The following is a 62,761-nucleotide window of genomic DNA, read 5'->3' on the forward strand; positions in this document are numbered from 1 at the left end:
GTAAACAAATACATGCGACTCGTTGCGGTGTTCTGAATGCAGCACGCTCATTGGCGGGCCGGCTGGTTACGGCGCGTGCGCACTCTTGTTCCCGCGCAGCGCACCACGAGGTGTGTTGCTAATTTTCATTAAAAAAGAAGACGAATTATTAATTTAGTTGCTAAGTCATTATTTACGATGCTCTTAATTGGGCGTTGATTTTGATTAAATTAGTAGACAGATATTGAAGCTCAAAAATAAATAAAGTAGCTGACTTACAATATTAGTCGCCAAATCATCAATTTTGAAGATAATATATTTATCGGTACCCGATTTATATTATTTGTTGTAAACATGGCATATTGTTTTAATAGAAGCTGTTCTATTAACCCGTTGCTTACATATAAAAACAGATGTTCCATTGCGGATGCCAAATAAAACTTTAGTCGCTGCATTTATTATTTCCCATTTAAATTCAGTACTTAGTTGAAAATTGAAATTGATGGCAAGTTTTGATTTCCTTAGGGACTAACACCATAGGCTTAAATAAATTGTGCAACTAGCATATAAGAACCGCCTTCTGCATCACACTCGCTTGCGGCTGAGCTAAAACTATCTGTGTAAATTGTCTGGTAATCTACTACAAGTAGTTTCACATATTTATATCTCATTACGTTGTATAGAGTCGAAAGAGCAATAAAGATTGTGTTTACATACTTTCTAACATTTTTCCTTTAGATAGAGCCCTAATTATTTAGAGCACGCCTCCAGACAATATTTAAGCATTTTCAGTGTAGCAACAGTTACTTTCAGTTTTATTCTGACTTTCCGCATTGTCCCTTGGCATGTTACCCATAGCGGTCAAACTTATAATATAACACCCCTCTTTTTTGCGTTGGGGGTTCAATAAACAAATCGCACTTCGAGAGTGGGATACAAATACAAATCAGTGTCGAGTTGTCTTGGCTCACTTCCCTGTGTATAGGATGTAGCTGAAATACGCGTCTACTCAGTACCAAATTAAAATCCGTAATCTTCCAGCACCTGTGCCTAGCGATATAGTTTTCAATGGACATGTCGTCACCTTTATAGTTAGATATATCTTTCAAAGATTCCTGTTAATGAAAGGCATGCAACAGAAAAGGGATCTTATTTCACACAAGCTACGTTTACGTATTCAGGAGCTCACAGAGACCTGTGCACAAACTCCGGTCAGGTAGAGCCGAAAGGGCCAACGCAGAACTGTATCGGGTGTAAAACGTATACGAATTAGAGCTAGCGCAGTCGGGTGTATAAGCCGTTTCGTGTTTGGAGCCATTAGGTGGATGTGGGCGGAGTATCGATCGGCGCGCGAGTGTGCGCGAGCGTGCGGCCGCGGCGGGTACGGTAAACAGAGAGCACGTCAACGCTCGCTGAGGGTGGCAGAGCGGCAGACCACGGGATGCAGACGGTGCTCGTGCTGGCCCTGCTCACGGCCACAGCGGCGTGCGCCCTCGCCCGGCCCCCAGGTACCCACTCACATCCAAATCCAAAAACGCCACAATTCGAAAACACCCTCACTTATCCTTATCGTCGTTGATAACGAGTTTCCCGTGTCAACACCATGTTGCGTTGCGAATTTAATTTGTCTGTGAGTTCGTGCTTATTATTATTTCTGTTTGTCGGGTTGTCGTAAATGGTGCACAGTTTTTTTTCTGAAAATGACAATGGAAATAGTGGCTTCATCATCAGCTGACACCTGTTACGCTTTCTTTCCGTTTAACTGTTTGATATGTTCATGATACATCACTATGCATTATGTATCTACAAGTATAGGTACTATATATTACTGATTTGTGTTTCAAGTGTATGGCCCTCCCACTCGTGTAGGTATACGAGACAGTGGCGTGGAGTCAATATGAAGTTAGGTATATCTTCAGATGCTCTTGGTTAGTGTACCTACAAACCTTTACCATACTTGTCATCAATGACGTCACGGCAAACATTTAGGCAATTTAACAGGAATCGAATTATTACAGCGCCACGCCACTGACAAGTGGTAAAATAACCTGATTATTAATAACACATACTAGCTTTTGCCCGCGGCTTCACCCGGGTGGAATTTGGTTATGGCGCGCAGATCCCACGGGAACTGTGCATTTTTGAGGGATAAAAGTAGCCTATATCACTCTCTGGCCCATAAACTATCTCTATGCCAAAACGTGACGTGAAAAACGGACAAACATACAAAAGCACACACTTTCGCATTTATAATATTAGTATGGATTCTAAATTAACGGTGCAACATAGGTAATATAGAAAAATATTTTTCAACTTCAACTTGTATTAATAAATGATATTAATATCAACTAATTTACCACTCTACATGCTTTCGAGTAAAATTTACTATAGTAATTTATTTAATAATCTTAACAGGAATCCAGACAGACACGGGGCATCCCATAGGGGTTCGATGATTTTTTTTCTTTTGAGGCACTTCGAGATACTTTATTGGGATTGCAAATAACAATTTTTTATTGAAGTTGGTCTAATAACAACAGCAAGGGATAAACTACTGGTCTCTACTATTCAGAAGTGTAAGTATTTCAACCATTTCATTCGTAAACTGCCTTCAGATCATTATTTGATTGGATTGGATCATTGAAATTAAAATGTTACGTGAAGGTTGAAATTAAAAAGCATAAAAATTTCAACCGGGACGATGGATATAAGCTTTCATCTTCGTGGAATCCTGTTATTAATAAGTGTCGGCATCGGGATGAATGTTCGGAGGGACGATCGGACGTTGTTAGTGTTGTGTGTCGGTGTGATGGGGTGACAAATAAAAAATTAGTGATCAAGTGCGGGTAGTTCGAAGAATTCGCGCTGCTAGGCAGACTTGACACCCCACACTTCAGTCTACTCGTGACCACGTCGAGGTAGATATTACTCGTGTGTGTTAGCGTGATAAGTCCCGCGGAGTTGTTGGAATTTTGGCGATGTATGTGAACCTCAATTATACATTTACGGCGCTATAGTGGAGAACAATGGTCACCACGCCTTGAGTTTTTATCGTTGAGCGGGGAGATTCCCGCGTTATTACGGCCTCAACGACATAACCGTGATCCATTGCGTTTTGGAGCCTCTTGGCCTCAGTCAGTCGAATGGGAAAAAGATATGATGGTTTGATCCTGGTGCCAGGGCAGAATGAAAACTGCCTTCTTTAAAGGGGTCCCATGCCCCAATGACCTTCGATCTGAATTCCTTAGTTTTCTAATGATTTTTGTAGAGCTTATTATATTAACATCAATGGCTTTAAGCAATATAGTATCCCATATTTACTTCAAATTTCATTGTTCTCGAGATATTTGGCATGAAAGTTGAACAATTTCCCTCCGGCGTCTTACGTCGAAGTCGATGTAGAATGACCAGGTAGTAGAATGTCAAGATCGTAAAATTCCCTCTTAGGCCAAAAAACTGGGCCATAAATTTTATGTTAATTAGTTTCAAATGAAAACCCTCGACCAGTTTTTAGAGACGTCAAAGACGAACCCAAATATGTAGATTTCGTATATATTAGATCTTTCACGTCTATAGAGATACGAAATAAGTGTTTTTTTTTCAGACAATGTTTGCAAAAAATCATACAAAATTAAGTTTTTTTTTTTCATAATCCGGTAGACAAAGTTGGAGATAAAAGGTTGGAGAACCAATAGCCTTTTTACTTATAATTCTATCTGTAGTGCAAAAGTAGGAGCTACGATTCAAAACTTGTCAAAAATCGATGAAAACCTCGGGTAGCCCCTTAAGAAACCACCACCTGGGTCGCACCATGAGATCGGCGGAGGGGGCGGCTCTTAGGAAGCACGAGAATTATGCCGCTTTCTCGAACTATACTTTGTTACGCTTGCGGTAGAAACGACTGGGTGTTGAAGCACCGAGGCATATTTTGGGTGGGGTTTGCGAGAGCGCGATTTGGACTCTCGCTCCGAGTCATTTTTAATCCCCGACGCAAAGAGAGGGGTGTTATGTGTGTCTGTATGTCTGTCTGTCTGTCTGTGGCACCGTAGCTCTTATTTATTTAATCGTAAGGCATATTACAAATATAGGCATTAGAGCAAAACACTTAAACTACTAAGCCACGCGACTGCATGAGGCGTTAGTGCATCCAAGTCTTCGGCGGGTCCAGGAAAGGAGTGTAAGAGGCAGCGCATGATGATGTGTTCCATTGTCTGTTCCTCTTCCCCGCACTCACAGAGTGGAGACTCCGTCCACCCCCACTTGCGCAGGTGATAGTTGCAGCGGCCGTGCCCAGTTCTCCGCCTGTTAAGGCGGCACCAAAGATTTAGGGGAAGGTCGAATCCCGTTGGTTTGGCGGTCGGATCAATGTTCCGAGCACTTCTTCCTGCTGTGTCCAGCCCATTATTTTTTCCAGCTATCCACAAGGTCAAACGTGTCAAGGCTTTGGGCTGCGATACACGGGGGGGCTCGAGACTTCAACCGCTGTGGGGGCGGATGGAAAAATTCATCGTGAGCCGGCATCGCTGGGTTACTGGTGATTTTTGCGGCTTCCTTCTTCAGGGCCTGGCTTCGGCGGAGTGACGGCGGAGCTATGTGGCTCAACGTCGGCATTCAGTGGACGGGTGTAGTTTTAGTTGTGCCAGAGATGCAGCGCATGGTTTCGTTGAGCTTAACGTCCACTTTGCTCGTATGAGAACTTCTGAGCCAAATCGGCTAGCTCTTAAACGGGTGGACCGATTTGAATGCGGTTTTTTTTAATTTGAAACAGATTTTCTAGCGATGGTTCTTAGACGTTTCATCAAAATCGGTTCAGCCGTTCTTGGGATATTGAACTTTGAAGTCACAAAGTCGGGGGGTTTCCAACTTTTTGTTGGTTAGGTTATTTGTGCAAAGTTTGCATCACCGTCACCGTTCAACGGAGACGGAGCAACGCGTGATGGGTATACTATACGGTATCTACCTCTACCTACCATTGAGCTGGGAAAGATGCAGGGCGAGTTATTTTCTGAGTTAGGCTATAGCTAGTGTTTTAAATACTTAATTGAATGTTATTATTACTATTACATACATACCTACTTCTGTATATATAATTTGTTTGTACAGTGTAAAAGTATGTATACACGTAAATATGTATCTATTACTGACACCAAAAAAGGAGTATTATGTAATCACAAAATGCTTCAGAAAGTTGGTATCCACCTCCATACTGGTTGCAAATATTTGTATACGCCGTTTGATTCATAAATATGTAAGACTGCAACAACAAACCTTGGACTGGCATAGAATTAAGTTTATATTTAACTGAGACAATTCGAAACAGTGCATTGTCACATACGTCACGATTATTCTATGACGTGACAGTCCTTAGATTGAATTGACTTGTAAATATTGAGTATTTCAGTTTAGGGTCATTCTCTGCACTAAGCATTTTTTTGTTTTTATTTTAATTATATTGTTAATTGTTAAGCCGCACTGTAGCTTTGCAGTACGAAGCTTAGTACCACACTCTCACAGAATATCGACGTGAAGCAGGAGCTGGCTAGTCCTGCTACTGTGTTTCGTACGATGAGTGAGAGATACGCCCGCATTCAGAAGCTGCAATGATTAAAGATTGCAAATTATAGATGCTTCAGTGGATCTGTCCTCAGTGGATGACCCGAACAACTTGATCGCTTTGGCTTAGTCGATATTAATGACCACTCTGGACGTTTCCAAGTATTTGGTGATCTTGATGGTGTATAAAAAATTAAATATATCCATACCAAATTTCATCCAGCTCACTCCAGTCAGTTCATCCCCCATTTTCTCCCCTTAAGGGTTGCTTTTTAAAAACCAAGTACCCTATGTTCAGCCCCTTGGCAGTCGAAACCAGTCGGTTTCGACGTGATACCGGAACAGACAGAGTTACTTTCAATTCATCACTCCATAGTATAAAACAAAGTCGCTTTTATTGTCTGTACGCTTATATCTTTCAAACTACGCAACGGATTTTGATGCGGTTTTCACAAATAAATAGTGTGATTCACGGTGTCTATGTATACCGTAACCGTGTTGTGCCGGAACGGGTCACCAGTATATAATATTATTTTAATGGAGTATGGATTCGTAGTATGTATGTCCCTTCCGCATGCAGGTTACGAAAGAGAAACAGTAATTCTTCAAAACGAATCAAAATATCAAATCGTGTTTACATATTTATGAATCAAACGCGTATACAAATATTTGCCAAATTGGTGTGGTTATATGTATATGGAACCCATTCATGTATACTTATTTTTGCCTACGAGGTGGATACATTTAAATGGAATTTATTTAAGTATGCAACTTTCTGAAGCATTTTGTGATTACATAATACTGAAAAAGTTTAATGAATACAATTTTTGTGTCAGTAATAGATAAATATTTTGATACAATGTATGACTACATATTTATGCAACCTTGTTTTTGTATACATATTTTAGACGTGACTGTACGAACAAAGGATTGATTTAAATAAACTAGGTCCAACTGTTGCTAAAGCTTGCACCGGGGAGAAACTAGGTCAGTCAACAGACACGTAAACTAAGTAGCTACGTATATCTACCTAAAGCAAAAGCTACACTTTGACAAGTAGGTAAGTATATAAATGCACGCTGGCAGTAAATATGTGTTTGCCCAGCCCTCCCTCAGCCACGATTGTTATTTTTACATGGTGCAACCTAAAATTATTATCATAAAGAATATTTAGCTATTTGGGCTTAATAAGTGCACCTTTAAAATGAAACTGAAACAATTCGAAATATTCACAGTTCCTAAATTAACTTTAAATAAACTGAAACAATTCGAAATATGCACAGTTTCGAGATAGTTCCTAAATTAACTTTAAATATAATTAAGACAATCTGGTTGAATTTTAAAATAATAGAATTTCGAATTATTTCAGTTTATTAATTTTAAAAGGTGCATTATGTGTATAGACACATATGTATATTCACAAAATTGTGAGTTTATTATATTCCAATTCAACAATTAACGTTATTATTCCAATAAAATTAATTTAGCGACGGCGGGTCGTGCTTGTCGATTTAGTTCAGCTGTGAACCTTCACGACGACTTTCTTGTTAAAATAGCGTGGCTGTTTCCAAGCCGTTTCCCTTGCCTTACCGCAGTTCGTAGTTGGCAATAGAAAGCGCTGCTGCCCACTCCAACATCAGGTCCCTTAGTCGCTTTTTACGTTACGACAACAGATAGGTCCTTCTGAAAACTCTCAACGAAGTAAGTTATATTTTTTAACCCCCGACGCAAAAAGAGGGGTGTTATAAGGTTGACCGCTATGTGTGTCTGTTTGTGGCACCGTAGCTCTTAAACGGGTGGACCGATTTGAATGAGGTTTTTTAATTTGAAATCAGGTTTTTTAGCGATGGATCTTAGACATGTTTCATCAAAATCAGTGTAGGCGTTTTTGAGATATTGAACTTTGAAGTGACAAAGTCGGGGGTTTTCCAACTTTTTGTTGGTTAGGTTATGGTTAATTTAATTATTTTATCTACACCCATATAGTAAATCCTCAATTATGCGTTCAAAACCATAGGTATATTACGACATTGGATTCTATGTGTTAGGAACATGGCTGTATCGTAATGAGATTTCATACATCATTACAGCACCGGGGGGGCCGCGACACCTGCAGCAGCAGGTCGTCGCGCGCGCAGCGGAAGCAGCTCGTGGGGCAGACATACCTATCTAGTTCTCGTTAATGCTGGTCACTCAATGGTTCTTGAACATAATAGAGGATTTAGATAATATAATAGATTTATGAGTAAATAGCAGCCGAATGTATAAAATATATCTAAATTTATATCTAAATATATCTAAATTGAAAGATTCTCCACAAAATATATAATCCTTGGAAAAATATTACTTGATTTCTTCGTAACCGCTATGGAAACCTATCTTGGGCGTGTCCGATATGCTCTTGGCCGGTTTTCGCTAAGACGAAAGAGGCTGGAGCTAGAGATCACATTCGGATGTATTAAGACCCAAACTGGAAGCAAGATAATAGGGTTCTATGGCTGAAATTTAACAGAAACCCCAGCCTTATCACTTTCAATGCATCACGCCAATTGTTACAGAGCCAACGCCTGCCCGAGTTTTGTCCCTGGATCCCGTAGCGCGGGGCCCGCATCGGCAGAGGGCGCCAATCCCGGAGGCGCGCGAATACTTGCTGCCACGATTCTTGCTCCCCCACTTCTTGGGGTTCGACGAGAGCCCTAGAATGCCGCCGCCTCCGCAGCGGACGGTACCTGATCATGACTGGCTGAACAAGGTAGTACTTACATATTATTACCCTTCGTCATTCATTACGTTGCAAGTCGTGTCCAACGTGCGACGTCGTCCAAGAAAGCGTCCAAGTGACATCTCAGTGGCGCTCATTCTCCTTTTTATCCACAAAGAAAATATAGGTATGAGAGATGGAGTACTTAGTGCTACGATATTCCTGTTAGGCTGCATTTGTCTAGAACGTCTTTGTCATGTCATGAACCAATAGAAATGCTTCATTAACCTATCCTCACTCAGCGCACCTCTAAAGAAAACAGCTCATTTGGCCCCCTCTCATATAAAGAAAAAAACATACAACAAAACCTTCAAAACATGGATTTTCAAAGATCTGAAGTGTATAATGGTCTTGATGTGAAACTCAATAGGTACCCCCACGAAACTATTAGAGATATCCAAGTGCCGACGTTTTTTTTATTATCTGATGACCGTTTTCTGATGCCGAGCAAAAACCATAAGTTTGAAAAATAAAACTATGAACTACAAAAATAAGTGATATCTAAACAAAAAAAAGAAGTAAATTACAGGTAGTTTAAAAAACTAAAAACACGCTTTAATGGTAACTGCCTAACTGTTCCATCATCAGATCATGGCATCTACCTACCTTTGGTCAAAATACACCCTATAATGACCATTTTAAAAAGCCCAAACACGTCTAAGTTACTTGGTTCTGTCTTGGATCGAGTTCCAGAACCGGCCTGACTGCTCCATCATCAGACTCTAAATACCATCTTTAGTCAAAATACACCTTTAAATTAAGTAATCTAACAAGCTCAGACGAGGCTAATTATACTGTTTTGTCTTGCAGTTCCAGCGTCTATATAGCTTCATACTCCATCATCAGATCAGCTCAAGATTGTCATCAGATCTATGCATAATTGACAAGTTTTGTATCAATATAACAAAAGAGTGTGAAAAAATTATGGGTACACTACATAGAATAGTTACATAGACATACATAGTTACTATAATATTTATAAGCATGTGATTGAGATGATTAAAAATATCAAGACATTTATTTTGCAAGTAGGCCGCATTACGATGCGCCTACTAGGTACCTACGCCTACTGTTATTTTTTAAAGTTGAGTCCGAATTCAACACTCAACCTCTCGTTTAAAAATCAGGTAGTCTACTCCCACGCAGTGGTGCGTGGTCTACCCAGACCATCCGGTCAACGCAGTGTTTTTGATTTTTTAATATTGCAGGAAATTGACCGTATCAATCAAATGGAGGATGAGGAGGAACACATGAGACCGTACGATGACGATTTGGCTCGTTGGATTGCTCGCGACCCATACTTACAGCGTATGTTTGAAAATTCAGTTAAATCCGGGAACCGCCATAAATTAGTGCCGGAGGTGCCAGACGAAACAAGAGCTAGATTGCATAACGAGGCTGATTTCTCTAGAGTACCATTTCTAGAAATGCAAGAAGTAAACAAACGCCCTGATGAACCTGTGAAGAGCAGCGACGATGGGAAGATCTTCGCTCTCACGCCCCTGGATGAAGGATACTTCGACCCTGATCTAAATGCTAAGAATCATCGTGAGTCCTTATTTTATAATTATCTCTTGGGATATAACTACCTATATAGATTTTGGATATTTATTGTAAACAGCTTATGCCCGCGACTTCGTCTGCGCTGATCTAGGTTATCGCGCGGTGGAGCTCTCTACCGGAATAAAAGGTATCCTATGTTGATCCTTGGGGTTCAAAATACCTATATACCAAATTTCATCAAAATCGGTTCAGTGGTTTCGACGTGAAAGCGTAACAGACAGACAGGCGAATTACTTTCCCATTTATAATATTAAGTAGGGATAATGCATTTTTTTTAATGCGTGGGTGAACGATCGTGCCATTCTCCTACACATCATCTGTTACACACGCTTAATCAGGAACGGGTTTTTGTACTCTTTGTTATATGTATATAGCGTGGCCTTTTTCGACTCGTTGAAATCCTGAGTAAAAAAAAAAGTTTTTGTGTTCGAAATGCCGTCCCCAGCATCCAATGTTCGCCTTATAAAGTTACCTGAGGAAGGAACTACATGATATATTATTAAAGTAGGTAATAACCTTTGAGCGTTAGACTAGACACTAAAATTTGCTAGAGCCTAAAGCTCATTACGTTTTTAAAAAATCCTACCCTCAGCCAAAAAATCTACACTGTTGCACATATTTTAGAAAACAATATCTTGTTTTAGAAGAAGAAGACGAAGAGGAAGTTATGTCCCAGAACACGAATGCCGGTGAGGCACCTTTGACGGCTATGGTCATAGAGCCGCCGCGCCAAACTCGACAAAATCCCAATCTGAGCCGACAGAAAACACTCGTGACCGAAAATATAGACAAACTGAGGATGGGGCTGTAAGTTTTATAATTTACTACCTATATAGGTACTCACCTTTTTCTTTCAGTTCATCGCTGTGTCAATTGATACTCAAATTAATACTCAGGTGCATACTCATACATGACATGAGTGGAACAAATAATCATATTCTTTACATGCATATAACTATAGTTGTGTTAGGTACACGGTGTATTTTTCGGCGCAGAAGACGCGCAATTAACGCACTGCAATCAAGTCAGTCAAAAATTTACGACATCATAAACGCGCGTACAACGAAAACCGCGTCGTTCGCACCTAAAAATTGCGCCGTGTGGTATACCGGGTGTGGCCTATAATACGAGCAAAAAATTATAACATAGAGCCTCCTCGTCAAACTGAACAACATTAATTCAGCTACTTTTAAAAATAATGGAGTCTCTGAATCTTCCTTTTTTTATACAAATTAAATACTGCTATCAATGCACGCCATCCTAGAACACAACTGACGTCGCCTGTCACGCTACAATCATTAAGCATTTTGATTTACATTGCTTCTTCGAATAAACTTAAGTGTAATAAAAATAAAAAATAAAACTAACTATTTTTAAAAATCGCTGAACTAATTTTGTTCAGTTTGACGAGTACTTATGATCGTTTCGTTTCAATGAGGGCTATCGTTTCTTGTCTCACTAGATGGCGCACTGTAGCGTGAGGTTTTTAAGTATGGCTTTCAAAGTCTGTTATTACGGGCGTGAAAACAAAGTTTAGATTAAAATCATATTTAAGACACCTTAAAACCGTGCCATAAAAATATCGAGCATGCCACAGTGTTGCATAGTCCCCGTTTTGTTCGGAAAAAAGGGAGGACAAAGGTTTCCGAAAGACAAAGCTATCTCAAAACACAGACATTCATTGCCCCGGAACGCATATTTGCTATAATTAATTTCAGATATTGCAAAATATTCACAAATTTATTCTAATTATAAATAAACCCCGCGTAGCTCACCCAAAAACTATAAGATTTGACATTTCGGAGACCTCACGCTACACTAGCGCCTCTAGTGGCGAATTCATACGCGATAGCCCTCATTATTTGCTCATATTACAGGCCACACCCAGTACCTATGCCTTATGGTTGCAAGCAAGCAATCTTAGTATTCAATTAACCGATGTATGACCAACTGATCGATTGATCACGGTTGTTGATATTGTCGATTGTCGATCGTGGCAAGGCATAAATGTACCATCAGCCAAATAAGTGGTCTATCAATTTTTAAACAAGTTCCTATCACATGAATATGTCGCTAAAGTCGAACTTTCAAGTTGACAGACACATCTATTGGCATATTGGTTTGTGGCATGCAAACGATTATCAACTTTTGAGTGGTAGACCACATATTTGGCTGATGGTACATGACTAGTACTACGCAGAAATAGATCTACTTATTAAAAATACTTGTATAATTATTAGATTGCACAACAATGATTGCACAGTCTGATTGATGTGATGATCAATAAACAAACAGTACATCTTGGGTCTAATGAAGCTGGCCACTAATCTAACCCTAGTTAAGACCTTATGCAATTCAGTCTACGTCTCACGAGCTTCCCATATTGTACGTAATATAATTAAGCAACAACAACGTGTACCTAGGTACTAAAATAATATGTGTGTCATGCAAATGCAATTATATGAAACAAAAGTTTTTTTTTTATAACTGGGCATTTGTGCACAGTCGTACATACGAGTATATCCCTATAGCTTAACTTATGATAGACTGTGGTAGACTTGCAGAAGGTCTCAGCTTAGGTTAAATTATGGGGACATAGCACAGGTAAAATAAGACTAAATAAGACAGTTTGGCGGCAAAATATGTACATCAATAAAACTTTGTTTATAACTTTTATCTTGGCACAAGAAATGAGGATCTGCCGAGTCCTACCAAAATTTAGGCGTCCTGCCCTCTCCCGGGGATAAAGGCCCGGCGCCAACGTTTAAAAAATGTAAATCATCAAACTATGCGAGTGAGGTGTTATTTTCCATGTAGTTTTTTGCGCTGAATCGAATGGGACCGTAACCATACTCATACGATTAATATTTAGTGAGATATGAAGGGTTTTGAAAACATAGAACAGTCTAAAAATCACTTGCCAACAATAGTTTCTCAAAATGTGGATGTGATGGTAATACTAATTGTTCTCAGTGATCCTGAGAAGCCTATATTATTGCTTTAACCCAAAATTGGTCGAATAAAAATAAAAATATTTGGTTTTCTATGTATTCAGCAAACACAAGACAAACACCCTTCATAACTCGCAAAATATTGATCCTATGAATATATTATTATGTATGTTCTCATTCGATTCAGCTCAAAAAATGCATAGAAAATGATATCTAATACGCTTAGTTCGTAGGATTAATATTTTGCAAGACATGTAGGATTTTATTTAAAAAAACAGTCAAGTGCGAGTCGGACTCGTACATCAAGGCCTCCGTATCTCACTAGAATGTTTTAAAAACAGTTCACTAATAAGTTTTTGTAAAAAAATCTTATACAAGCTTCTTTTGCTGACTGTACTAAATTTGAGTTGAAATTTTCCACCCGAACAAACATAGGTACTTAAATTCAAGTTATAAACAAAGTTTCATTGATGTACTCGTACATTATTGTACATATTTTGCCGCCAAAATATGCCTTTCTCCTGTACTGACATAGATCGTCGTAGGTTTAACCTGTAATACTTACTACGATCTTATAACGATTATACATATACATATATATTAATTATCCATGTTACTATCTAACAGGGTACAGTCAATTATATTTAACACCCCGAAAATATGTAAATCTCTTTTACAATAAGGTCGCGGCTATTAATATTTTTGAACCATTTAATGAACATTTGACTGTACCTAAAGTACAAGCTTCGCTTTAGTGGGACTAGGCTAATTGATGTGAAATTGTCCTTAGTGATTTTGATTTATTTACATTTTTCCCAATTTTTATTAAGTTGGAGTGCACAGCGCGCAGTAGTTCGATCAAAATAGAGCAGATTAGGCAAGTATTTTTTGGACATGACGATTCTTGCGAGTAGGTAATTATTGTGTTCGCGTATACTGTTTATTTTATTATAATGCGCAGTTATTTCCTCAAATTTTGAGGAAATTTTTGATTTTACGACTGCTAATTTTGGTTTTATTTAGATAAATATAGCTTACTGAAGTATAATCGACGGCAACAAACAAAACAAAACATATACGAGTATGTAAACGTAATAGGTTAGTTTAGTATACAATAAGATAAGATAAGATAAGATAATTTATTCAATATTTTCAGTACAAAATAACAATAGATACAATATTTTACTAAATTCTATGTAACACGTTTGCCTGCACTAGGGCACAATATAGGTAATATTCGCCCCGGGCCGCACGACAGGAAAGTAAACGTAATCCCAATAATTACTTCACCCAATGTTGACCAGATCCGGTTGGACAAACAATTATTTGGTGGTACTAAAGACTTATGGATAAATAAAGCTATACAGCGTGTATATTATATAAAAACACAAATAGTATCCAAGCAGAAGTTGATTTTAGCGCTGTGAAACGATATTGCAATAAATTTTAAGTTAAGCATCAATTACCAAACGGTAATTATTTTTTGTGATTTTTTCGTGCACACGTACGTACAATAATTTGATATAGTAAAGATAGAGATATAGTAATGATAGAGAAAAGTTTTTCCTGTCAAATTCTTTATGGCATTGACATAAGACTGATTTTTACTTGGCCTGTGTAAAAACTTATTTCCTTAGAGCAACGCGGGCTTCCTACCGGACTTAGCTTATTTCACTACATGTATACCAGAGAGGAGAAATATAGATGCACAGAAATACCAGAAAAATAAGGCCAGCACTGGGAATCGAACCCAGGTCGTCCGTAAAAGTAAAAATTTGGAATTGAAATAAAAAATACAAAAAGATTCAAAAAAACAATCTTAATTTGATTGCTTAGTAACGATATCTCTTGTCCGGGTGAGCGGTTAGTTCCAATGGAGTGCCGAAAGTTTCTCGATGAGGTATAGATGTCGCTAGCGTCACTGCTTAAGTGGCTAAATAAGAAACAAACAAGCTGAATGTGGTGCATAGGGGAAATTCGTGTCTGTACCGTTGTCCAGCAATGGTGTAACGGTATAGCACGTGGCACGGAATGCCGAGGACCTGGGTTCGATTCTCAGTGCTGGTCTTATTTTTCTGGTATTTCTGTGCATCTATATTTCAGTTTGTATTTTCAATTTAGATTTTATGGGATGGCCGTAAAAGTAAAAATTTGGAATTGAAATAAAAAATACAAAAAGATTCCAAAAAACCAATCTTAAGTTGTCACGTAAGCAAGTGCAACGTTTCGACTAAAAACAAAGTATCGATTATGTGAAATATTGCGTGCTAGTATATTTTTTGGAACACGGAAAAAATTAATTGAAAACAAAAAGTATGTTTATTATGACCTTTACTAAGTACCCTTAACAAAAATACATGATGATATGACAAAAAATTGGTCATGACATTACTTACTTAACTTTAAGTGCGATGGTTTTCAAACACCTATATCTGTAAAAAAAAAACTATGCTAATACTTAAAACAAGAAGTACTTAATATGAATTTAACTCACCACAGTTACGTGCTTTTCTGTTCGAAATAGGTGGTACCTTAACCTTATTTTTGTATTGTGCTATGTCTATGTATCTTAGAAACTAGCTCAAACTTTGCTTCGACGTGCACGACCTGAGGCCGAGAGGTCTTCCAATCACCCTATAATTTCTTGGTTCACCCGTAGTTGCTTTATTGTAGTAAGCGCCGATTATAACACAGTAGAAAGTGCCATATTAATTACAGGACTAATAAGGACTACCGATTACCTGTCTCCTTACTGCCTACCAACCTGCGCTGGTTGAAAATAAATGATCCCGTTGAGGATGAGAAGAGGTGATACTCAAATAAGTTTTACCCATCATTTAGTGATTCCCCGCTACCCTACACCACGCATGGGATATTCAGTTTTATCTACGTTTAATCGGTTCAAATTTACTTACAACAAATTTATTTTTTTAATTCAACTTCTGTGAATGTAGTAAACTCTGTAGGGATTGCTACCGTCTTCTTACTCACCAATCTTACCGCCAAGTATTGACAGTAAGACAGTAGGTACAATTACTGGCATTATCTGGTATTCTATCTTAGCCAACAAGGCATCTGTATTCCTCTAGTATTGCGGGTGTCCACGGCTAATGATTCTCACTTACCATAGGATGACACCGTTGCTCGTTTTCAACCCTATCTCATCGACATCTAGGATGACTGTAATGGCTGACGCGGTGTTGTCTCTCAGACCTATTGGTTTTCAGTGATGTGCAGTTTTTTTTTGTATATGCAATTCGAATAGACGAAATCATGGCCATCGCGTGCATCGGTGTCCGCTTACCACTAGGACCGTAATGCTCGTTTGTTTAAGCCATGACGTTATAAAAGTGTTACGACACAACTTCGTATACCTATGTGGGGCCATTTCAACGCTCTATTGAGACATCTGACTTTGGCTCTCTTGTCTGCTGAAATTTCTAGCAGTTTTACTACAGTTAAATAACGGTTGCGCCAAATTTCAGGCAAGTTTTAGGCCATCTGTATGTACGATTAATTATTAGCAACTATAATAACAGATGGCTGACTGAATAGGGTAGAGTCTGGCTAATGAAAGATGAATCTGCAAAATCGCGGCAAATTAAAAAAACTTGCAGATGCTATCACCAGGTATCACCACAGAATAAGTAATAGTACAAGTACAGAAGCTTCTCTGCCGTGCAAAAGTGACGATTAGGCATAAGAATCGTGCCTACTTTAGGCTTCTCTGTCTATCGCGTGCTTATTGGAAAATAAGTAATCATTTAAAACGATATGTTGAACATAAAAGGTTAATACGAATATTTTTGTGAAAAAGTGAATCTTAGGAACCACAATTAATTGTATTGACCAGTTCTGAAAGGGATATTACTTAGTATTAAAATATTTTACTAACTCGTTCACCGCATCTAAACACTTTTTTCTGTTTGAACAAGGCTTCCCTGTCTGCTTGTTTTGTTTGAATTTGCTTATCGTAATAAAAATAATCTATTGCATACCACTTTTGATTGCTTCAGCCATTTTTCAGAAGTAAATTTCCAAAAAACTATTTTTTAACACACGAAGATACTAAACTCAACAAGTCTCATAATAGCTAATAGTACAAGCTCAAGTGTCTGTTTTCTTATACTCTTTGGTCTGTTTGCCCATGACATTTGAATAATGTTGCCACTCAAATAATAGCTGGGTTCAGCTTTCATTAGCCAAACTATACCAAAAATAAAGCGCCACCAATAGCAGAATATGTTTTAGCCGTTAGTAAGTAAATATTTCAAAAATAATGCAAGTCACTGCTGGCTATATAGTACCTAACTTCTTTGATCATAATTGTGGTTACAGTCGAACAAATTGAATCATGACATTCATGACCCAGGGTGGAACCCAAGGAAATCATATTGAAATTGATTATTAAAAGGTTCCTCCCTGGGTTATGATTCAATTTGTTCGACTGTACTCTTAGATTCAGTGATCAAGATTTCCTCCCTGGATCATGTGATTTGCTGATTTGGTACCATTAGTTTCTTTCTACGGAGTTATTCGATGTCAAAAGTCTACGTTAACCAGCCCACATCCACCCTACACTCGCTAAGTCAAGGAAAACAAACAAATTTATGCAAAATACTTACTATAATGGTGAGTTTCGACAAATGCGTGCATAACCTTGTGCCAGCAAAGCCGTCCTGGTGTATTTGAGGGACGTGTAATTCAATCAAAAATCCTATAACTAGGATGCTTTTAATTTCAATAATCAAATTGAAACTGAAATAAAAAGCTGAATGTTTTAAATTAAATTGCCGCGGAAAAATGGGACACTGGTTGTATTCTAATGAACGTAATAAAATATAGGTATTCGATTGACATTATCATTGAAAATAGTTAACATCGTGCCTTTTATTCATAAATCCATCCATCCACCTTCCATCCACATTCCATCAGAATCACAACCCCTAAGAGAGATAAAAAAAAACCTGCAAAATATTTTAAGATTTTATTCCGCAATCGAATGCTACTTAGATCAAAACCGCGGCAAAGCTCAGTGAACATTAAACATACTACATTTTTGGTGAAATGAAGAAAATGAAAAGAAAATCAATACTTAAGTAAGCCTTCCACCCCACCAGCCGTAAGTTCTTTATAATTTGTCCCGCAGTGAACGTGTTAAGTAAAACGGAAACAATGGAACCAGACCAGCAAGGTTACTACGAAACTCGAAACTCGAAGTTCGTATCGTACCGTCGCTCTCGCTCTCCTATTAAATAGTATAAGTGTCAGAGGGACCGCACGACACGAACTTCGAGTTTCGTAGTAGCCCCGCAGAGCTTTGCATTGTTGTCCCAGGAGGCTTTTAGCACTTGGCCTGGTTGAGACGATAGTTGTCTCTTTACTCAAAGAGTTTTCATTACTCAGTGCCAACCTTCTATTAGTTGCCGACGCCATTTTATAAAAAAAACAACCAAGAGCGTGTCGGATACGCCCAAAATAGGGTTCCGTAGCCATTACGAAAAAATTAAGTAATATTTTTCTAAGGATTTCGTATTTTGTACAGAATATTCCAAGTTTAGGTATATTTTATACCTTAGGCTGCTATTTACTCTTAAACTACTAATAATTCTCAAGAAAACTTAAACGTTATATTTGTCCTTTTTCTATTCTATTCTATTCTATTCTATTCTATTCTATTCTATTCTATCCTATCCTATCCTACCCTATCCTACCCTATCCTATCCTATCCTATCCTATCCTATCCTATCCTATCCTATCCTATCCTATCCTATCCTATCCTATTCTATTCTATTCTATTCTATTCTATTAATACCATACTGTTTTTTTTTCAAATTTTTCCACCCACCGGTTTAGATTTTAGAGGGGGGGGACGCTCGATTTTAATGAAAATTTCCGCTTTAAATTTGAAATTCTGAAATGAAATTTTTAAATTCGTATTATTCGTCCCTTTAAATACTATTAGCGTGAGTGGGACAGCACGAACAGAGTTCAAATTCTGAGCGCCTCATAGCTAAAAGCTAAGCTTATTAAAAGATTTATTTGGGGCAGTGAGTGCTGCTGTTAACTAAAACTAACGTCTACCGTCGAGTCCGAGTATCTTATCAATTGGATACGGAATAAGTAATTAGTTTTTTCTTAGTTTAGGGTTATTTTTGTCTTTGCAGTTTTTTATTTCCAAAAATATCTACTACTTATGTGTTTAAAATGATGACGGGACGTTAAAATTATAGTTTTTACTCTCTTAATTCGAAAACAGAAATAAATATTAGTGCCAGTAAAATTCAGTTGCTAAAGTTTACTTATAAATGATTTATCATAGCCATTTCATTTCATTTAACACTGTCATTAACGCTTATCACGTATCATACATAGATTTTATCGTAGAAACTTCCTAAACTAGTGTCTTGTCTAGCGAGTAGGTAGTAGCTTTCTAAATAATAAAAGTACAACTTGTAAAAGCAGACTTGGACCTGCAGCTTCTGTACCCTTAGTGTAAGATTTCGGTTACAAAATACGTTTCGATCGCGTTCGCGTTAAAATCTCAATTTGTATGGAAACACGAACATCGCAAACGTTCCGCTAGAGGCGCTGTTCGTGTTTCCATACAAATTGAGATTTTAACGCGAACGCGATCGAGACGTACCTACCTATTTTGTAACCGAAAACTTACACTAAGGGTACTGAAAACACTACGCACACGCGCATATTAGAACTGCATAGCTATACAAAATTTGCCGCGGACACTTTTGCCTGTAGCTTAACACTTTTTAAACGTAGCTGGCACGATTTTTATGGAAAACCTACAGACAAGTAAATATATTCCCACTCAAAAGTAAAACGTTCCGTCCACCTTACGCGGTGAAAGTCACCAAGGCTGCGCATTCTACTCTGTAGTAGGTATATACAGGTACCTATTATACACATTTAACAGCGATGTGCAAAACAAAAATCGATCAATTTAAATGATTTTCTTAGCGACGCTCAGGTACATCGCACGGAGCCTCGTATACAGTTTAATAGATTCGGCCCAGAGGTACGACTAACCGCAACCCCATTATTCTTCGCTTGTTAGGTTTCAAATAAAAATAACCAATTTTTGTCTGTTTGACATTTGCCTTATCCAGACAGATAAAACATAAAACTTGCTGTATTTTTGTAACTTTCAAGAATGAGAGGCTACAGAATAGAATTGCTTTATGCTAAGTGTTTCAGTTTGGTGTGATGTTTTTTACTTACAATTTTGCGTCATCAACAGTCATCGTATTTTAGCTATAACGATAACTTTTAATAACGATAATTAGTCAGTCGCTTAAGGTGGACTGAGCATTAGGTGAGATGCTCTACAGGCTGAACTCACATCTCTCGCTTCAATTCTCTCAAATTAAGTATAATAATCTTTGTCGAAAAGCGAATGCTAGCTAAGCCATGTGGGGGTTGATTTAGACTTTTGATTGATAGAAAAAGTACCTACATTCAAAATTTACGCTTGTATTCTAGAAGTAACAACTCGGTAAAAGCTGACAAATTTATGACCAAAATTATTCACATGTGCCGTCATGTCCTTTGTTTTGTTGAACATTAAGTCCTCGTTGCGTACTTGCGGCTTGAGTAATTATGAGTCTATGTGAGAATTCAATATTCTTTCACTTGAAACTGTAAAATCGACCCCCGCTGCTAAGTATAAGAGTGGAGTTGAAAAATGTGGACCATGTCTTGACTTGACTGGAAAAGTCGTTGTGACACGATGTATGTACTGGTATGAATGGTGTCTGATTAATGAATTCAACAACGAAAAATGTTCATCAATGTTTTAACTATCCCAGTGTCAACTTTTTGAACTCCATCCATAATAAAATGTGCTGTTAGCTTAGCCTTCTTATTAAGTAGGAACAGGTACTAGTTAGTAACGCATATTAGTGAATATTTTAATAGAGTTTGAACATTTCAGCAACACCGGCGAAGATGCTTTGACAGCGGACAAGGGTCGGGAGCATATCCACGTGCTGGAAGCGAGTGACCCCGTGGATCCATTGTTCCTGGCTGCCGTGGGCGGAGCCATCGCCGCCGCCGTCAGTCTTAGCGTCTTCGGCTTTACTTTTGCCTGGTACACGTGAGTATCACGTTATCTGTCGTTTTTCCCTGCTGCTAAAGGACCGATGAAACCCGATTGCAAAATAATAAAGTACTGTCAACAAAAAAGCGTTTTAGACGTTAATGTTTTACCTATACCTAGGTGTTTTCACAATTGAAGGCAACTATGTAAATCGGTTACTTTACTGAGAAAATAGCCTTGACAGACAGACACTTAGAAATGCATACAGAAGGGCAGCCTGACAACAATGACATTTTTAAAGTTTTTCATTTTTGTCCGTTAAGGTATGGAACCATAAAAAAAATCTCGAAACGAGATCGTCACAGAGAACAACCTACTACAACGTTATTATATCAACAGATTAGCCAAGAAAGCAAAGGCTGCTGCAGACGTCGACTATCCAGCTTACGGCGTGACCGGGCCCACTGTGGACTCCTCCGGCGACAGAAAGCTGGCTCAGTCTGCCCACATGTATCATTACCAGCACCAGAAGCAACAGATCATAGCTATGGAAAGGTACATAGTTTACGCTGCAGATACACTTGTGTCTGACAGCCAGTGCCACTATTAAATTCAGATCGATATGAGATATGACGACGAAAAGGAATTTAAATTGTAACATCTATTTAGATGTACAATTATGATAATTATCTTTAAAAATACTGGAATACATTTATTTCGTTATATTAGTGAAACAAATTTGATGAATTGATACTATTTAATTGACGATAAAAAAATATAAAATACAATTAAATAGGCTAAAACTTAATAAACTAAAACTAAAGAACGTGCGAACGTAAAGACGTCGTCGAGATTTTTTGCTACAGGCATCAACCAGGACACTGACCGCATTGGGTAGGTGACTGTCGGGTACCTGAACTGCAATTCCTTGTCAAATATATGAATATTAAAATAGTTATTTGTGCAACAAGAGAGCAAAGTTGTTTTTTGATGCGAGTGTTGATTTTGAATCCCGAGTAAGCGAAGGATTCTATAATTGAATCACGAGCGTCTAGTGAATCAGCAAGGGATTCAAATACACGAGATGCAAAAAAACTTTGGTCTCGTGTGACACATACAATTTTTCACCTCAGCAGCGAGAACATAATTTAAATGTAACATAAGAATAAAACCACAATATACCTACCTGTTTACAAAACAAACACATTTTTTTTTAAATAGAATCCGATTATTATCAAATATAATAATCACATTTAAAACCATAAAAAAGAGTCCAGTAGCTACAATACGAATCTCATAGGTACTCATAGCATGCAACATGCATTGTAATTTGAGAACATCTTGTACTAATGTCACACTTATTTTTTAATACTAACTGCAAAAAGCCTCATCTCGGGGTAATTGAAAAGGTTGAACAATTAAACCTTTAAATATGAATTTTATTAAGATTTCTATTACATAAACATAAATTGATTTGTTAAAAATTCATTCGATTTAACAAATATTTATTCCAACTGTAGAGGCAGTATACGGAATTCTTTTATAAAAAAAAAGAAAAGAAGCGGCTTTCGTGCAACGAGGTTGCATACTTTATTAAAAGATCGGGAAAATTTACATTTTGGAAATATTTCGATATGTTTTTAATACCAAAAATTTAATTTAAGTCTGTAATCGACAAATTTGATCCTCTCTTGCTTTTTTCGAGTTGAAGTGAAATGACAGATCAAAGTAAAGTTCAAATATTTGGAATTCAGTGAGTAGACCCAACACTGTACTCAGCATTTAAAAAAAATAATTAAAAAGTTATTTTGTCTCACGGAGTGAGCAAAATGCGATTTTGCTCACTGATTTCTCATAGCAAAACCTGCCTGTTTGAGGTGCTGAGGTGAAAATATAATTATGCTTTCGAGACACTGCGAAGTGACAGGATGTTCAAAAATAAAATACCGGCAGTGAAAGTATTAAATTATCAAATGTATTTCGCGTTTCATGTAATGTTTGTTGTTTGCAGTAGGATGGAGTTGGAGCAGCGCCTCGGCTCAGTGTCGGACCCCGAGTCCGAAGAGGAGAACGAGGAGGGCGACTACACCGTCTACGAATGCCCCGGCTTTGCTACGGTAATACTATCTCAAATATGTACATACTAATTTCAAAATGATATATCGATATATCTATCTATATCAAAGGTTTTCAACGTGAATAGAATCCATCCTTGTGGGCTCAGGGGAATTGTAGTAGAACGCTCAGAAAAACATAGGAGGCTTAGTAACTCGAAAAAAGTCCTCGAGTGGCGACCACGAACTGGAGGACGAAGTTAGCCAGCCTCCCACTAGATGGACATCGTGAAAGTTGCGGGCAACCGGTGGATGCAAGAGGCGAGTTGTCGTTCACTGTGGCATGCTAAGGGGAATTCCTATATTCAGCAGTGGACGTCTTTCGGCTGATGATGATACCTAACTGAAAGAAAATTGGGAAACGGATGCAGTATTCAAAATTTGGCTGTGGTTTATAACGTCGCCTCCTGTACAAACAGATTTCATTGTTTTTTTATTACTCGTAGTCGCAAGATGGGGACTAAAAAGAAATTATTTTGGGACCTTTGATCAGTGTAGCCAACCCTACAGTTTTAACTGTAGATCTATAATTTTTGGAAATTCTCTCAGTTTTTTAGTTTAGGCCTTGAAATCTACAGTACAATCTTAATTCGGTTGTATTTTTTTTTAATGTTTTTTATCTCAGAACTCCGTCCTTTATAAACCGATTTAAAAAAATCTTGCATTCGTCTAGGAATGTCTTCAATCAGGTCCCATAAGCATCCAATCAGGATCTGATGATTGGATCTTAAGGAAATCGAGGAAACTCTTCAAATGTTGTGTAGGGACACCTATAGTAAATTGGATATATTTAGTAGTAACTCGTGCATTTGCTATTGAAAATCATCATTTGGTGAAGTGGAACTGATGATGAAGACCACAGTTCACCATCGGAGTTACTACTCAATAACAAATATTTTCACGGGTTGAATTTTAATTACTGTGACACAATTGCTAAGCAATTTATGCTCCTCGTAATGGATATGGTCAAACGGGTGGTGAAGCACCAGGACTCCTTAATAATGAACTCTCTGCATCGGAAAAAGTAGACTTTCGTAAAAGGTGACGAGCAGTTGATATAGAACTATTTTATCTTAGATTATTAACACTAAATAACGTGAAAAAAAATTATACCAAAAAATTGAACCGACTGCAAAAAACCATGAAAATAATTTTCTACAAGTTTGAAGTCGTTCGGTGCCTCAGCACGAGCCAGCAGGAGTGAGTGATTGATGCCCAATATAAAGTGCGTAGGTGAGGTAGATAACTTTAGGTCCACTCCTGCTGGCTCGTGCTGAGCTGAGGCACCGACCGACTCAGACTGGTAGAAAATTATTTTCAGATTTTTTGTAGTCGGTTAAATTTTTTGTTATACAATTTTTATTTACTGTGCTTTCATTCTAGTATGGTGCGGGTGACACTTGATTCACGTTTCGTTTTACTCAAAAAAAGTTGCTGCGGGCTGAATATATGGAATGGAAGTATATTTCAGTTGTATCCTGAATATGAATGGTGTAAAATATTTGAACATAAAAAACTATGTTATAAATATGAAATAAACCTAAGTTATCAGATTTCTACGTATAATCAGTTAATTAAATTCAAAGCACAATTAAGTGAAGAAACGTAATATGAATGTAATGTAACGTTTAGTGATGGGACCAAATGGATCTTGAGTTAAGTCGGTACTTATTAAGGCCTTACTTAAGTGGCGAATAATACTCCAACCTAGAATTTCACTAATATTCTCATAAAATTAGCGTAAAAATGATGACATTAATTATGATATAGATTTTTAATTATTAGATTTCGACTCAAGTTTCGACACTTTGACTCTTTAGTCTCGTGATATTGAAAGCGCTGTCACCCGCACCCTGCTAACAATGAGAGTACCTTAAGATGCTAGCGTCATCTGTTTTATTTGCTACGTAGACCGTAACTAAGTCAGCTCCAGTAAAATGTACTACTATCGGACCGGGGATAATTCTCAAATTGCATATAGGGTTCCTTTTTTGTCATAGTAATAATGGGCTATTTTCAAGGAAAGCTTCCCCAAAAATCACTAGTCACATTGTCTGAAGTGCTAGATTAGCATAGCAAAACTAGTTTTTAGATAACGCCAATTTTGCTTGACGTAGATTAAATATATCTTTGAGACTTGACATTTAATTTGATATAAGTAAGTACTTTTATGAGATTACATTACCTATTTTATTTATTACTATCACATTTCTATCATTAAAAATTTACTACAAGATAAAAAAAGAGAAAGGATGTAGATTTACTGTTTTTTATTAGATATTTACAGTTTTCTTCAGTTTCTTTCAAGCATATCTACAGTCTCTATGATGGGGTTGGCAACACTGCCTTTGATTAAAGAAAAACGAACAACTTAACCTTAAGTATACTTATTTGAATGCAGACTGGTGACATGGAGGTCAAAAATCCGCTGTTCTCTGACGACCCTACTCCGGCGACTCCCGGAAAATGCGAAGTGGTGAAGCCGCAACCCAAGGAGTAACCGAAACCTTCCTGCCCTGGCAAACAACACTTATTTTGATTTAAGTGATTAATTAAGTTTACCTTACACTTACGTTTCCATTTTCCTTTTCGTCAAGTATTTAATAGGCTGTGCTCTAAAACTGTAGTAATTACCTACTTACTGCCGTCTACTATTTACCAAACTTATGAAAAAACACCTTCATTCTTTCCTAAGTTCCTACTTTCCTTGTTGATTCGACATTTAATTTTGTTTTTCAAAAGCTCTATGATTTAAAATTCAAGATCTCTTTATCTTTCAGTTCAAAACGTAAACGGATTAATATCTCATTCGACTTCCATTCGATTCTTTATACAATCCATGAAAAATCATTAAGATAACATGCGTTCAATGTTTTGTGTCTATTTAATAATAAAGGAGTTACATAATCACATATCTACAAACATTGCAAAAAGTTAGTATACTCGTTGGTGCAGTTTACCAAGTAAATCAATTAATTAATAGTTCTGGATTTTATTCCGGTGATAGGATAATCATATTTTACTTAAATTATTGTTTATTTAAAATAGGTTGTTAGCATACCTAAACCTAAGCCAAGTAGCGGTAGTAAACCTATTTACATGAAATCAATGTTGTTCAATACGTCGCAAAGCAGGTGTTTATATGCACAGAAGCAAAGCTTTATTTTTTTATATTTATTATTTTTAGGTTATAAAATAAAAATAGACTTGGTCTAGGATCCACAATAAAATTGGCACAGGGTTTGCTCGGCACGTCATTGCATTTATTTAGACGTTGTTTCCAGATTGCGGCATAAATACCATGTGCCAATCCCAAAAAAATGCTATACAAAAAACGCTCGCCGCCGACCGCTCTTTGAAAGAGCCCACTGCATTACCCACCTACGCGTTTGCTGCAGTTTCTACCTGAACTGAAGTCCATTATTGGCTGTTGTGTGTTAATGTGGACAACACGATCGAATATACACTAAAATCAAAAAATGAAGAATCTATAGTTAAAGAAGAAAAAAACACCCAAAGACTCAACGCTAAAATTCAAAACGATCTGTTCTTGACTATTGCTTGGCAACTTGAGTCGATGATAGAGCAGATTAGGATGTTACATTTCATATTAAAAAATATTATGGTGAAAAAGAATTAAAATCATAAACATATATTATGTTTATGATTTTTACACTAATTATCTGATATATGTCACAAATTATCTGATATGTGTCGTATCGTATGGTTACGAAGTCGTGTGGTTTAGCATTAAACAAGTGAACCATTCCGTGCCCTAAGGGATGTCGAGTAATTTTACAAGAATTAACTGCCCAGGCATTTGCCGCGACGATACGTGTTTATGTTCATAATCAGAATCATAACATTCTTAAGTATTTGGTACCTATTGGGCTATACATTTATTTCTGATCGGCCTAAAGCACCGGGTGCCATCAATATGACTAAGTAGTTACTGTTTTCTTTAGAAAAAATTTGGTACTTTTAATAACCCTAACTTTTAAAATTATATACTTATACTGTAGCTAATGTATCATAATTTAAAGTTACAGGTCAAAATAAAAATACAGGTAAGTACCTACTTACAGTTTTATAAAACCTTAACGTAGGTACACAGGGTTAATGTGTCAGTTTATGGTCTTCATTATATTTAATATTTATTTAAAAATATACACAAAATATAAACATAATGTTTAAAGTCTGCAGTTCTCGTAGCTGGTGAGACATAACTATCTTAGTTAATAATTGTTATTCATTATTTAACCAAGGCTTATGCAGAATATCCCAAAGTTTAAGTGATGCCCGCACACATCGCTGTCAAACATTTTGTGTCACAATATATAATTTAGGTTAAGACAAGTTTGATAATTCTTCGCGTAGTGCTATTTCATTTTGCGTCGAGGTACCTATACATCGGCTACATACATTTAGTGTGGTGTGGTATATGTATAGGTACCATATTGTTTTTCTCAAACATGACATGAAATATTGACGTTGTGTTACAAATAATAGGCCGAGAAGTATCGCGCTGCAGATTTCATACAACTTTGCAGGCCGCTGGCCGGCAATGCGACCGTCTTTTGTTTCAACGCGCGCTCTGCGACACGGCGCACGGCCACACTCAGCACCACCGCCCGCAGCCGCCCGCTAGCAGCCAGCGCGACACGCGCGCACGCACCAGGGCGACCAGACTAGCGTTCCGCCGTGCTTGATTTTTCGTTTTTTTATTTTATTTCATGTCATGTTTGAGAAAAGCACTATACAAGCCTCGGCCGGAACGTGGGGTTGCCGGCCAAGCAGATAGACGGACGAGCCTAACGTACTATTGTAATGTAAAATGTTAAAGTAATGTACTATTGTGTCGCTGCGCGATCTATCGTGGCGCCACCTATTTGATCCCGCTCGCCTCAGAGCGGGAGTATGGGTTCTGACGGGTCACTTACACAGCACACACTAAGTATTTCTAGCATCACAGCGTGCGCACTCACACCAAATGGCCAGGACAAAATGCGTCACGCCACGCCACATCACAGTTGTGTACTTCTAAATACATACTTAAAGCTGCCGTTAAAATAAAAACTGGAACGTGCTGTGCAGGAAAAAATACCAATTGGTTTCTACTGCATGGCTCATACTTTAAACTTATTGGTCCAGTCAGTGGCGGTAGCTATAGGTAACCAAAGGCCCTGGGAAAACAAAAAAATAAACTAAGTAGGGCCCAACTAAACTATTTAAAATCGTTTATTCCGTATTCGTTGTGTTCCGAATTCGACGTAACTATTAGTTATACTGTAGTACTTTAGCAGATTTGTCATTTATAGTTTGTGTGTCAAGAGTCCGAGGGGCCCCCTGAGCTTGGGGGCCCCGGGGCTTTGAACCGTCTAGTCCTCCGGTAGCTACGCCACTGGGTCCAGCCAGCCCCAAAACCGGCACATCGGTCCTGCAATTTGTTTCAATAAATAGCAAAGTAGCTACCATGTTTATTAAAAATCTACGTACGGGTTGATTGATACGAATTAATTATTTAATGACAACTGTTTAACATGTATTATACACACCTACATATTTATTTAGTCAAATTTTTGCTCATAACCTAAAGTTAAGATTATTTTTTCAATTTTATATTGTTGCATATCCGTCGGCACAATCTTCCTACTTCACTTCCAAGGCATGAGTCTTAGTTATATATAAATAAGTGAGAGTAATCATAAATTTATTGACAAAACCGAGCAGCTCAATTTTTTACTCGACTTCTACATATTTTATTGGATTCCTATCAAATAGGAACGAGTATTACTAGAGCACATGCGACGAAGAGAGACCACGGTGAAGCTGAGGCAATGATTTATTTAATGTTTTTTTAGTCAAAATTATTTTAATTCTAAGGTTTTAATTTTGATGAGATTCGATGTCTAATCATATACAAATTATTAATATTAATAATTATTTCAAGAAAAACAAAACATTATAATATCTAATTAAAAGAGAATATTCGAAATGTACAATTAGGTACCTGTTATTCGTACAATTTAAACCAATAGAACTGTCGCAATGGCTTACGGGATTGGTGTCATTTAATACAACTATTTTTTGTCAAAATTCCATATCTATCCACATAAAACGAAAAGGGTATCCCATAGATTTAAAATATAAGGCAAGTCTCGAGCGTCGCTCGTTAGCAAACTCAGGCGACACTTTTTGTCACTGTATACCTACTTACTCAATCACGGTGTAACGGCGTAACTAGGTACCTAAATATTTATTACTTATGCACTTATTGTGGGACTACTTAAGTCATTATTTTGTCTGATTTAAATCCATGTCTTCGCAAGTAAAAATAATAAATTGTGTAACTTCTTATTATATTTACAAAATTATGTATATTAACGTAAACTGTTGATTAATATTCAGAATTTTTATGTAGGTACATTATAAATGCAAGCGTTATTTAATTTACTTAGTTAGCAAGAAAGTATAAAATAGCTCGGATTCGCTGCGGGTCCACAGCCGGCGTGTGCGTGTGGGAGAGTGAAAGAAGAATAACATGTCAACGTCTGACCAATTTTATTAGGAAGGTAAAACGAAACAAGGATTATGATAAAACGGCGAAGATAGATTCTCGACAAAGCTATTGTGATTACCACCAGTTCGTTTTTAAAGATCTGTAGAATATGTATGTATATATATTCTATGCCCCTATATACTAAGACTCGCAGCCCGTAGCTCATTATTTTTCGAGTAATTTATAAATTATCTATCTGTCAATTTTGATTGACTGAAACAATCGAGTGTCTCACCGTGCCATAAAATGTAACGTCTATGGCATAGACGTGCCTAGTAATTTAATGTATCTATCGGTGTACATTCCTTATATATGTATAGATAAATTCTTTGTTGTTTCTATGAGTAATATATTATAATAAAAATAATCATTTAAATTTCGTGTCATTTATTCATTTATTTACCTTAGTGATTCTCCGTCTCGACAAACCCTCATTTAATATTTAATGAAATATATTGTTAACACTTATGCTTCTCCAGTACATTCAAGGTGAATGATCTGGCTAAATAAAATACATAATTCGTTGCTTACCTACTGAGCTATAAAGTATCGTGCCATTGCAGCGGCCAAATGCGCGCCTGCTAGGCTACGTCCTACCTACGTAGGCGATTCAAAGCGAACAGAAGGAGGGCTATCGCGTATGAATTAGCCGCTAGAGGCGCTAGTGTAGCGAGAGGTCTCCGAAATGTCAAATGTACTGTTATTAGGTGAGCGCGTTTATTTAAAATTAGAATCATTTTGTGAATATTTTGCAATACCTGAAACTTACTTGAAATTAATTATGGCAAATATGCGTTACGGGGCAATGAATGTCTGTATTTTGAGACAGTTTTGTCTTTCGGAAACCTTTGCCCGCCCTTTTTTCCGTTCCGAACAAAACGGGACTACGCAACTCTGTGGCATGCTCGATATTTTATAGTACGGTTTTAAGGTATTAAATATGATTTAAATGTAACTTTTGTTTTCACGCCCGTAGTAACAAACTAATCACTATACTTCAGTGCCCTTAGTGTAAGTTTTCGGTTACAAAATACGTCTCGATCGCGTTCGCGTTAAAATCTCAATTTGTATGCAAACACGAACACAAATTGAGACTTTAACACGAACGCGATCGAGACGTATTTTGTAACCGAAAACTTACACTAAGGGTACAGCAGGAACTTTGTCTACAGTTGCGCCAACTGGTGAGCGCGAAAACGGTAGCCTTCATTGCGAAGGGATCCGATGCGGTAACACGCGAATGCAATGCGAAGCGGCGCGACGCAGCCGCCTTAAGGTAAGCATCCACTGATCCACATCGTACGCTTAGAACGTATCGCATCAAACGGATTGTAATATTTTTTGTATAGAGTCACTGCACGGATCGCACATTTCTACACAAAGCAACAAATCCGATATACGAAGCGTACGAAGCGGATCAGTGGACGCTTACTTTTATCCTACTCGTACGTGCGCGCGAAACTACACTCGGACAACCGACGCCGCGTCACAGCAGGGTTATTACGAAACTCGAAACTCGAAGTTCGTGTCGTGCTGTCCCTCTGACACTTATACTAGTTAATACGAGAGCGAGAGGGACCGCACAACACGAACTTCGAGTTTCGTAGTAGCCCTGCAGATTACTACGTGCCGCGTCGCATTCGCGCGAAAATATCCAACCAACTGATCGCTCTCGCTGTCTCGCTTCGCTTCGCCCGCGCCCCGCGCCTGTATTATACCTAGTGCCTTCCACGAAGACGCGTGATTTTATCAAAATTAGATATTAATGTCATTGTAATAAGAAGGTAGTAAGGTGAGGTGAGGTGAAGGTGGTAGGACCTTGTGCAAGATCCGCCCTGATTGCTACCACCATCTTGCTCGCTAATCCTGCCGTGAAGCAGCAGTGCTTGCACTGTTGTGTTTCAGCGTGGAGAGTAAGACAGCCGGTGAAATTACTGGCACATGAGGTATCCCATCTTAGGCCTCTAGGTTGGCAACGCATCTGCAATACCCCTGGTGTTGCAGGTGTATATGGGTGGTGGTGATCTCTTACCATCAGGAGACCCACTTGCTCGTTTGCCATCCAATCGAATAAAAAAAAACCACGGCATACCTATAGGACACTTCAATAGCTGTCGAGTGTTTTGCTTTTTCGCTCACCTAGGACGCGGCGCTACACGCGGTGCTACGCTGTAGCGGCGCCGCCGCGTAGCACGCGCTCTGCGTAGAACGATCGCCGTTCGCATAATTTTGTTTTAGTTTACTGGTATTTATGTTGCTCGACTACTGTGCGTATTTATGTCTAGCCAATGACCAGATCGATCAATTTTCAGTAGTTTCTGTTTATTTACTCATAAGCTACTAATAATTCTCAATGAATCTTAGCCGTTATAATTTTCCTTGTAAATTTGATATACTTATTACCATGCTGACTTTTTTCAAAATTTTCCACTTAAGATTTTAGATTTTAGAGGGGGGGGGGACGCTCGATTTTAATGAAAATTTGCACTTTAAACTTGAATATTTCTCAAACAGATCATTGATTCGAAAAATCGTCTAACCAACCCCAATGGTTTTAAAAGACCTATCCAACGATACCCCACATTATAGGGTAAACCCACTTCACGTCTATGGGAGGCACCCTTAAAATATTTTCTTTAGTTTTTTTTTATTTTACCACTTTGTCGGCGTGACTGATATGTTATAGTCCCTTGTTCCCCGTACATAACCAACTTCCATTACCAGCACTGGGAGAGGACAAATAATTCCTACTCAAAAACCGGGTTTTGGAGTAGGATTTTTTTTCCTTGTACAAAACCAACGTCACGGCCACGGGGTGTAGGAGTGTAGGATTCCTTAATGCCTTGTACAGAACCTTGTATTTTTACAATCGCGTTTTGTCCCAATTTTAATCGACACAGACACAGTGTCGGCGGAGCTTCTACTTTTGTGTACTTTTGGCCCTACGGGCCGATACATACTTACGAGTACCATAACCTAAACCACCTATGATTCTGTGTCGATTAAAATTGAGACAAAACATGATTGTGAAAATAAGCTTCAAAGTCAAAGTATTTATTGTGTGTTACAGGTAATATATTACACAGGTGTTATGACTTATACTTAGTTTATCTGTGTAACATGTCAATACGACATACAATTTATCTTAACGACTATATGTAGGATCTAAAGTAATTACATTAATTCTTATACATTATTTAAATTAAAACGACCGATTTTGTCGACCGGATGGCTAAGTGGTTAGAGAACCTGACTACGAAGCTTGAGGTCCTGGGTTCGAATCCCGGCCGGGGCAGATATTTGTGTGAATAACACGAATGTTTGTTCTCGGGTCTTGTATGTTTAATATGTATTTAAGTATGTATTTATCTATATAAGTATGTTTATCCGTTGCCTAGTATCCATAGTACAAGCTTTGCTTAGTTTGGGACTAGGTCAATTGGTGTCAAGTGTCCCATGATATTTATTTATTTTATTTTTATTTAAAATCCTTGCACTATCCAATTACTAATCTCAAGAAACAGTATGTCAACATAAAATAATAATATTAATAATAAATATAATTAATCGAATTAAACACGAGCCTCAGTAAAAAAGCATACTTAGTTCTGTACTAGGCATCAAAGAATCCTACTCCAAAACCGGGTATTGTACTATGAATTATTGTTAATCTTACATTACCGGCCCATGAGGTTGGTTTTGTGCAAGGAAAAAAATCCTTTTACAAAACCGGTTTTGGAGTAGTTGGGAATTATTTGTCCTCTCCCAGTGCTGGTAATGGAAGTTAGTTATGTACGGGAACAAGGGGTTATTTTCATGCCAAATTACAGCTTTCTAGTACTAACGGTCTCTGAGCTTAGCCGCGGACTGACAGACAGACAGATGGCCGGACATGGCGAAACTATAAGGGTTCCTAATTGACTACGGAACCCTGAAAAAGTCTTGACTGATTGGCTGACTGCTTCACTAACTGCCTGAATCATCAACGCCAAACCCAAACTCTTTGTACTTAATTTAAATTTTGCACAGCTTTTATAACGTAGACTAGGAATAAGGACGGGTTTCCATAAATTCATATGGGACGGGACAAAACGGGATTTATATTTTCAATTCAGGGTAACAAACGATCCGTAACTATTAGTTACCTACCTATTGCTAAAATTTTCAAACTTGGCAAGTATCGGTAAAAAAAACTACCTAATCTCTGGAAATTTAAAAATTAAATTTCCTCGGGATAAAAATAAATTTTATTGCTTCAAAATGGTTTTCTCTATGGTTTATCTGAATTAAATTTTATCTGACTGGCTGTAGCTATTATAGATACGAGTAGATACTTGATACTTTTCAGATATCTTGCTTTAGAATCACAGAGGTGCAGTAAGAAAGGGTTTATGGAATTTCTCGCTGATTAAGAAACGAGAAACGAATTGATCATGATTTTTTTTCCGTGCGGACGAAGTCGCAGTCAATAATTGGTCCTATTATAATCCTATGCGTGCTTGTATGAGGTTGTTACTCTAAAAGAGCTAGAATAAATAAAAAGATATAGATGATCGATTCAGAATGGTATTTTACAAAGGTCCATCGCCAGATCGCTACGCTCTGTGCCTCCCCCCTGCTCAAGTTCAAGGACATAAATAAAACAATTAGTCCAGAGCTATTTCTTTAATGTGGCAAACACCAACGAGATATTTCTATAAATAAGTAACAAAACCATTTTAACAATTATTTTTAAAATTTACATTTTATCAATACTTTAACACAATTTATATTATATTTATACCTATTTCAATTTAAATAGGCATAACTTTTACATCATAATTAAGAAAATAAATAAAATAGATCAGTGGTTTTTAACGTTTAACACAAGAAGAGGAGAGTATACTTATCAGTATTAGTATTTTGCCATGGACTTTGAGGAAAATAAAGCGAATTAAGAACAAAAAATCATTAATAGGTATCGGTATCAATTGAAAAAATACACACATACGCTCCAAAAACATAACCGTTCTTTGCGATTTGCGAATGAAGTTTGCATTCCATCTCTAATCCATTTTAATTTATTTAGGGTCTGTTTCACCACTTGTCGACTAACTTTAAGTGTCAGATAAAAGTATATAATGCCGTCTTTATTTATTCGGACAAAACGGACAGAGACGGCATCACTGATATCCGTCACTTAAAGTTAGTCGACAAGTGGTGAAACAGGCCCTTAGTGTCTTTAAAAAATCTTCCACGACTTGGTTTAGCAAACAATAAAGATACACAAGGTGTTAATTATATAACTGAAAACCCTTCGACACCCCTACATTTTATTTTTATATAACTTAACAATTAAAAAAAATGATCTTCTAAGTCAGTAAAATTCACCTTGATTTCTAACTACAATTTTGTATTCTCAGTTGCGTTTCGCCGTTTTTAGAACAAAATCAAACTGACATCAAAACGGCCAGTATTTAATTATCTAAACATTGTTATTCTGTGATCTAGTATGCAATAATAATGCAACCTTGCTAAACATTTTTGCATTCGTAACTATTGAACTTGGCACAATAAAAAAGGGATCTAAAAACACATGCACAGCCTTATTTAAAATAATGTAGGTACCTATTTGATTCTACTCTCGATTCTGAGGCAACTACTTTCTGGTTTTCGGTCATTTAACTAACAATAGGTACCTATATTTTAACAAATTAAACAAATGTTCGCATACCTATTCTCTATTGTTTCGCTATCGGGCAGTGGCTTGCAATTCTTCGGTTAAAAACCACTGACCTTTAAGAAATTTACTGATCGTATAGTAGTTAGAGAATCCAATCCAGGGATTATTAGTATGGCGAATCCCGGGATTCATCCATACTAAAAATCCCGGGGTCGAATTCATTATTAGTAGTGCCATTATATGTTAAATCTTAATATCAAGTACCTAATTGGTAGATAATTATCAAAGAAAATACATCTTAATCATAATATTAAGGGCTCGCAAGTTGCGTTTTTAAAGTGACAAAAAAATCATGTGCCTTGATGTCAAAATTTTCATAATAATACTAGCTGTTACCCGCGACTCCGACCGCGTAGAAGTATAAAAAATAGTTTACGTCCTAGTCTCAGACCTACTGAATATACACAAAAAATGCTATAAAAATCGGTTAAGCCGTTTCGGAGGAGTTTGGTTACAAATACTGTGACACGAGAATTTTTCTCAGGGTGACATCGGAGACGTAATCAGAAACTAGTTTTATAGGCTCGTTAATTCATGGCTATTTACATGCACTATAGTCCTTACACGAAAAAAAACCGTTATTTTTTGGTAAAAAAATGATTTTCTGCATTGGTGATATAGTTAAGGGAAAAATTACCGAAAAATAATAGTAGATTGTTCAACAAGAGACTTAAAACAAGCCATATGTTTAGCCATACGTTCCTTACCTACTTTCACGTTAAACGCTACACACGCCCGCGCTTTGAATGCGAGGAAGAAAACGACGTTCTGTTCAAAATTAAAATATAACTTTTTAAAAACGTACGCTCAATACGAATTATGGACATCTGTTCAAAAACCAAATAATTTGTTACGCGGTTTCTTTATTTCTTAAATTTTTTTTTAAAGTGACACTATTAAATGCTTGCATATATTTTTTTTTTTTTATACGACTGGATGGCAAACGAGCAAGTGGGTCTCCTGATGGTAAGAGATCACCACCGCCCATAAACATCTGCAAACCAGGGGAATTGCAGATGCGTTGCCAACCTAGAGGCCTAAGATGGGATACCTCAAGTGCCAGTAATTTCACCGGCTGTCTTACTCTCCACGCCGAAACACAACAGTGCAAGCACTGCTGCTTCACGGCAGGATTAGCGAGCAAGATGGTGGTAGCAATCCCGGCGGACCTTGCACAAGGTCCTACCACCTGCAAATTATATCCCTAATATAATTGAACAGATTCATATTCGTAATCATCAGTTGCGTTTCACAAAGTTAAATCGTGTATTTTAAATATTTTTGCACAGTTGTCATTTTGAGGTTAATTCCACGCCCTAAAAATTGTCTTCAGACAATTACTGAAAATGGCAATAATCCTCCATTCGCAAACACCTTGATTGGCTGTTTAGGGGTTTCCTATGTAAATTAAAAAAAAATACTTTAATCCCTAGAGATTAATGAGAAGGTCCCGATATGCAGAGACTAAAGTAACATTTTAAGAGCATGAGAAGTGAAAACTGTTTTTGTTTCGTGTAAGGTCTATAGCTATCAATTAACGAGCCTAAAAAGTAGTTTCTGATTACGTCTCCGTGTCACCCTATTAGAGAGATAATAGAATCATCAGGGCTTGATTTACCCGCAGGCTAATAAGCCCTACGGTGCAAGGGCGTAGGGGGCGGCTGGCGTGAAGCTGAGCTGAGATTTACGAGTACCTACTCACAACTTAATATAAGTGAGAAAAAGAGAGGTCATCAAATCAGTGAGGAATTATTGTTGCTGGAGTGAGGGAGGGCATATTCATAGTTAGATAGGCGGTTAGAAGTCTAAATCAGGCACTAAGAATCATTTTATAGAACAAAATGAATAACATTAAGTCAGACTGTTGAAAAATTTACATTTTCTATTACCAACATCTCTTTTTGTTTTTAATTAAAAATATAAAATTCGTCTCCTTTTCACATCGAGGCTTTTGAATTTTGGCATCATAGTACAGAGCTTTTAAGCAATGATAATATCATTGACAATAATTAATTATGTTTCTATGGTAAAGGGCAACCGCAACTAGGGCATCTTAATTATACTTTATGAGTTTTAATCACGCCTCCCTAGCTTTACATTAGAATAAAAAACAAGTTACTTAACAAATTACTTATAGACATACAAACATTACTGGTAAACTTTAAAATTGTTTAAATACCTAGGTTTTAAACATAAACCCCTACGATTAAATAACTGTACATATTAGCTAGCGAGCGAAAATTGACTATATTGCTGGGGTTAAAACGGACAGTTGGAGGACTATTAATAAACAATGATACCTAAACAAATTTCGACTTTCAAAGCAGCTTAAAAACAATCAAAGGTACGAGTAGCTGCTAGAACAGAATGCTGTGATTTAATAAAATCAGTGTTAAATGTTAATTTAAATATATTTCGTACCTCGTCGTATAAAAAATATTAACCGAATTAACTAAATCTGTTTAACGGTTGTACGTTGTTTCGCAGACAACATTTTAATAGAATTTCGTTTACCAGTTTTTTTTTTCATATTATTGTTTCATAGAATAATCAATACATACATGGAACACTTATTTTGAAGAAATTTGTATCATTGATATTTGTTACAAATAAAATTCATTATTTAGGTATTTATTTCATAGAATAACAAATCAAATATTCTTTATTCTTATATTATTTACTTGATATAAAACTTATTACAAAGAAAAATATTTCATGTGGTGGTAGTTTCTAAACGTTTTAATTCATACCTGCGACAAAATCCATACCCTCCTATAACGGTAGCGATTCACTTTCTGGTGTGGTTACAATTCTTATCTAACCTAACCTTCTTTTCTGGTAGCAATTCGCTTTCTGGTGGGGCCACAGTTCTAACCTAACCTAACCTACTTTTCTGATAGCGGTTCGTTTTCTGGTGGGGTCACAGTTGTAACCTAACCTAACCTACTTTTCTGGTAGCGATTCGTTTTCTGGTGGGGTCACAGCTCTAAACACAACATAACTACTATTTTTATATTTTCGTTGAAACAAAATATCGTGAATAAATATACCGAACAAAAAATATTCTTTAAAAAATAATTCTATGGTTTGACACAATTATTAAATAAAACCATTTCATTATAAAATTCATTGAACTATTTTTCTATTAAATATGTTTCATTCAGGTAAATAGTGCCTAATTGAAACAATAATATTATATGAAACATTTTCTGCGAAACGAAATTCTGTGAAAGTTCTGTCTGTGAAAGAAGGGAACACCTTTTAACGCCTTCTTCAGACAAAGCTGCTAAACAGAAGTGATAAAATTTGCTTGGAGATAGCATTAAAAGAATTTTTAAGTACCTAATGTTCTTATGAAGATTGTTTGCATGTTAAAGATAAAAAATACTTAATTATATCTAAATAATTATACTATCTTTACAATTCTCATAAAAATTTGAATATATCTACGAGCAATAAGTGCTCGTAAGAATGTATGTATGATATGAATGTAAATATTTATGTGAAAAGTAACTGCAGTCGCTTTCTAGATGAAAACCTACAAACCATTTTTTTTTTCAAATAAATATAACCTCTTGCGTACCTAGAAGCATTGACGGTCGTGATGGCAGTACCACGCGTCCTTAAAGTAGGTCAAATGTTTTCATAAATTACTGACGACAAATGATACGCAGTTGCTATTTTGAGACTGGTAATTACCTACCATTTATTATTTGGATCAATAAAAGTGTTAGATTGTAGGCACTCGAATTCGTGCTGGATATTTATAAATAATACTCTCGCCACAATACCCAAGGAGAAAGTGTATCTTTGCTTGCCCAGACCGGAATCATTTAGGTGCCATTCTGCTGGTTATCGACTCCGTTCTCGTTTAAACTTTCTGACCATTGCAGAGACAGTTCACAGTTCACACATTTAAATACATGACATTTTATTCTGTAAAGTCACAACCGTAGTAGGATGGCCACTGTAAGATAAAAATACCACATTTCACAGTCAGTGATTTAATTTCTGATAACTAAAACTAAAATGAGTATACGCATAATAACTACGCTTAGGTATGTAAAACAGATATTGAATGTAAATAATTTTGGCAGCTTCGTTGGACGAATTTATTGTCTTCCTTGTCTGCGCAATAGTTAATTTAATTGTGCGCATGTACGCGGTCCCCGAATGCTGACAGTGTGTCGTGCGTGCCTAAGAGCCCGTCCGAGCGGAGCGTTTTGCGCGCGATGTGCGATGCGCGAGATGCTGCTTGCGCGAGAGCATTGGACGGGGTGTAAGTATGTAGCTCTCTAGTACCTAGCGGGAACGCGCGCGCGAGTGTCTGTCTGGATAGGCTCTATCGATCCGAGGGTCTGGTTCTAACCTTGTCCGCGAAGTCATCACCGCGCTCGGAAGACAATAATAATTTGACCCGTTCGATCGCAGGCAGTATATAAAGAACGGTGTGCTGATGTTCGTTAAAGCTAACGACAATGCACAGCCACGACACGTGACTCCGTTTGCCTGCGTTCGAGCGAGTCAAGCTGTGATTGGCTGCCGGGCGGCGCAATAACTTCGCGCTCGAAATTTTTGTTTCGTTAGGCTGCGAACTGGCCCTATACTACGAAGTGCAAAATTCAATCTTCGTATCGTGCCGTCCCGCTGACGCTAATATTATTTAATACGAGTGAGAGGTACGGTACGATACTAGATAAATCCGTTTTTCAAAATTCGAAGTAGCTCCCCAGTAGTTACTGGACTGTCAGCACACGCTATAAACAGAGAAAACGCTCGCATCCGGTGTGACCCGCTCCGCTGCTTGCTGGCGTCAACTTTGCGGCCTTACTCGTAGAGACTCACACCCCATATACAGTATGTAGTCAAAACAGCTGGATCTCAATGTACTCTTCTGCGAATTTATGCCTAAAGTGTTCATCGTACTAGTCGCGTGATTTTATAACAATATTATATATATGTCGGCGGCCGATCGTAAAATCCGCCAGATCACGAAATTCCTAGGCATATCGTGAAATTCCGCCATTTCATGAATTGGCTAAGGGACATCCGCCATATCGTTCAAAACTCACCGTTTAGCGATTTGCCTAGTGACGTTTAGGCAGATCATGAAATTCCTAGGCATATCATGAAGCGCCGCCATTTCATGATTTGGCCAGTTTAGGCAGATCATGAAATTCCTAGGCGTATCATGAAACGCCGCCATATCGGTTCTGGCACTTCGCCGGCCGCTGCCGCGGCACGCTCGCTTCGCTCGCTCGGCTCGTGCGTCGTGATAACAATTGAAACTAACCACTCCTCGCTTCGCTCGTCGTACCTAAATTTTTCTATATAAATAAATAACAACTAGTGAATTCTTTATTTATCAACAAAATACTAACCTCTAAAATACGGGCAGACGTGCATGGTTTTTTCACATTGTGCACAGAATCCGTTTGATTCACATAAAAAGAACGGAGTTGATGTTCAAAAGCTTCTTTTGCACTTCTATTTTGAATTCAATCACTATTTTCGGTTTAAATATCATTTTGTTGCGACGCCGACATTTTTCACGCGCTAAACTAACACGGCCGGTCAGCTGGTCACGGCCGCCATTGCATACACAGCGCCACCAGTGGCCAAAAAAGAAACTATTTTACGATGTGCCCGGTATAGAGCTAGGAATATCGACGAATGCGTTGCTCTAATCAATCTGCCGTATTATTTCTCAGGCACATCGTGATATGCCTGGCCAACGTTTAGGCATATCATGAAATGGCGGCGTTTCACGATATGCCTAGGAATTTCGTGATCTGGCGGATTTTACGATCGGCCGCCGACATCTGTCAGCCAAGATTGAAGTAGCACAATACAAGTAATATGTGTTACTTATATTGTGGTAGTAGTTAAAGATAAGTTCGAAATACGCCAAACGTATTCTGTAACTAATTTAGGGTCAGGTAGGTATCTATAACCATTAAAATAAAATATCCTATGAGCCAGCAAAATTAATGAGCACTCGCGGTAATAAAATAAGGAAGACAAAGTTTACTATTTTGTTTTACTTTGTCATGTCACCTTAGATGTAATGTAAAAAAATATGTTTCTTAGGTTAGCATAATTATTTATTTTTAAGTATTGTCGGTTAGTTAATAATAGGTATGAACAATTATAAACAAGCATACCAGCAAATTCACTATAATAGGACTTCATTCATTAAAGGAATGGTTTTTAGGCAAGTGTAATAAGTACATACTCGTAATATACCTATATAAGGAGTCCACCACTGTCCGTAACTAACCTCAGCTGGCCTTACACAATAAATATTAAAGATTTCATATTTATTACTCAACTCACAACGACAAAATACAAATGGGTGGAGATAGGTATAGTTAACCATAACCATACGCAAACAATAAGTAGGTTAAATACACAGACACTCGCACACACTGAATAGATTATTCTAACAATGCTACATAAAATAATTTATCATTCCCTTTATTTCCCTACATAGAAATGTACAGTTTTTTCTTTAAATGTATAAATGTAATGTATGTATTTATAAGTAACTAACTATATACATAATATGTATCTATGTAAATGTTTTATTGGTGTGTTTTTATTTGTATCATATTTTATGTAGTATATGGTTTCTAAGCCGTTACCTGTAAAATTCTAACCAATTACATATTTAACCCAATGTCAACCATAATGCGGACTTGACAGATTCTACTTTAGGTATGGTCGACCACGAAATTGTTTCACCAATTTTAATGACAGTTCCTACTTCATAATATAAAAAACAATAAGGCTGATTATCATATTGACTTGTGAGTGAAAATAGGCTTTGACGTTTTAAGCGCTACAGATGACCTGGTAAACCAATTCCTTGGTCGACATACATATGTTACTTAATTTTTATTTGTTTATTGTAGGTATAGTCAAGCGCAACAATATGGACTTATCTAACTCTTCAAAAATATGTACGTACCACAGACACTTATTCCGACGTAATAAGACCGTGGTAACATATTTTTGAGTGGTTCGAATAATAGATAATATTTTTGCACTTGACCTAATCTTTACAGATCAATAAAATGAAAACTAGGGAAAAGGCGGCCTTTATGCTATAAGGCAGTCTCTCCGTTTCAGTCATCCTTTAAACGTAGAAGAGAATGTAGTTATCTAAGTAACTAGCATTGGGTTGAAACCTACACATTGAAATAGACAAATAATACATTTACACAGCCCTTGTTGGCAGCTCTTGCTACTATTAAAAACGATAAATATAATGTATTGATGGCAGGACCAAACACCGTATTTTACTATTTATTATAAACACCTCTAACATTTTTGTAAACATTTAAAGAAATAAATAGGCACCTTACAAAAAATGCACGTTGTAGTGGCTGCTTCAGCCACCTTCAGCTTTATGTAGGTAGGTCAATACTCGTAATATGATGTTATACTAAATCTGTTTGAATGAACACTTGTTTCCATTTTAATATAAAAATTAGTCAACATAATATTTGCGAAAATAATGTGAATACATTATTTGAGCATAAACGAACATTATTAAGTACAGACAAACAATCCGAATGAAGTAGTTAGTGACCACTTTTAAACCTTTTTGCAATAAACTTTACAATGTGTCTTTACGGTTAAATGCGAAAAGGTTCCAATGTTACACAAGCAGGTACGATTTAATTGTACAATAACTATATTTGTTCGAGGCTAGCAAATGATACCTACTTAAAAATATCAGTGGAATGGAATCTAGAATTGGCATTGTTCACTTTGTTATCTTATTTTCTTAAAATATGGATAATTTCAACATACTAATTTGAACATCTTGACATAAGTAAAATGGCATAGTGAAATTTAAATAATTTTTTGAAAGTATCAGATACGATGTCTCGTAAATTACACATGGCGGCTGAAACCACGTGAAAGGCCAAGTAAAATAATATTTTAAAAAAAACGAGCTAGTTGTGTATGCCAATAGATGCTTACTGTCCGTGTCACATTCAATCGGATATTGTTTTGAGAAAGAGTAGAGATAAATAGATCGGTTAGTCTAAAAAGAATCATATTATGCCTATTGATAACTACCTCTCTGCGAATTGTATACAAACTATGATACAATTTTATTTTAACTCATATGAGTTTGGGGTATTTGAATAATAATAATAAAATCATTGATTGCCACGGAAAATAAGAGAGGACTATACAAATAAAAACTAAAAAAAATAGTTTTACTACCAAGCCTCATCACACAATAATAAAAATAACATTAAAAAATTACCTACAGTACATTTGGTAGTTAACGCGATTTTCAGAATAAACTATTAATATTTTTTCTATACTTATTTGGAACAGTTAAGATACGACGTCTTTCTGTGAACACCCATTTCAACGAACTGAACGATCTTTCTACGTCGGTAGTTGTAATAGGCGCGAGTAGGGACAATCTCTACAGGTTCATATTATCATAATGACATCTCTTTCATCGGGCCCCAAGATACAGGCTCAGCCTAGTTTGGTTTGGAGTCCACTGTATACTACTAAAAATGTTACATTGCTTGTGTGTAATAATAAAATTTTCATTTTCATTTCATTTATATAATATTGTTTTTTTTTTCAATTAATTACTCATTAGGCAGAAACCTGCTAGAGTGCATTCTGTTTTTTATGTCAACACCTACTCTTTGGCTAATGTCAAACATATATGTGACAACTGACTGACATCAATGTCAGCCTGCGACCCGCGGGGGTACGAGCGGGGCTGCGAGCGTTTTCTCTGTTTATAGCGTGTGCTAACAGTGCAGTAACTACTGGGGGGCTACTTCGAATTTTGAAAAACGGATTTATCTAGTATCGTACCGTCCCTCTCACTCTCGTATTAAATAATATAAGCGTCAGCGGGACGGCAAGATACGAAGTTCGAATTTTGCACTTCGTAATACCTACCGGCCCTGCGTGACAGATACCATAGATAAACCTAGATACAGGGTTTACTTTTCAGGTAAAGGGATTCATCCCTTAAATAAAATACGAAGGCAAACTAAGGCCAAATATATTTTTGCCTATATATTCGTAACCCTTAAGTATTTTTGAATCAGAATAGGACAAAATTGATCAAAAACCCTATCCCTCGAAATGGTTTTCAAATCAGGGTACATTGGTAAAATATGAACAATGCCAATTGTTTTCTCTATTTTATATACTTATTTTGCCGAATAAGTTAACATCATTATGCAATGCAAACCATTAGCAGTCTCATGAAAGTGCTATACTCAAGAAATTTATGTAAGTATACAATGACTATAGTTAACTTAATATAATAACAAATAAAGAACACCATTTTCAAAGTATGTCTTTTACTAAACTAGTTCTAAACAAAATTAGCACTAGAGATATGTAACCAATATTGCATACTATACTTACATTTGACCTAAAGCGGTATGAAAGGAAACGTTTCTGTGGTAAAAGAAAATTAAACCGAGTGAATGTTCACAGAACGCCTTCAATGCGAGGCGACCGGCCTACTCGTAAGTGAATACAGCCAAAAACAGACAGATGTCAGAATCACGTAGTTAACGTTACTTATAAGAGTGACATCGTGGGGTTATCCACATTACACTACTTATTGCTTTTTTGTTTTTTGGACTTATGTATAACACAAAAATACATCTTACTAAAAATATTTGAGGGGCAGAATCCTATACCTATTAAATATAAATAAAATATCTAACCACAGCCTTGTTTATGAAATAAAGGACTAAGACTACGCAAATGAGAAAGAGCGTTTTAGCTAGGTTATAGCGTAAAGTAATGATCTAGTAAGAATACACCCTAAGATACACTTATTGTACTGAAATTCATACGCGTATTTTATTAATCTTATTCAAAGACACAGTGTGATACTTAAAAGGTTCGTTAGATATACCATTGCCATACATGCGACTCTAATATATAAAGATAGAAAACAATAATAGCATTAACCTGATTCTGAACTGCACATCGGATTTTAATTAACCGGGGTCTCGGTACCTACCAAAGTTGTCCTTTCTTCACCATCGTTGCATATGATAATGTCTATGTATGAGTTGAGAAAGTTGATACCTAATATGGCGCTTTTTAGAGCAGAGCATTTAAAAATAATAGACGAATCATTTTTCGTGAGCCGATAACGTCAGGATCATTGATTTAATTGAACAATATCAGACTTCAATCTTACTCTCGAGATTTAAATCCTCGTCATTGATGTGCGTTAAGTTAAGAGTACTCCAAAACCAATATACCATTTTCACATGTAAATGAGTGAGTAATAAATTGTAATCTACAAATTTAATTCAATAGTTAAAAGAATGATATGGATTAATTTCTTAACTCTTCCATATTGCTTACTATTCACACATATTTTGCGTAAAAAATATATTTCGGAGGATACATTTCTAAATAATCATATTGAGTTGAGTACATTAATTCATTTGATTGCGTAATCGACGAGATATAAAAAAGGATATCGGAACTGTAAGTACCTACAAATGCATTTAACTCATGAGGTTACTGACTAATGTAAAACAGTCAACGATAGATATAAACAAGTATACTCAACATAAATCGAGGATGCTAGTGCCATCTGTATCTATCCACGACAAGCCACTGCAATGCACTGTTTCTGGCACTCGCGATCGCAATCAAATGACAGATTTCCCATACAAAAACTGTCATTTGATTGCGATCGCGAGCGTCAGAAACGTTAGGCAATACGGCCTCAGGTCTAAAATACCTTGTCTACGTCTCGCTTACAGTGCGACTAAGAAAAGTATAGATAGACCTCTTTGCCGTGAGAAAGGCATAACTTCAATTTGGTTTGCTGTAGGAAAGAGATGAAGAGTCCAGTGGTGTGCCTACCTAAATACCAGATTTTTTAGACCTGGTACCGCACAGAAGAAATAAAATTTCATCACAGTGCGAAACCAGGTCGAATGCGCCTAATAACCCGCGCATCCTGTACCACACCCCGTGCTAGCTTCGCACGGCTAAGTGTTGGATGGATCGCAATCGAGAGGAGCGTAGGTACGCGTCGACATGGCATCAAGACCGATGAAAAGGTGCCGTAAAAAAATAACCAGAAAAACATAATTTAGAAAAAGTTGTTAAGAAGATAAATTGTGTCGGTTGCTATGAAAAGTTCAGAACCTTTTTAACAAGTCGCCATGCTGACAGAAAAGTAAAAAAACTTAGAACTGAATGAGTGGAATGTAAAAGAAACTTCTGTTGCAATGCTTCAATGAAAAATATTAATGAATGTAGTTTTCCTCTTCTCTCAAGTTTTCTCTTACATTAAAACTTAATTAAAACTATTATTTCTCATCCCTAAAATATGCACAAAACTTCCCTTTTTCAGTGCGCCACTGGGTGCATAAGACCCTGTATTTCATTTATTATAGTTGTAAATTTTAAACAAAACAAGCTGTTGACGTACGATTTAAGGTTACATAATTAATTTGTTAGGTATTTTTACGAAACAATATTTTATCAATTGACTTTTTGCTAAATAACTGATTTTAGAAACATTTTATTCGTGAAATGAACAATTTTTTTGCAAGTAATTTGTCTTTCAATATGTCTATGTAAAGTCAAAGTTAATAAACGTATATTCGTCGAGTAATTATTTTAGAAATTAACATTTTTAAGAATGACAAGTTTTTTTAAATAGTTTGTGAATCGTTGTTTGTTAAGTGATTATTTGAGAAACGTTGTTTATCAAGTTACGGTAATACCCGTCTCGGTAGGACCTTATGCCTATTGCACCCCCGGGTTCAGGTGGCCCTAGTCTAGTCATGTATACGCGTTTACGTTAAAGTGCCTAATACTATGAGAATTTTTGGCGTCGCTAGAGATTCTGGCTGACCATACCGATTTCTACACAGCTTTTCAAAGTCGCAGTAATTGTAAAATAGTTTTGTACGGTCAAGAACTTTATTTATGAGCCACCTTGTAACCTTTTCAAAGGAAAAAGGCTTGTCTGTTAATGAGTGCGATGTCACTATGACTTTTACTGTGAAATGGTTCCATGGTGGCTCACGAATTAAAGTTAACCGTACAGGCGATGTCAAAAATATGTTTACATATGAGAGTTACAAAAATATCTTTACATTTAAATCAGTCTACAAAGCCCATACTTATGTGAAGTAGCCCGGGCCAGAACGCCCTCTGATTGTGACTTTTACAGAAGGCTGGACGAGGCCAAGGATGTCCAAACCACCAAGTATATAAAAAACAAGGATACTTACTAACCTCCAGCGCTGATATATCTACAAATATAAATGAGAAATTGCGTGCCAATTAATTATTCATTACTTCTGTATGAAACTTATACTAATTACTTATAAGAGATTACTCCTGAAGAAGCGGCGAAGGTGATCAAAAGATAGCAAACAACCAAGCAACTCGTTTACTTGTTTATGAAAGTCAAGGAGAGGTGATGTAGGAGATGAAGGAGATGTGTTGAAATATCTAACGAATGGTGGCATAGTTATCGGGTTTCCAAAATTACAAGGAATACTTCAGATCTGTGTAAATTACTTTGCAATTAAAGTAGATAATATCATGACATGACATAGTTCAAAATATGGGAAAGTATCATCAACAATGGATTGCTCCAACTAACAACTTTATTCGAAAATAAATGATGTTTGTGGCAGGGCAGGGAGATCTGACAATTATTATGTGAATATGACCATTATTGTATAAAAGAAAAATAGTAGGTCCGAGTACCTACATAGGTATTAATTAATGGGCTAAACTGTCGCGTACTTTGTAAACAAGTATTTCTCACACTGTCCGGATGGAAATTTATTTAGGTATAAAGATATTTTTGTAACTGTCAAATGTTATACGTAAACATATTTTGAGCTCGACTATACCAACAAAGACTCAACTTGTCATTGCTATTTTGTTACAACCACAACACATTGCTAGCAGAAATCTTCATTACTATTTACTTAATATGACAGCGTTCCATTAAACGCCGCATTCGTCGCATTCGCATTGAATTGCCTAACGAGGTCTCTACTGTCACGATGTTTGTAGTAGTAAGTACTATAATTTATTATGAATTGATTCAACTGAACGTAAGTTAAATTTAACACTATTTCTTAAGTTATAGGTACTACTGCCAAGAGTAGGTATCCAAGTGCTGCGTGTGTTCTTCAAACACTCGTAATACATACTTAATCAAAATTATTTTTACGAACGGACAAAATATGACAGAAATGAAAACTCTTAATACTAGAGACAAAGAGATGATTGAAAACAATGATGAGTCTATTTATCTTGACTAATCTACTATCTATGTGGAGATTGAGCGAAATCCTTGAGTAAACTACAGGAATTGCCTTTCCATAGGACTGCAATAGTGGCCACGGCAATCTCTTGGGTAATCGATTTTAGAATATTAATCAGGCACTGTTTAATTTACAAGCGTGTCTCTATTTTCCTATATAAATTATTGATTCAATCCTACACAACCAAAAAATTTATTTTTGCGCCTCCACTAAACTTGTCTTTGTCTCTTACAAAAAATAACATTTGTTTCGTTCAACCTGAACTCAGTTGCAAATAATATTCAATCATCATTATCTAAACCGATCAGCTCTGCTTGTAGCCTCCCTTTGGTGCGGCAGCAGGCTGTTAGGCAAAGTATCCTAAGAGCTAACCTAAACTGTGGGCTCAAAGATATAAGTACAACTATTTTCCAAAACGAGTTTAATATTCCAAGCCACACTACGCCGAAGTGCAGCATCGGAATCTTAAGCTCTTGATCAATGATGTATTCGTAGAGCCGCACTCCGGCGTAAGGCATCCAGCTGAGCCAGAATGCCGAGACGAGTATGAAGCTCATCCAATGGCTGGGGTTGGCGAGATTTTCTGCTAAAGCCGTCGCATATTCTTTGTCGTGAATTGGCGCACCACTATTTAGTTTTCGTTTCATAGAAAATATATAGAAATAATTATAAACAATTGATATAACGCTCGGTCCTAGTACTAGTATGCCGAGTGTGGCAGTATACGCGTACGTTGTGCCCCAGTCCAGCATGCAAATGAAAGTTTCTTTGTCGAAATTGGCTTCCTTTTTGTAGCCCAACAGCGGCGGACAGCACAGCATGGCTGCCGATATCCAGGTGAACACCATCCAGCACTGACTGCGAGTGCGAGTTTGTACCTGAACGTTGTAAGCGATTGGGCTTAGTATTGTGAAAACATCGTCACCATCATAAAAACAAAGATATATAGAAGTGATTAAACATTATGCGTGAAATCATCATATGAACTCTATTGCCAGCTCTGTCAATTAAGAGGAAATTACGGTTTCATGTAACATAGTCTCCCATTTGAAAATCAAAACGACAAGTAAGTACTTTGTTATTTTTGAATATACCTATTTGTTAAATACAATATAATTCCCAGTATAACCAGTATTCGTCCTTTTCATTTGAACTTATTACCTATTTATAATCGTGAGATTAGAATGTTCTGAATTACACTGTCTGGAGGTTAGTAACAATTCGCGGTGCTGGGTTTAGAGTTTCACTTCTATTGTCTTGCTGTTCTTATGACACCGGTGACGTGCCTCATGTACTCGGAGACAATCTAAAGCAAAGCAATCCGAGTACACTTGTAATACACACCAAGAAACATTTAATTTACACTTGAGTCGAAATCCTTGTTAATCATTTAATTTTTAATTTACAACTTTTACCTAGTTACTTACCTACTTCTTTTACCCTTACCTGTCATCTCTGCAGCATTACCCTTTAAATTTTATTTACAAGAGTGCATGCTCTGATTATGATTGGAAGTTATTACTTTAGTATATCAAAAACAAAAACAAAGACGTGTATAAAAGCACGTAAGTCAGTATTAAATAGATAATAAAGGCATCGTTAATTTACTAGCTTGAAACATAGACACACACAACTAACAGCACACCTAGTGCAGCGCTCTACACTCCTTTAGAACCCATAAAGCAAGTGGAGGGCAATTACAAAAAATAGCGAAATGGCGTCACCCATTACTTGCAATCAACAGTTGACTGTTTAATGGGTAAGAAAAGTCTGCCGGCTCTGTAAGCCTAATATGGAAGACGGCCGAGCCAGAACCTTAAACAAAGCCTACCCATGCATAGGTACTCTATTTTATCAGCTATAAAAATTTTGCAATCATTTACTTTTAAGTAAAGTTCCATAAATATTCGACTGTAAGGGAAGAAAATATTTTCAAGGCATGGTTTATAACCACTTGCTTAAAAGGAATAAAGATCTATTATCTAACTATCCACGACCATAAATATCTATGAATTTGATCGGTATAAAGTATACCAGCTGTGGACAGATAGTGTAATTAAAATTATTAAATTTTCTGTGTTACAAGATATTAGATCTTTTGAACAATAAAAATATACACACATTTCTTTATTATACTTATACCGTGTTAATAATACACATAATATTGTTGTACAGAATAACACAATTTGTGTGTTATTTTTATTACAGAGAATAACCCAATGTGATCCAAATGAAAACTGCAGAGAGACCTTAAAAACATCGCTTAGCCACTTAAACACACCTACATATTTATGTTAAGTCGAATTTTGTAACTCAAAGCCAAACGGGTTTTAATAGTCTAAAATAGGGTATTGATTGTGCTTTTAGTTGAAATTTGTGCACCTACAGTCACCTGCATTTATATCTGCCACAGCGAAGCGTGCAAAATATCTGACACGTCCTACCAGTCGTATCTATCAGATATTTATGCACGTTTTATTGTGTTAGATATTGGTGCTGCTGACTGTACAACAAAGACGCAGCTTTTTATTCTAACCTAAATGCATGGAAATATGTTTAGTTAGAAAATAAATATAATACATTATAATTAAACTACCTTCTTTACTATGAGCTTTACAGTGAAGGAAAAGTACGTGATGAAACCTGCGCACCTGTGAAGAAATTTAATTGTGTGTATGGGTGTGAAGTTCCGAATTCGCACTGGGCTTTGCTTGACAACTAAGGCCTATGTCCTGCTCTGGGACAGATATAGGCCGAGATGATAAAGAACCTGGTCGATCGAGCATCGCTTGAGCTCAAAAAGGAAAACACGTTTTATTTTTAGAGAAAACTCCCATACCTATAGCAAGTTTCATGAAAATCGTCGGTGCCGTTTCCGACATTCCTAATATAAATAAATAAATAACTGTACGAGTCGTTTAAATGTATTAAATATACCTTAATACATTTATCTATTTCTCTTGTTACTTAGGTATCTGTTAATTTCATATGTTTTATCTACAATAAGGGATAATACGTACATACAAATATATGAATCGCATACATAAGTACAAAATTTTAAATTAAATAGGCATTCTGACCTAAAAGTTCAAGAATTTTATTCAGAACTGTAACTACGGGCTAAGCTAACAAAAGGCGCTCAATTCAAGATTCAAGATTTTTGCAATTGGCGTGCATTCGGTGGATTTCGGGGTAGGCAGTTGGTACTTTGCGCCGCAGTAGTGCTCCACCAGTACTAGGGCTGCCTACCTTGCTGGCTACTGAATACGCCCACCTTGGTTCGAAAGTTTGAGCCCTATTACAAACAGGACACCGGACGTCGCGTTGGTACCCTTTCAATATAAAACCTTAAAAAGTACGTCCTTTATTAATCGCATTCCTTGATGAACAGCGTATCAACTCAAAATAATACTTATACGTAAACTATTTGAATTTAGAACTGATGAAGTCTAAATTAAAATGCTGGATTACTTTGAGTTGATGTGCTGTTGATCTGGGAGTGCGTAATATTTAATACTTACGTAGTTAATTGGCAATGATGATTGATACTCGCTTTAGACTATTTGGTCACAATTAAATAGATAAAATCTACCAAAACCCGCTCAACAACTACAAGACTTAAACTAACATACCTACATAGGGATAGGGGTCTACGATGCATATTAAGGTCTAACTCCAGTTTCTCTTGGGTGAATCCACCTGAGTCATCCTGCAGGAGTATCTAATGGTGAATACTTCACTACTAGCAGGTTCACAAAAGAGTATTGAAAAAGATAACTACCGTCGCACTAACCGTCTCATATCGGAGAGGCTTCCGGACGGCTAGGTATCGGTCCACGGAGATCCACATGAAGGTGTAGACGGAGACGGACCAGAGGGTCACCTCCACGTAGCCGGCCAGACGGCACATCAAGTCTCCGAACATCCAACGGCCCGTTATCGCTGGGTATACGGACAAAGGCACCACGAACAACCCACATAGTAAATCCGCCACAGCCAATGATAGGAGGTAGTAGTTTATCACCTCGTTCGAAAGCCCTGGAATAGATGTTAATATTGTACTTTCGGATAACAAATAAATCGTCGTACACATCGTAAAAAAACTACATATTTATAAAAGTGATATTTTGGACATTTTTGCAAAAAAAAATACCATTTCTTTTTTTATTTTAGAAAAAACATGGTTTTTCCTACTCAGAATCAAAAGTACAATCGATTCCGATTGCTTAAAAAAATGTCTCAAACAAAACCGTCAGTTTTGTGAAGTGTTTTTCATACAATCGGTATGTATCGATATGCGTTACAAAAGTGACTCATAAAATTTGTAAGAAAAATTAAATACATTTTGAAAGAAAAGGTTGGTACACTTTTTTATAAAAAACACCCATTTTACAACAGAATACATATTAATATAAAAAGTTGAATTTCATTTTGTATTGACCAGTTTAAATTAAAAATGCAATAAATTTTTCAATGCGTTCAGCTACATCGAATATACTTTGCAACTAGAACTTTAATCACCTACTTTAGTTAATAAGGACGCACATGATATTGAGCGTCGGCCACGGCCCGCCCGGCGCACCTAAATGACACGTTGATAATCCACCGCTGACTGTACGAGGATGAAACGTTTACGAGAAGCCTTATAAATATAGTATTAAGTAATCCTATTCTTTACGAATAGAGGTCCATCCTAGCACCGAGAGACTAACTAACTGCAACTCTGTAAAATTTTACTTTCGTAGCACATAGGAATTCCAAAACCTAACAAATGTGGAGTTCGAATGCGAGCCCTATCCCGAATGAATAGAGAAATTCAAACGTAACAATTTTATAATCAGGAGCCATAAGTATTAGTTTTATAAATGAATAATAGAGGTTTTATAAAAGAGATTTCTGTTGTGGTAAACAAGGGTGTTTTAAATCGGTGTCGATAAACTCAAGCATTTATGTAAAGGGTACTATGAACTCTACCATCTAATTTAACTCACCCTTATAATAGATTGTTCAACAAGGGACTAAAACAAGCCATAATGACACGAGATGTTTTGCCACCCGAGCGAGCGCGAGGGCGAGAGCGAGGGTGGCTATAGTTCGAGTGGCATTATGGTTGTTTAGTCTCGCGTTAAACACCCGCACCGGTTCGAGTTACCCCACCCCTCAAGCGCAGATTGCAGGAAAGCAGTCGGGTGCCCAACGCGATGTATGTCGGCCGCACGGCACTAAGATCGGGAGCAATAGTTTTGCGAAATGGTAACGGTACCCTACCTACTTCCTTTTTCTAAATAAATAATGTTTTTTGAAATTATCGCGAATAATAGGTACATGAAATAACTACCTACCCAAATTCGTTTAAGTTTGTAGTCGTATATCTATTGTAATTAAAAATAATAATGGTTAAATGCACAGACAGACACATTTAAATTAGGTTTAAATTAATAGGTAAGATTAACGATTACATTGATTTGCACTATCTAAGCCATACCTACATATAAGTACCTTTTAATGTCATTGGTAGCACTTATTAGGGTTTTGCGATAGTCAGCCCTGTTTATCTTACGCACACATTGACGCGGGAACAGACGTCGTCGTGCCTATGTAGATTCAAGAACGCGTATTTTGTACGGCGTGGCCGCCATGTGCCAAAGCCAACAGTTTAAAAATTGAAAACTATTTGGACTATGCATAATAAAATAAATTAATCCTTAATATAACTGATTAGATTCGTATTCGTAATCATTAATTGTGTTTCACGAAACTAAATCGTGTTTTTTTTATATTTTTGCACAGTTGGCATTTTGAGGTTATTTTCACGCCCTTAAAATCCTCCATTCACGTACACCGTGATGGCTGTTTAGGGGTTACCAACTTTTTTTTTTTTTTTTTTTTTTTTTTTTTTTTTTTTTTTTTTTTTTTTTATTATTATCATGCGATCAGTCGGGGGACTATGAGCAGATGAGTTGCGTGATCAATGGCGTGTAGAGTTGGCTCCCCAGCGAGAGACCGCTCTATCTGTGGCTGAATCTTCATATTAGTTGATCCAGTTCTAGGATTCTGCGCCTCTTAAGACGTCTTATCTGGTCAGGCTCAGTGAGTAACCCTGCCAGCTGGTTAGGGTGGCATTCAAGTCGCTTCTTGTATTTTGTTGAATATGACTGAATTTCTTGTTTCACTGTGTTAATCCTTAGATGTTGATGGACCTCTGAATTTCTGATGAACCAGGGTGTGTTGGCAATTTGCTTTAGTATAGAGTCTTCAGCTCTTTGTATTAAAGCGATGTTGAGTCACATGCAGAGCCCCACAGCTGGATGCCATATGCCCATATTGGTTTCAGGACAATTTGTATATGAGAAGCTTGTTGTCCAGAGACAGGACGCTGTTTCTCCCAAGCAACCAGTACAACCCACGGAATCTTAGGTTGAGTTGATCCCTTTTTGCTCGGATATGTTCTCTCCAGGTTAGCCTACGATCCAAATGGATTCCCAAGTACTTAACTGAGTTGTTATGGGGTAATAGTTGGTCACCAAGTTTGACAGAAGGGCAATCACCTCTTTTCAGTGTGAATGTAATGTGGACGGACTTTGACACATTAGCCTTTATCCTCCATTTATTAAGCCATTCCTGCACTTGATTCAGATTCTCTTGTAGAAATCGAGACGCTTCTTCAGGGTCATGACTAGATGCTAGTATCGCTGTATCATCGGCAAAAGTAGCCACTGTAGCTCTGGAGTTGTGAGGCAGATCTGACGTGAATATCGAGTACAGCACAGGGCCAAGCACAGAACCCTGAGGCACTCCGGCTAGTATATCACAACATGCTGATGTGCTATCTCCTTCTTTAACTTGAAACAATCTCCCTGAGAGATATGACTCCATTATCATATAAAAGTTATGTGGTAGATAGGATTTTATTTTATAGAGAAGTCCTTTATGCCATACCCTGTCAAAGGCCTGCTTTATATCTAGGAAAGCAGCTGAACAATATTCTTTTTTTTCTAGAGATGTTCTTGCGATTTTGCAAACCCTGTGTATTTGTTCAATTGTGGCGTGGTCCTTCCTAAACCCAAATTGGTGATCAGGTATTATTGAATGCGAGAATAGTGGTTTCATGAGCCTCTTTAGGAGGATTTTCTCAAAGATCTTCGATATCACCGGCAGTAGGCTTATTGGTCTGTATGAAGATACATCGTGTGCTGGCTTGCCTGGCTTAAGTACCATAATTATTTGTGATACTTTCCAAAGCGCAGGGAAATGTCCCGTTCTCATTATGCCATTAAAGAGACATGTTAAGTATACGGTGGCCTTTCTAGGGAGTTCTATGAGCACTTTCTTGTCTATGAGGTCAAACCCTGGAGCTTTCTTGTTCTCTAAGTGGTTGATAATTCTTTTCACTTCATTAGGAGATGTCGGTTGAATTGGAAAGTCTATTTGTAAGTCTTGGTTCAAGGCTTCGTCAATGTCTGTCTCGTCACTGCCAGGGTCGGGTTCGTTCGGTGTAAATATCTTTGACAAATGCCTGGCGAAGAGGTTGGCCTTTTCTTCTGGAGTTCTAGCCCATGTATACTCTGATGCCCTTAAAGGTGGTTTAGAAGCTATGGGCTTTTTGACACTCTTGCACACCTTCCACAAAGAGTAATCGGTAGCTTTGGTGGCTGTCAATGCTTTAATTTGGGCCTCTGCCGTATCATTTGCAGCTTGGTGTATCATGTCTTTCAGTTCTTTAATAGCGGAGTTTAGAGCTCTTTTATCTGAAGGGTGGCGGCTGGTGTGCCATACTCTACGAAGTCGCCTTTTTTCAATAATTTTTTTCTCTGATTTCATCAGGTACTGGATTGTGTCTAGCTTGTAAGTATGTTGTCTCTGGCGTGCAAGTCCAACAGCTAGTCTGTACCACAGTAGTGAAATCTGTTACTGCGGCTTCTACGTCTTCCTTTGATTTAAGAGCCACCTTGAGATGCAGCTTTTCATTCACCATATAATACCAACGTAAATTAAAAAAAATACTTTAATAGAGAATTAAAAGGAGCGTTATTCTCGATATGCAGAGACTATTAAAGTAACATTTTAAGGGGTCTATAATATATTTTGTCCTAATTTCAAAATCCATAACAACTTATGTCATAATGTTATTTAACCATAATAACGTTCGCCATAATGTAAATATGCCATAATATTTTTTGTCATAATATTGGATATTCTAATGCTTATTTGCACTAATTTCGTAAGTACTAATTATCATATGTCCTAATAGTCACATGTCCTAATATTGGTTGACATACACTTTTGTATTAAACTGGTTTGGGGAACTTCACGCACACCGTTGAATTTTTTGCAGGTGTGTGCAGGTTTCCTCACGATGTTCATGATGAAAAAATGGGCCACTTTTTATGAAGAATTCTAAATAAAATACTTTTCTGACTGCTGTTCGTTTTTGTAGGGGTCGCAATTCTTACCTAACCTACTTTTTGAGCTGCGGTTCGTTTCTGTTGGGGTCGCAGTTCTAACCTAACCTAACCTACTTTTCAGGCTGCGGTTCGTTTCTGTAGGGGTCGCAGTTCTAACCTAACCTACTTTTCTGGCTGCAGTTCGTTTCTGTAGGAGTCGCAGTTCTAACCTAACCTAACTTACTTTTCTGGTACCGGTTCGTCGCTGTTGGGGTCTCAGTTCTAACCTAATCTACTTTTCTGGCTCGCAAGTCGCTGTTTGCCAATAAGTGCTCTGTTTGGCATTTAATATTATGGATTTTAATATTATTACTCGAAGTCTTCTTGTCTTAATATATTAGTACAATATATACTAGGAATTCAGAGTATTAGGATATGTGATATAATGACTTATGATTATTAGGACATAAGATCATTATGGCAAAAGTGTGATATGTCAAAAGTGTTTATGGCAAAGGTGTTATGGCATTTGAGTTTAGGACAAACGATATTATGGATTACGAAGGAGACCCTACTTTAAGAGCATGAGCATGAGAAGTGAAAAATAATTTATTGAAGGCGTTACTTTGCGTATGTCCATATCAATGAACTGAAACAATTAGGTACTTTGCTAACCAGCGACCTTATGATAGCTACGTTAATGCAAGAATTGTGTGTTCGTGCAGTTCCTCCACCTTACACTGTAAGAATACACACAAACGCATCTATCACCATGACCACACTACACTAACGCGTTTTGAGCTCAACCAGAGCTCATCTTCAGAGCAACACCATGCTACCAGACGTTAGACTCACCTTTAAAGTTAAGGAAGGCTGCGATGATCAGGAGATTGGAGACGACGATAGCGACGCCCATGACGGCGATGACGGCGGCCTGCGTAAGGGACTCGAGCGTGGCGAGCGGGCCGTCCGCCACGCTCACCTCCGCCGCGCCTGCGCCCGCTCGTGCGCTCATCATCCTCGCAGGCATGCCTACAACCAACTTTAAATTATTCTAACCCGAGTTGATACTTTGGCTCCAGCTTATAATGTGGAACACGCAAAATGAGAACTACACGCAAAATTTTCTTAAAAATCATTAGGTATGTACTCGTAGGTACAGTCAGCTGTATTCATATCTGCCACAGCGGAGCGTGCAAAAATCTGACACGTTCTACGGGCCCACGAAATAGAGTCGTATCAGATGTTTATGCACGCCTTGTTATGTCCGATATTGGTGCTGGCGACTATACATACAGTCATATAAACTGTTTTTCGTTCCAAGGTGGAACCTTTTGATGCAATTGTCATGTTAATATTTCATTTCATGCATCTGCCATAGAAATCATCGTGATTTTGATTTGGAGACGGTTTCACGTTAGTAAGAGACTCAAAGGCAAAATTCGAAGTTAAAAAAATTTTTTTTTACCTCCCATAGACGTAAAGTAGGGGTGATTTTCTTTCTCGACTAACCCTATATTGTGGGGTATCGTTGGATAGGTCTTTTAAAACTATTGGGGGTCGCTAAGACAATTTTTCTATTCAGTGATCTGTTTGCGAAATATTCAACTTTAAATTGCAAATTTTCATTGATATCGAGCAAAAATTTGAAAAAAATCAGAATGGTAGTAAATATATCAAATTTACAAGGAAAATTATAGCGGCTAAGATTGCTTGCGAATTATTAGTAGTTTAAGAGTAAATAGCAGCCTAAGGTATAAAATATACCTAAACTTGGCAGATTCAGTACACAACACGAAATCCTTAGAAAACTATAATTTGATTTTTTCTTAATGGCTACGGAACCCTATCCTGGGCGTGTACGACACGCTCTTGGCCGGTTTTTTTTTAAACTAGTTTTGCGTTTTGTTACATTTCAGGCGGAGCCATTGACACGGAATATGTAGAAGTATTATTTTTCACCGTATTTATTGCAATAATGCACACATTAAGGCGTAAAAAGTACTTGAATAGATTTCAAATAAAGACCTTGGTTTCATTTAACACTGCTCAAACCAGAAACATCTACAGGTACTCTCTCATCAGCTTCCCATTAGATACCTAAAGCGGTACCTACGACATCCGCTAAATTTAACACAGCGTTTAGCACTGCACCAGTTTGATATCCAGGTCAATGCCCTAAGTAGAGGTCTTTACCCGGTCAGAAACTTTGTAGGTACATAAGCTTTCCAATCTCTGCTAGGTTCATCGCCGGATAGCATCGGGCCTGACAGAGCCGTTGTCTGACAGAATGACTACACATAGATATACGACGCTATGGTGAGCACCAAGACAATGTATTTATTTATATAGAGAACCTGAATCAAGCAGATTAATGATCACGTTTCACTGTAAGTGTTTACGATTAAGATTAAATCATGATCCCTTCCACTCATGCATTTAGAACCTAGAGCTAAAACGAACGATATGGTACAAGTAGTTCATTAAGGATAATAATAAATATTTGCTTACCATTAACAATCCATATACTTATTAGAGTAGTTCATGGAGCATCCCCCATCTTTACAGTTCCTTTTCATCGGCATCTACGCAAATAAAATAAAAAGTTATGCCTTAATTTCTTCACTTGGGTAAGGTAAGTAGGCACTTTCAAGGATTTTAAATGTATAAAGTATAAAATTGCGTTTCCACCAATAATGTGCAAGGATTTGTTGCAAGGAATGTGTTCATTAAACAACAGAAACGCTCCATTTACCGCGCCTCGCACAGCATATCTCTGGTGGAAACATCTAAGCGAAGCTAGGCGAGGTAAATGAAGCGCTTGTCTTGGTTAATGAAAAACACATTCCTCGCAACCCATCCTCGCACACAATTGAAAGAAAGATTTAGGGGCTGTTTCTCCATCCATTGATTAGTGTTAGCTGACGGTTAATTGTGATGCCGTCTCCGTCTATTCGAACAAAACAAATAGAGACGGCATAAATGTGTTACCGTTAGTTAACACTATTCAATGAATGGTGAAACAGCCCCTTATTTTGGCTCCATGAGTACCACCTAAGACAAAGACTAACTAGCACTAAAACTATGTTACTTGGTGACACACAGGATACCAAAAAGGGTCTCCACTCGGCATGTGTAGCCGCACATTATGTGCAGTAACGCTGGTTTTCTGTGGAGCCCATTTATCTTGCTCTCTCTAATAGCTTACTAAAGTTTACTGGGATGTCCCAATTTTTGACACCATATAATAAATCGAAAACCATTTGAAGAAATAGGCTTTGTGAAGCCTTTTCAGAAATCAGATTCCAAAAATGTGATGAACTGAATTAAATAAACAAAATTTAAGTAATGACCCTCATTTGACCCTGCAGTGTCTCGTCACAAAGGCAGTTATAAAGTAGGTCTACACTCTTAAGAAAATTGATAGTTTGAAATGTTCCTGTCCTGCTTAATAATAGGAAAGAGTGACAAAGATAGAACTTTAATCACATGATGCGCACCTGGCCTTAAACAGTTGTCATTTATCGTAAAGTCAGAAATGTATACGAGTTTTTCCAATGTATTTTTACAAATTAAATTATTAAATTACTACGTTACAAGTACCTAAATACAAAAGATTTTAAATATCAGATTTTAATAAAAAAATGTCTATTTACTATCACACCATTAAATAAACATAGGAATAATCGAAGCTAGAAGAAGAGAAATAAATAAAACTATTTGTCATGGTTCATTTAGGACCCTAAGCCGTGCTTGAATTATTGTCAAATTGTAATGCCACAGATTATGTTATGTACAACCTGAATTTTTCCAGGCAATGGAATGTGGCTGTTTCACTGTGACGTCATCCAGCGTATTTCGTTAAAAAATATAAAAAATTAAATACTTATCCAAATTCAAAATCAATGAAAATGGTATCTTAAAATATCCTATTCTTTCCAAAATAAAAGAAAAACTATAGGTTATTTATTTTGGTGCATCCCAATTGAGAAACCAAGATAATACGAACTTTTCCGACAAAACACGATGGCAAAATATTATTCACTAAATCTATAGTACCTAATAATTGATTAAACACCGCTAGAACCATAGTTTGTAACGATAGAAAGGCCTCTGTCAAAGTTGTTATTTAGTCTGATTACTTCGACCCAGGGGCCTTCCTTTCTGTTCTGTCAAAAGTTCTGTGAAACGTAGATACACAATCCTAAATATTTTGTGACACTCATGCTATGTTTAACTAAAGCAAGTAACTAAAAATTAAACTAAACAACAATTCTCCACGGGACTTGCATTATAAGAAAGAGTTGAGGTTTGTTTAGAAGTCAAGTTTGCTGTGTTCTTATAGAACCATGCACACCTACGACTCCCATGATAAGTACCTATATGTTATGGACCAAGTGATTAATATAGGCATTATTTATAATGCCCGGGAATTATAAATAATGACAAGCTATACCGGGCCAAGTGATAGTGTGTGGCCGGGTCATGCACCGGTCGTTGACAGACTTACGTCGTTTATATAGGACTTGTACTGTACTACTAACCCTTAGTCTATAAGAGTGACTGTATCTACTAACAAAGCTATGGATTTTTAATCTGAAATAAAAATTATTATTATTATTATTATAATTATTACCTAAACTTCATTATTTATCGCATTGCCCGGTCATTTGGAATATTGCTGCATGATCGTTGGGAAATTTGATTATAACTGATTTTTGGGTAACTGATTTCTGAGTCATTCATTCGGAAAGTTAAGGTGTTTTCGTTCAACAATGACCAAAACATTTATATGAACTATTTTTTTTAGTATAACGTACATTACGTTTCGGCGAGCGAGCGAAGCAAGTCAGAGCAGAAGAGGCTTGGATAGATTAGGTTTAGAAGGCTAAGGCGGGAGCGAAACGTAGCGTCCGCGTACCTATTATTATAACTCACCCAATATTTTTATTACTCTGCCCAATAGGCAAAATAATTATTTGAACAGTTATTATCTGATATTGCCATCTGATATTGGTAATTCTTCATATTGCCCGGGGGCGTTATGAAAAATGACCTTCATCACTTGGTCCATAACATATAATACACTCGTAGATATGAAGCCCGAATGTTTGAAGCATTTTAATTCTTCAGCCTGGTTTAATTCTCAATGCAAGTTTCTATTTTTAACCCCCGACGCAAAAAGAGGGGTGTTATAAGTTTGACCGCTATGTGTGTTTGTGTCTGTGTGTCTGTCTGTGGCATCGTAGGTCTTAAACGGTTGGACCGATATGAATGCGGTTTTTTTTTTTAAATTTGTAATCAGGTTTTCTAGCGATGGTTCTTATAGGGTTAAGCGTTCAAAGCCTTCAGAACTATCTGGAAATATTAATGTGGTGAACGTACATATAGGTGCTGCTACGTTAGTCTGACCTATTTCCACCCGGCCGACGACCTGTGTCGCCGCAGTCCGGGCCAATTCAATCACCGTCAATTAATAGTCGAGCCTTTAAATGCTCCGTGTCACATAGCTGTCAGGCTATAGTACAATGTACTATCGGTAGAATCTAAGTCAGTGGCGAAGCTTGAGTAAATTATTATCTTCAGATGCCACGCCACCCAAATTAATGAAGAGGGAGCCATATATACCTATATTAAAAAGCTGCACAAATGTTGGTCCTATGTAACGTTAAACGAAATTGACGACCGACAACGCCCAGGGAAACCTCAATTCAGCAAAAATCTCCAAGGTAAGGAAAGTCGATTTTATATTTAAAAAAAATTGTATCAAATATAGAACCGA

At 37.1% G+C, this 62,761-nt stretch overlaps 2 protein-coding genes across 8 annotated transcripts in view; one reads left to right on the forward strand and one right to left on the reverse strand.

The window, feature by feature from the left end:
- The first annotated feature begins 1,343 nt into the window (after nucleotides 1–1,343).
- Nucleotides 1,344–29,912, forward strand: LOC141435210 (uncharacterized). Of its 3 annotated transcripts, none has more exons than XM_074097853.1 (9): nucleotides 1,344–1,487; nucleotides 8,091–8,284; nucleotides 9,502–9,841; nucleotides 10,501–10,663; nucleotides 15,526–15,615; nucleotides 20,759–20,920; nucleotides 21,263–21,418; nucleotides 22,875–22,980; nucleotides 25,379–29,912. In XM_074097853.1, the coding sequence occupies exons 1-9, from the start codon at nucleotides 1,421–1,423 to the stop codon at nucleotides 25,475–25,477; spliced, it is 1,377 nt and encodes a 458-aa protein (XP_073953954.1). In that variant the 5' UTR covers nucleotides 1,344–1,420; the 3' UTR covers nucleotides 25,478–29,912. The 3 variants fall into 3 exon arrangements, with proteins under 3 accessions (XP_073953954.1, XP_073953963.1, XP_073953971.1); XM_074097862.1 differs by having other exon boundaries at nucleotides 10,504–10,663; XM_074097870.1 differs by lacking the exon at nucleotides 15,526–15,615.
- Nucleotides 29,913–46,613: 16,701 nt separating this feature from the next.
- DopEcR (G-protein coupled receptor DopEcR) overlaps nucleotides 46,614–62,761 on the reverse strand; it is a 54,218-nt gene continuing 38,070 nt past the window's right edge. Inside the window, exons 1-4 of one of the 5 annotated variants that reach the window (XM_074097636.1) lie at nucleotides 59,491–60,048; nucleotides 57,835–58,021; nucleotides 52,389–52,633; nucleotides 46,614–49,473 (exon numbers count right to left, since the gene is read on the reverse strand). In XM_074097636.1, the coding sequence (XP_073953737.1) occupies nucleotides 48,877–49,473; nucleotides 52,389–52,633; nucleotides 57,835–58,021; nucleotides 59,491–59,493 (1,032 nt within the window). In that variant the 5' untranslated portion in view covers nucleotides 59,494–60,048 and the 3' untranslated portion in view covers nucleotides 46,614–48,876. The other 4 variants (XM_074097644.1, XM_074097632.1, XM_074097663.1 and 1 more) reach the window with 4 other exon arrangements.

Source organism: Choristoneura fumiferana, chromosome Z (assembly GCF_025370935.1).
Source record: "Choristoneura fumiferana chromosome Z, NRCan_CFum_1, whole genome shotgun sequence".
Taxonomy (NCBI): Eukaryota; Metazoa; Arthropoda; class Insecta; order Lepidoptera; family Tortricidae; genus Choristoneura; species Choristoneura fumiferana.

Bases quoted from the DNA above. Each gene is read 5' to 3' on its own strand.
- LOC141435210 (XM_074097853.1), top strand. From the start codon at position 1,421: ATGCAGACGGTGCTCGTGCTGGCCCTGCTCACGGCCACAGCGGCGTGC. The intron at 8,285-9,501 runs GTAGTACTTACA...TTAATATTGCAG, and splicing joins ATCATGACTGGCTGAACAAG to GAAATTGACCGTATCAATCA. The intron at 22,981-25,378 runs GTAATACTATCT...ATTTGAATGCAG, and splicing joins AATGCCCCGGCTTTGCTACG to ACTGGTGACATGGAGGTCAA.